The 72,089-nt window shown below is 38.0% G+C and overlaps 1 protein-coding gene and 1 long non-coding RNA gene across 3 annotated transcripts in view; one reads left to right on the top strand and one right to left on the bottom strand.

Annotated features, from left to right (window-relative positions):
* Positions 1–27,422: 27,422 nt before the first annotated feature.
* Positions 27,423–48,585, bottom strand: LOC118984704 (uncharacterized). Its single transcript, XR_005065972.1, has 3 exons — positions 48,570–48,585; positions 41,137–41,142; positions 27,423–27,501 (listed from the first exon to the last, which is right to left on the bottom strand). It is a non-coding gene; the product is annotated as an uncharacterized LOC118984704 (long non-coding RNA).
* A 22,767-nt stretch (positions 48,586–71,352) lies between these two features.
* Positions 71,353–72,089, top strand: part of CHORDC1 (cysteine and histidine rich domain containing 1) — a 24,972-nt gene continuing 24,235 nt past the window's right edge. The window contains exon 1 of one of the 2 annotated variants that reach the window (XM_037042800.1): positions 71,353–71,563. In XM_037042800.1, the coding sequence (XP_036898695.1) occupies positions 71,500–71,563 (64 nt within the window). In that variant the 5' untranslated portion in view covers positions 71,353–71,499. The remainder of the gene's footprint in view (positions 71,564–72,089) is intronic. The other variant, XM_037042801.1, reaches the window with a different exon arrangement.

Raw genomic sequence — 72,089 nt, forward strand, 5'->3', positions numbered from 1 at the left:
GAGCCCTGGTTGCTATTGGCAGGCCAATGGAAGGGATCTACCTATATCACTCAACTTCTAGGACAGGCTTTGAGCACTGACCACCAACCTCTGCCCTCCATGGAAGATCAGTTGTGCAGGGGCAGGATGGTAATGCTCTCACATGGTGTCTGGCTGTCCACTGGGTAAGCAGGCTCTGGAGTTTCCCAGTGGTCCAGGCCAAGGTTAGCCCCAACCTGTGTTTTTCCCAGGGTCACCCTGTCTGAACTATAAAGTAATCTGAGATGGCTCGTACTTGTCCCAGGCTTTGAGATACCCAGGCAAAGCCAAGCTATAAATCTAGAATGGCTGGTGCTAGTCCCAGCCCTGGAACCACTTAGTAAGAGGTATGGGCATTGGGGACTCACCTAGACTGGCTGTTGCTTGCTTGAGGATTTAGAAAGTTGTGAAGCAAGAGCCAAGACCAGCCATGATATGAAAAGCAGTTTGGGTGGGCCCGTAAGTTGAATGGGACAGAGCTTCAAGGGATCACCAGGACAGGGCAAACAGTGTTAGGCTGATAGAGTCTCAGATACAGCATCAGCCTGTGAGCTCTGTGGCTCTGTGCATACAATGTTCAGAAAAGGGACAATGGCTTCTGCCCATCTTTCTATCCGGGAGAGACCTGTCCCCCCAGCTCTCACCTTGATGCCAGACATTTCAAAGGCTCCCTCTATGCCACTAGTGCCTTTCAAGCTGCTACCCTGGTGCTAGAGCTCAGAGCAAGTGAATGTGAATAAGTCCATGTGTGGGTCTTTAACAGTAACTGACTGGGCCTTTGGCAGTTTCTTCCACTGACTCGATTCCCTCTGGTTTTTGCAGCCAGACATTATAGGGATTTATCTTGCTGACACTGGAACACTGCACTGGGACCCTAGTGTGGGGCTTGGACTCCTCACTCCCAGGATATCCCTGCTGAATTTTTATCTACAACATGTGGATGTGGGGCCAACCCAATCCACGTCTCCACCTCTCCTACCAGTTTGGATGGATGTGGTTTCTCTAATGCCGTGGATATCAGGCTTTCATTCAACTCAATTTCTGATGCCTCTGAGTGATGATTGTTCTATATTTTTGTTGTGATTTTTATTTGGTTTTGTGTGGAGGCAAGTGTTTATCTATACTGCTGTATAGATGAAAAGTTTCCGTATTTAGAGTTTTAGACATTTGTGTTCAAAACAGATTCATTGTCTTATTAGGTTCAAAAACAATGCTATTAGAAATGTAATTTGTAAGATTGATTTATACTAATTAAATTCCATTTTAAGTGTATTTTATTGATATTATAGTTGTCCCATTTATTGTCTTCATTTTATCCTCCTACATCCAGTACCCCCATTTCTTCTAGCATTCCCCCCACTTAGTTCCTGTCCAGGGTTCATACATATAAGTTTTTTGGCTTCTCCATTCCTATACTTTTCTTAACCTCCCCCTTTCTATCTTTTATCTCTCGATTATACTTCTTATTCCCTGTACTTTTCTCCCATTCTCCCCTCTATTCTTCCCTGCTGATAACTTTCCATGTGATCTTCTGTAATTCTGTTCTTGTTCTAGTTGTTTGCTTAGTTTGTTTAAATGTTTGTTCTTTGGTTCAATTGTTCATGGTTGTGAGTTTGTTGTCATTTACTGTTTGTAGTTTTGATCTTCTTTTTCTTAGGTAAGTCCCTTTAACATTTCACCTAATAAGGGCTTGGTGATGATCAACTCTTAACTTTACCTTATCTGGGAAGCACTTTATCTACCCTTCCAGCCTAAATTATAGCATTGCTGGATAGAGTAATCTTGGATTAAGTTAGTGTCTTTTGTGACTTTGAATACTTCTTTTCAACCCCTTCTTGCCTGCAAGGTTTCTTTTGATAAATTGGCTCATAGTCTTACAGGAATTCCTTTGTAGGCAACTCTCTCCTTTACTCTTGCTGCTTTATGATTTTCTCCTTGTCTTTAATCTTTGACAATTTAATTATAATGTGTCTTTTGTGCTCCTTTTTCTGTCCAACTTGTTTGGAATTCTCTGTGCTTCCTGGACTTGTATGTCTATTTCCTTCTCCAGATTGGGGAAGTTTTCTTTCATTATTTTTCCACATAAGTTTTCAATTTCTTGCTCTTCTTTTTCTCCTTCTGGAACCCTTAGCATTTGGATGTTGGAACATTTAAAGTTGTCCCAGAAGTTCCTAAAGCTTCTCTTAACTTTTTCAAATTCTTGTTTCTTCATCATATTCTGATTGAATATTTCTTTCTTTCTTTTGTTCCAAATTATTGATTTGAGTCCCAGTGGATTGAGCGTGGGCCTGTGAAGCAGATGATCACAGTTCGATTCCCAGTCAGGGCACATGCCTGGGTTGCAGGCCAGTTCCCAGCAGGAGATGCACAAGAGGTAACCATACATTGATATTTCTCTCCCTCTCTCCTTTCCTTCCCCTCTAAAGATAAATAAATAAAAATTTTTAAAAAATACTTTGTAAAAAATATGCACAGTACTTATTTTTAGAAGAATGCAAACTATGTGAGAAGATACTTCTTTTCAAGGAAAATGTATTTTTACCATGACCTATATTCTCTAGTTAATAATGGTTGTAAATTAGAACATTTAAAGTTGTTGTGCTTTTAACTATTGACAAATTATAGAATAGATTAAATTAAAAGTTAGTCTATTTAGACTAAATAGACTAACTAACTTTAATTTAAATAGACTAAATTAAAGTTAGTCTATTTTTTTCCAAAAAATCAACTGGAAACCAGACCCAGGATTTGAAATTCCAAATTGTTCCTCATATTCTGGTCTTGTTTTCCCCATTGGAGTAGGGTCAGTATGAGAAGGCTGAAGTGTATGGGGAAATGATGAATGTAACGAGGGCAAGAGTGTGAGGAAATTATGGTAGAACCCATGATTTAGGTTTCAAATAAAGATACATTCTAAAGGAAATGAAACTGGTGATCTCAGTTTGCTCCTTAGGAACTACTATAACAGAGATGCGATTTGAATGCATCAATGTGTTTCACATATTGGGAATCTCTGTGGAAATGTATAATGAGCTCCTGTTCAGGCGTTTTCTGTATAATGCTTCAGTGCTAGGACACACATCTGTCCAAAGTCTGCAGTGCCCTGAGCCACTCAACAAATTTTAAACGTTTTAGGCATAAAATATTTTGAGGCTTTCTTTAAGCACTCCCCAAGGTACTAGGCTGATAACAAAGTGGAGTCTAAAAATCTTAAAAACGGAAGCCTGCCCACCTGAGCACTCAGCATGGCAAGAACTGTATGACAATTATGAGGAAAACCGCATATTACATGCACAGGGCTATTGACGAGCTTATTTTCAGAAAGAAGTACACAGTGTCATTTAATCAAAATGTAGCACATTGGTATAAAATTCAATGAGCTAACACGAAGTAATTGTTGCCTTATTTCCAATTAACTTGAGACATTTTAATTTTTCTTGCTTCTTAAGAGTTCATTTTGTTTCTTTTTATTGAATTTATTGGGGTGACGATGGTTAACACAATTATAGAGGTTTCTGGTGCACAATCCTACGACACATCATCTGTGCACTGTACTGTGTGTTCACCACCCCAAGTCAAGTCTCCTTCTGTCACCATTTATCCCCCCTTTATCCTCCTCCCTCCCTCTACCCACCCCTGGCAATCTGTCGTACTTTTTAAAAATTCCATTCATAAAAATTAAGCACAGTGTGCTGAATTTTAAAATCTATTTTTATTTATCTTAATTTCCATCCATTTCTTTTTCAATCCTTAGCTTTTTTTCTGATGAGAAATGAAGAGGGACTGCCATCTACTGGAATATAGGAAACATTCCTGAACTAGAACAGCATCTGCAAAGGACATTCCGGAGACAAAAGGAAAGGTTGTAATGTTTTAAACTCTTTAAATGAAACCCTGGTTGCTATAGCCACTCATTAATTAATTTTGAAAAAAATGAATTTATAACATTTAATATTGTCAATTACTGAACTGAATCCATAGAACACAGAGATTACTAAATTATGGTACTTGGCTAAAAAAATGTTTTTTCCTTCTCTGTTCATGCACTGTCGATAGCATACGAATTTGTTTTTGTAGCATGCACTTGAGTTGATAGATTGTGCCTCTGAGCACAATTTCAGGAAAATATTAAATATTTACAGGCTGTGCTGCCAGCAAAAAAATCCCAGGAGGACTCCATATGCATACAAATCTTATAAATACCTTTCTTCACTGTTTCAAAATTCAGTCTACTTATTTTAATACATTTAATAATCTCTTTAAATACTATCATTCAAAAGGGGGGGATATAGAAAAGTAGTTCTATTGAGTTTATTCCTTAATAGGAGACACAAAATAGGAATTTTGGAAGTGTATAGAATACAAAATGATATCGATTTCACAACACTAACACTGATTAATTTATCAACAATATTCAGCGTGGATGGAACTGGAGACCATTATGCTAAGTGAAATAAGCCAGTCATCAGGGAAAGACAAATACCATATGATCTCACCTCTAAGAGGAATCTAGTGAACCAAATTAACTAATGAGCAAAACAGAACCAGAGACATGAAAACAGGGAACAGACTGACAGCTTCCAGAGGAAAGGGTGGAAAGAGAGTGGTGGAGAGAAGGGGGAGGGGTTAGTCAAAGAACACATCTGAGTGGCCCAGGGACAGGAACACTGGTGTCCCCCAGGGATGGGCTTTGAGAGTCGGGGGTGCTGGATGGAGGAGAGCAAAGGGGGGAAAAGTGGGATAACTGTAACAGAATAAACAAGAATAAAAAATAAAATTTTAATCTCAAAAAAACCAAAAACCCTATCACCTCTTATACCAAAAACTTTTAGTAATAGAATAAAATCAAAGTATTTTCTTTGATTTTTCTGGAGGGTGAGAAGATATTCAGCCCTCACCTGGGGAACCTTAGCAAACCTGACATAATACCTATTCTACTGACTCCGATCGAGTTGGAAAGAGGCAATGAGAAAGCCTACAACACGCGTGATCATCAAATACCAGGAAAAGAGATTCTTGGAGATTGAAACATTGGAGATTGAAAGTATTTTAATTATACAGTTTTGTTATTTTTCTAGGAAATCTTGGTTTTTCCAAATACATACCAACCTTGAAAATAATTTGAAGATGACTTAAAGGCACTTAGAGCTGAGCCTCCAATCCAATTTCATCATTACAAGTTCAAACTTTCCAGTCTCTCTGCCCATGGATAGAACACTCGTAATCCCTTTTTGATGACTAAAAGAATATGTGTCTTTTATTTGCTTCTATACCCCTAGTCGTAACATAGTTCTCAGCCCATTATATATGCCCAATGCATTTATATTAAAGGGCTGAACGAATACCACTGTATCTTGTGTATATGTGGTTGATTAGAGAGGATTTCACCAATGATATGTGAAATCTGCTCTGCTTTATTGTTTCCAAAGTCCTAATATAGCCTTTAAGAAAATTATGGTGGTACCTGGCTGATGTGGCTCAGTGGATTGAGTGCCAGCCTGCAAACTGAAAGGTCCCCGGTTAGATTCCCAGTCAGGACACAAGACTGAGCTATGGACCAGGTCCCCAGTTGGGGGTGTGAGAGTGACAGCCGATCAATGTATCTCTTGCACATCGATATTTCTTTCTTTCAATATTTCTTTCTCCCTTTCTTTTCCCCCACCTTCCCCTTTCTCTAAAAATAAATAAATGAAATATTTTTAAAATTATGGTGGAATAACTTTTGACTTCAAAAAGATTGCAGAGATAGAGTTCTCTTATACCCTTCATTCAGCTCCTCCTTAACATTAATAGCTCACATAACCAAAGTATAATCTTTAGATAATTTAGCATCGCTACAGTATTATTAACTAAACCACAAACTTATTTTGTATTCCCCCAGCTTTTCCGGTAATGTCCATTTTGTTTGTTTGTCTTAGGAAAGCACATTGGATTTAGTTATGTCTTTAGTCCCCTCAATCTGTGACCTTTTCTCAACCCTTCCTTGTCTTTCACGCCTTCAACACTTCTGAAGAATACTGGTTGTGAACTTTGTACAGTTTCCTTCCCTTCAGGTTTGCCTGATGTCTTCTTATGATTACACTGGCATTATAGATTTTTGGAAATAATGCCACAAAGGAGAAGGGTCTTGTGACTGACGATGTTAACTTCAGTCACCTGGTGAAGATTGTATCTGCCAGGTTCCTGCACCATAACTCTCCCTTCTGGAAAGGAGTGCCAAAGAACGCATGCCTCTTTCCGCAGTCTCACACCGTGTTCTCACCTCAAGGCTGGTCAGCACTTAGCTGAGACTTGAGGGGAGTCCTTTTGCAACTTCTAAAGCTCTGTCTTTCTAACCACATCTCTCCTATGTGCTGCCATATAATTTTTCTCTGCATTCTCAAGTTTGTTTCTTTAACTCAGGGAAACTGTGTTTGGGTTTCCCCTCCTTAACTACATCCTATAAATTCTCTTAAGGCATAAGTTGTATCAATAATAGAATTCACCTCATTTGTTATTTTTCTTTCTGATGCTGGTTGTTCAATTCCTGAAAATTATTGTTTCTTAGATTTTGTCCCGTTTTTATTTTTTAAGGTATATGGGTAAACCCATGTGGAATAAAGGCCTTTATTCCATTTTGGTCAAAAGTAGGTGCCTGGCCCAAAGATTTAAACAGCATCTAAATGCTAATATCACTGAAAATTAAAATTATATTCCAGAACTCTACCTTATACTAAAAACAAATTGAATTTTCTACTTTATATTTTTTCTTTAATTCTCCTTGACATTCTAAACCAGACTTCTTTAAAGTGAGCTCGTGATTTCCTCCACTTCCCCACCATCCATTGCTCTCCTGCACCTCCTAATCTCAGTATTTGCCCCCACCAGCCCCTTAGATGTTCAATTCAAAACCCTAGGAGGGTTCAAATTGAGGAGGATTCAAAATCCTCTCTTCCTCTAACTGCTGTATTTAATACATTAGCAATTCCTACTGTTATATTTCAAAATGATTCACAGTCCAACCTCTTTTTTCTACTCCATAATCCCTCCCAGAATCTCTCATCTGAGCCATTGCAAAAAATTCTACTAATCTTACTTTCATTCTTGCTTCTTTCCTTCCATCGAGCAGCTAGAATATTTTTAAACATACATAGTATCCTATTACCTCTCTGATAAAACATTTTTAGGAGTACCCCCTTGTAGTTGGAAGACATTCCACACACATTGCCATGACCTGCATGGCCTATTTGATCTGGATACCATCTTCATTTCTATTCTCCTTTACACCTATTTCCCCTGTATCCTAGGCACATGCTTTTCCATCCTGTTCTCAGAACACATCAAGAATCTTTTCACCTCAGACTCACAGCCTTTATACTTTTTTTTTCCTGTAATGATCTTTCTCCTGGCTCAGGATATGGCCAGTTTTTTCTATCATTCAGGTTTCAACTTAAATGTCACTTTCTACTGAAAGCACTTCTTGACCTTTCTATTTTATTTGAGCTTCTCCCTCCAATTACCCTTTTTTATATTTTAGTAATTATTTCTTTTATAATACTTAAAATGAGTTTCTAATATCTTAATTACTTTCTTATTTGTTTTTATATCTGTCTCTTAAACAAAAACTGCTAGAGGAAAAAAATCGTCTATCTTTTTCACTACTGTGTCTGCCATGTACAATACGGTGTCTGGTATTTATTACATGTTCTGTAAAATTTCTTGAATAAATGAATAAGAATACAAAGACTCTTCCAGAGATAGGAAGGAGACTAATGCCTTGGTCCAGGCAAAATCTACCTTAGTAAATAAGAATATAGACAAAGAGCAAACAACAATCTGTGGGCCAAATTCAACTGTTCACCCAATTTTGTAAATAAAGATATGTAGAAATATAACCATACCAATTTTTATGTACTGCCTATGCCTACATTGGCAGAACTGAGTAATTGTAACAGACACTATATGGCCAGGAAAGCCTAAAATACTTAGTAACTGTCCCTTCATAGAAAATGTTTGCCAACTCCTAATCTAGACATTGGCACAAACAATGGAGAGGTAGCAGGAGAAATAGAGCATTTAAAGCATCACTCACAGACCACACATCTGTGTTCCATAAGATACATGCAGTTCCTCTCCTTTCCACTACATTGATCCCTGAATTGTTTGCTACCACTTCCTCCTCAGAGCTAGGATAACATTCTTTAATAGTGGATATCCCATATCTTTGAGACCCTGGCTATAGATCCTGAAACCTCCTTCTTTATTCCCACAGAGGTAACACCAGGATCCCAGTAATGCATTCTGTTGGTTGTCATAATATTTCAGAACTTTCAGGCTAATATATGCTGATTCAAGCACCATCACTCTTGCTTTTTTTTGCATTTGGAAACTGTTGCCACTTCATGAAACTTATTAAAATGCATATTGTTTTGTTGGAATTCTATTAAAATGTAATTTCAACTAGAAATAGCAATCCATCTTTCTAGGATCATTAGGTCCTTTTAAATGGGCATTCAATGCATTCAATTCTTCAGACAATAGCAGTATCAGCTAGGCCACTACAAATGCATTGTATGTTTTCAATGCTACCCAAAGTTCTTAAAATCAATCCAAAGTAACAAGATTTTAATCACCTAGCAATGTGTTTTTGTGGCAAAAAGTTAAATTATATAATTTGTCTGCCTTCCAGCACCATTGTACTTGGAGGCAAGAGGCCATGGAAGGCATACTTTCTCTACCAAGGAAGGTTCAGACTTTTCCAAGGTGTCCTCACTTAGTCACTATCCCAGCTTTAGGAAGTGATGATTTGTCAACTTCATACGATAACATATAAAATACACAATGATATGACTATGTGAACACAATGATGTTATGGCACCATTACCTGCTCCAAGATGAAAACTGATTGAAAGGTTGACAGGTCATTAAAAAAAGAGAGAGAGAGGGAGCTGAATTAAAAAAGAGAGAGAGGGAGGAGGGTAACTATCACTGGCCCATGTACCTTACTTCCCCATGTTGCCCTATGTGACTAAATCCTTGAACATAACCATAGTATAAAAAACTAGGCTACTGATATGAATTGTAAATTTGTCACCACAGGTAACATTGGTCACTACCAATAAAAATGGAGACATCAAGACAATGTGAATACTTCTTTTACAATTTTTTAATTTTAATTATTTGTTCAAGTAGTTTTCTGACAATATGGATACTTTTATGGCTGTCTGTTTTAGATACTTTATGTTTGTGAAAAAGCAACCAACATAATAATTTTAGTCTCTCAGAATTCCCCAAGCTCATGCTTTCAATAAAACTAAACCAAAATGAAAATAACTTACTAGGCCATTTTTCATAACCCACTTTTCTATTACTGTATGTCCTATAGCAAAGGTCTAGGAGGGCTCTCAAGGAAGTGGAACCAAACGCAAAATGGATTAAAACAACACTTAAATAAAAGGACCTTGAGAAAGCAATCTTAAAATATGATCAAGTTTTTCACAGAGTGCATAGAATAATGTTCAAGCCAACCATATGTGTCAGACCAACATCGTATTATATGAAATACATGTAAAGCCCTGACTGGTGTGGTTCAGTTGATTGGGCATCATCCAACAAAGCAGAAGGTTACTGGTTTGATTCCCTGTCAGAGCACATGCCTGGGTTGCCAGTTTGTTGCCCAGTTGGAGTGCATATGAGAGGCAACTGGTTGTTTCCTTCACATAGCAATGTTTCTCTCATTTTTTTCTCACTCCCTTCCACTCTCTCTAAAAATAGATAAATAAAATCTATAAATAAACAAACAAACAAACAAAATGCACGTAAACATGTATTGGGTGTTCTGGTCAAGATGGCAGCATGGGTGAACCACGGTACCTGGAACCTCCCATGACCACGTCAAAATTACAACTAAATTACAGAATGACCATCATTCAAAACACCTGAAATCTAGCTGAACAGAAGTCCTGAAACTGATGATATAAAGAAGAAGCTACGTGGAGACTGGTAGAAAGGCAGAGATGCAGATGGGCTGGTCCCACACCCACATGTGGAGTACTTTGTATGCCAGATAAAAATCTGGAAGGCTATCTTGGCTGCACAGGTCCCCCCTAGAAAGTGCTGGGTCCCAGCCTCATATTAGAACCCCAGCACCAGGGTCCAGTGCCAGAAAGATAAGTCCCCACAACTTTTTGCTGCAAATACCAACAAGGATTGAGGCTGAGGGAGACAGAAGACTTCTGGAACACCAAGCAGTTCCTCTTTAAGGACCTATGCATAGACTTATTTTGATTCACTCACTCTGAGCTCCAGCACTGGTGTAGGTACTCAAAACACATAACAGACATATGAGGAGAAAGTGAATTGCCTGGCTTTTGGATGGGGGCTAAAGAGACAGCTTTCTCCCAGACAGAAGAGCTGGCGGAAGCCATTGTTCCTTTGCCAAGACCTCCCCAGCATAGAGCCAGCAGACAGGTGCCATGTCTAACTCTTTATCAGCCCAGCTCACACTGTTCTCCTCAACCTGGTGATTCCCAGAGACTCTGCGTCACCCAACTTTCAGCACTCAAGTCATTTCCAGTGGCTTTTCCATATAAACAGCCTCTTGTGGCTCATGTTTTGGACTCCACTAAATCCTCTTACACATATTTGGTCTGTGTGTACCCCATATTTTTGCTAAGTGGGCCCATCCTAGCACTAGTGGCAGCCAGGCTCAGTTTGTAGCTTGGCCTCTCCTGGGCATCTCCAAACCCAGCACAACTAAAGAAGCAGCCACCTGCAGATTGCTCTGTAGCATATCCTGGGTGACCCAGGCAGGGCACAGGCAATGTGGACAGCTCCTTGTACCTCCTGGGAGGCCCCAAAGCAAGTGGACAGACAGCTTCAGATCACATGGGATTATAATCCACCAACCTCCACAAGTGACACACTCAAGGGGTAAACTTGGCAGGCACCAAAGCCCAAATTAGGTGAGTCCTGCTCTGTGGGGTCAGCCCCTACATAGCATTTAAAATTCTTCTGATACAGTTGCAGGCGGTCCTCACAGCTGATCAGCCTAGGGGTAAGTCCCTTCCAGTGGCATACCAATGGCAATCAAGGTTCATCTACAACAGGATAATGCACACAGGGCACGTGGGCACACTTGGAGTGCCCAGTTCAGGTGACCAAGGAGGCTGCAGCATTGGACAACTACTACATAAGGCCACTCTACCAAGCCTGGAAGACATAACAGCTTTACCTCACACATAAAAACACAGGAAAGCAACCAAAATAAAGAGACAGTATCGATTCAAGTACTTTGAAAATTTAGCCCAAAACACCAATTCAAAAGAACTTATGCACCCCCTATGTTTATAGCAGTGCCATTTACAATAGCCAAAAGTTGGAAACAGCCTAGGTGCCAACCAGTAGATGAATGGATTAAACACTGTGGTACATTTACACAATGGAATACTATGCAGTGGGGGAAAAGGAATTTCTATCTTTTGCAACAGCATGGATAGAATGGGAAAATATTATGGCAAGAGAAATAAGCCAGTTGGTGAAAGACAAATACCGTATGATCTCACCTAAAAGAGGAATCTAATAAACAAAATAAACTAATGAGCAAAATAGAACCAGAAGCATAGAATCATGGAATAGATAGACAATTGTAAGAAGGCTGAGAAGAGATGGGGACTGATTGAAAGAAGGTGAAGGTATTAGTCAGAGAACATATATGAAGGACCCATGAACTTGGACAACAGTGTGGGGAATGACTATGGAAGTTGGAGAGTGAGCTAAGTGGAGGGGACAAGGGGGAGAAAAAATAGGACAACTGTAATAGCATAAACAATAAAGTGTTTTTTAAAAGAAAAAAGAATTGTTTTTGTATTTCAAGCAGAAAAATTGAGCTTGAAATGAGCACACTCGGCTTTGGGAAACTTATTTAACCTAAGTTGTCTTATTTCCAGATTTCAGGAGTTTTCAAATAGTTTGCCTTAAAAGTGGATAATAAGCAATATTTTGTATAATTTGTATTCCTCAAAATGTGCTGTTCATTTTGCCAACCTCCCCCTTTTTAATACACATTGTTATTAACACTAATTATTAATGCCTTGGCTGGTGTGGCTCAATGGATTGAGTGCCAGCCTTTGAACCAAGAGGTCACTGGTTTGATTCCTGGTCAGGGCACATGCCTAGTTTGTAGGCCAGGTCCCTAGTCGGGGAGTGTGTGAGAGGCAACTGAATGATGTATCTCTGGCACATTGATATTTCTCTCCCTCTCCTTCTCCCTCCTTTCCCCTCTTTCTAAAAATAAATAAATAAATAAATAATAGATATTCATTAAGCTGTATGATGTACTAAATAGTATTCTAAATGCTGGTACCACAGTGAGTTATAAAAAACAGTTATGTCACTAGATATTATACTAGATGTTGAGATTATAACAAAATTCTCAAATGATTTAGTTGGGGGTTCAGCTCCCACACAAAAAATAAAAATTACTGATAAAAATATTATTTAGTATCGTGACTATCCTAGAGTATAGATGAGTACAAATTTCAGAAAAATGAGAAACTGTTGTCAACAAGATTGGCCAGAAATACATAGTGAAATTAAAAAAAAAAAACAAGTCTGAACTAAAGAAATTCTAAGAAATAAAAAAAGAAGAAACAAAACTGAGAATATAAGGACTGGAATAAGTAAATACAGAGAATTCATATAAGACACAGAAGAGAAAAATTGGGACTAAGGCTATGAATGCCAAAGTACAGTGTTTAGATTTATTTTATAAAATGTCAAGAGCAAATAAAAACTTTTGAACTGTGGGTGACATGAACAGAGATTTGTTTTACAAAGATTAATTTGGCATCAAAGGGCTATATAAATTGGGTGTAGTGTTACCAGACTACAGAGATCCATTTTCTTGCACACAGCAAAGCCAAACGAGACACAAACAGGAGCTTACAGCAAAGAAAGGGTTTACTATTTGAGGAAGTGGCTTCTACTTGGCATCACAGGGGAGCTACTAACAAAGGCCTGGCTTCCCGATGACTCTTAGATGATGGGTTATATAGGGGAAATCATTAAACATGGTGACTAAGTGACATAAGGTCATGGGCCAGGCTGTGCTCTCTACTGACTGATGCACACTTAGGGTGGGAGATGGTTCATCAGTGCATCTACTCCTGACCTTTGCCATTGCATCGCTTCCTCGGGTTTTGCCACTTTTTCTGGATCTGGAGCTAAAACACAACTGAGGCCTTTAGTTGATTGAAACTGTCTCTGTGGTCAAGAGATCTGAGGGTTTTTTCCCCCAAATATTATTTGATACTGACCAGAACCTCATTGTCCTGAGGGCTTAATGATTAAGAGAGTGGATGTGCAAGGGAGAGGGAGGCAGGTGAGTCAGCGTGCTAGATGGGCCAGTGTGAATAAAATAGAAAGCAGAAGAAAAGATCATCTTAAAGTTTCTGTGCAGTTATAATAGAAAGATGCTTTAGGAGCCTTCTGCAGACTAAAAGTAAGATACTATGCTCTGCAATATGTTCGTGTGAATGGAATTTAAAAAACATAAAATAATATTACAAATAAAAAAAATATAAATTTGTGAGTGACATCACATGGAGAGTAATTAAAAAAAAGAGGTTAATACAAGGAAAAAACACTAGTTTATGAAACCTACACAAAGTAAAGTCAACATCAGAGCCTGGAAGTTAGAAAGTAGAGGAAATAAAGCTGTTATTTATGGCCACATTTTTAAAAAATCAAAGGAACACAGTTTTGGCTGTGGCTGGATGTCCTGCACTTTCCCTTCCTAATAGGTCACAGGTTGTCTTTCTCTGTTATAACTACCTTTAACAAATGAAATCATTCAGTAAATCTTTTTTCCTCAGTAATGCTTTTATTGTTTTGTATTTATTTAATATCTATTTATTGAATGCATACTAAATGTCACGCATTGCATGAAGTGGTGGGGACACAGTGACGAACAAAAGAAACCATGCCTACCCTCAAGGTGATTAGGGCATAATGGAGAAAATATGTATTTAACAAATAAGTACAGAAATAATTATTTCATATGATTGCTTTGTATGCTGTTAAGTAAAAGTACTGAGGGCTATGAGAGTTTAGAGCAGGAGGAATTACCTGAATGTGGTACAATGTTCTGAGAAAAATTCTTTGATGAATTAAAACAATAAAGCACATTAAAACACATTTTGCACATTTGGAAGGTAAAACTGGCAAGGTTCGATAATCAACTGGAGGTGACAGAGTGAGGTAGAAAGAATGTCAGGGATAGTTCCCAAGCTTCTGAAAAGAGCAACAAAAGGTATGAAGTCACTCACCGAGCTAACTTTAGAAGAAAAGCTGGTTTGATGCAGACATACCTGGGGTTCAGTTCTTGGCTGTGAGACACCAACATGGAGGATTCAAATAGGCCATTGTATATATGGGTCTTGAGATCAAGGGTATTTAATGTTTAATATTTGAATGAAGCATTTTGCTGGAAGGGGATTTCTGATCATTAAAATGTAAAAATAATTTTCATTAATTATAGTTTCTATATTAGGAGAACTGAAATCTTCATCTAATGTGAACCTGGAAGCTTAAAAACGGTGTACATTTTATTCATTGAATTCTAATTAGAAGAAATTACCCTTTTAAAAGAACATCAACTAATCGAATAAGTGTTAAGTGATTATTATTTATTTAAATGCAAATAAGAATGGTCCAAGGTCAAATTTCTTTTCATACAGAAAAGTGTGACATTGGACAGGCCAGCAGGCCATTCTTTGTCATCACTTTGCAGTTTCCTCTCTCCACCCCCAGCCCTACTCCAGGCAAGTAACGTTTTGCCCTGGACTACCTGTGGATTACAAAAGATATGTAATTAAGAAAAAGCCATCTAAAAAGGCATCTTCTGCCCTCAAAAAATCAAAAGATATAAATGAAATGTTGAAATACAAGCCATCTTAGAAGTAATTGCCTCTAACTTTTCTCCAATGAACAAGTCCATTCTGTACCTAATATGTCATGTTCCACTTTGCTAGAAATCTTCTCATGGAAGGAACCTATAGTGCAAGGAAATTATTTTACAATCATTCAGTTATTTATTTATTTATGCATACTATATGCTCTATGTATAGTATGTAATCTAATATAATATATATAAGGTAATCTAACAAAACACTATGCTAGATGCAGGACAGCAAGAAGTTGCTTGTAAACCCGGAGTCCTTCTTTCTGTCATTTTCCATTTGTGTTTGTATGATCACGTTTTCTGTCCCAATCACTTGGGAAAGAAGTGAGCTTTCTAACACTTTTATTTGTTAATTATATTAATTTGAGTAGTTCTCTGTTATTTATAATCAAATTGCTCTGACTGCTAAAATAGTCACAGAGGAATTAGCATCTGAGCTATAATTTGAAAAATGGTTAAGATTGGAGCCTAGAGGAAAAAAAGGGAAACATTTCAGGCAAAAGAAATAAACAATTTTATATTTATTAGCTTACAAAATGCATACTCTTCATTACTTTAATAATACAAAAGTATTTTAATAATGTTCTTCTCATAATCAACTTGCATTTTCACGGAAATATACTCACTTCTTGTTGAAATCTACTGTACGACAATAAAAACCCACTGCAAAGTTTTAAACAAGAGCAGAATAAGATAATAACTGTAGCTTAGTAAGATTTATCTGAGAGCAGCTTCTAAAGTGAATTTAAATAGACATGCTGGAAATAGAGCAATTTGTTAGGTTTGTTTGTTTGTTTATTTGTTTTGCAGTCAGCCAGTAATCCAAGTAGAATTAGAGTCATTATCTTTTTTCATTTTTCAATTACAATTCACATACAATATTGTATTAGATTCAGGTGTACAACACAGTGATTAAATATTCATATAACTTATGAAGTAATCACACTAGTAAGTCTAGTACCCATCTCACACCATATAAATTTATTATAATATGATTGCCTATGTTCCCTATGCTGTATTTTATTTCCCCATGACTATTTCTACAATTGGCAATTTTTATGTTTTAATTCATTCTACTTTGCATGCATATCCTCAAACCCCCTTCCATCTAACACCTATCAATTTTTTTCTGTATCTGTGAGTTTGTTTCTGTTTTGTTCATTCATTTATTTTGTTTTTTATATTCTACTTATGAGGGAAATCATATGGTATCTGTCTTTCTCAGTCTAACTTATTTCACTTAGCTATTTCAGGATGTCATAAATAGCAAGATTCCATTTTGTTTTTTTAATATATTTTATTGATCATGCTATTAAAGTTGCATCATTTTCCCCCTTTATTCCCCTCCACCCTGCACATCCCTTCCCACCCACATATTTTCCCTTTAGTTTACATCCATGGATTATACATATAAATTCTTTGGCTTCTACATTTCATATACTGTTCTTAGACTCCCTCTGTCTATTTTCTACTATTTATGCTATTTATTCTCTGAACCTTTTATTCCTTTCTCTTCCTCCAACTCCCCCACTGATAATCCTCCATGTGATCTCCATTTCTGAGATTCTGTTCCTGTTCTAGTTGTTTGCTTAGTTTGATTTTGTTTTTGTTTTTTAGGTTTGGTTTTTAATAGCTGTGAGTTTGTTGTCATTTTACTGTTCATAGTTTTTTTCTTATTTTTCTTAGATAAGTCCCTTTAACATTTCATATAGTAAGGGCTTGGTGATGATGAACTCCTTTAACTTGACCTTAATCTGGGAAGCACTTTATGTGCCCTTCTATTCTAAATGATAGCTTTGCTGGATAGAGTAATCTTAGATGTAGGTCTTTGCCTTTCATGACATTGAATACTTCTTTCCAGCCCCTTCTTGCCCGCAAGGTTACTTTTGAGAAATCAGCTGATAGTCTAATGAGAACTCTTTTGTAGGTAACTCTCTCTTTTTCTTTTGCTGCATTTAAGATTCTCTCCTTATCTTTAATCTTTGCTAATATAATTATGATGTGCCTTGGTGTGTGTTTCCTTGAGTCCAAATTCTTTAGGGCTCTCTGAGCTTCCTGGAGTTTTTGGAAGTCTATTTTCTTTGCCAGATTGGGGATGTTCTCCTTAATTATGCTTTCAAATAATTTTTCAATATCTTGCTCTTCCTCTTCTCCTTCTGGCACCCCTATGATTTGGATGTTGGAAAGTTTAAAGTTGTCCCAGAAGTTCCTAAGCTTCTCCTCATTTTTTTGAATTATTGTTTCTTCATTCTGTCCTTGATGAATATTTCTTTCTTCTTTCTGCTCCAAATTGTTGAACTGAGTCCCAGTTTCCTTCTCATCACTATTGGTTCCCTATGCACTTTCCTTTAATTCACTTTTCAGTCTTCACTCTTTTCTGTATTTTGTGACCATCCTCAACCAATTCTGTGAGTATCCTGATTATCAGTATTTTGAACTGTGCATCTGATAGGTTGGCTATCTCTTCTTCACTTAGTTGTATTTTTTTTTGGAACTTTGATCTTTCATTTGGGTTATTGTGAGGGCATGTCTTGGTACACCTGATACATAGTAAAGGGCAGACTTTTTTGTTCACCAGAGTTGGGCAACCCATATCACTGTGTTGTGGCACTGTATATGAAAGCGGGGTCCAAAAGGGAATGATGTTGCTTGCTCAACTCTCTGCTGGCTGTCAGTAATTTCCCCCACTACCCACAAGTAAATTGGGCCCTTCTGGGGCTGATTCCCAGGTGTGTGAATTTGTGTGTATTCTAGGACCTGTGGGTCTCTCCAACAAACTCTTCTTTGAAGCAAGGGATTTCTCCCACCACTGCAATTCCCATGTTTTTACCACCAGAGGTTTTGAGGCTTTGTTTTCCCATGCTGTAAACCTGGGTTGCATGGTCTGTCTTGCTCCCTAGTTGTTCCTCCTGGTTTATCTGAATAAAAATGTGGGACTACCCCCTTTTCCAGCTGCAGCCACACCCTTTCTTCAAGCTGCTGCCTTGCCCCCCATTTCTCCAGCCACCACCTTCCCTCGAGTCCTCTCCATTCCAATTGCCTGTCTCCACCCCTCCTACCAGTCTGGATGAATCTTTCTTCTTTAACTCCTTCATTGTTGGACTTCCAAACAGTTCAGTTTTCTGGTAGTTCTGATTGCTTTTTTTGTTTTTGTTTTTAAATTTAAATATTTTTCCTTCTTTTGATTGTGCAAGGAGGCACAGTATCTACCTATGTCTCCATCTTGGCCAGAAGTCTAATCTCTTTCTTCAGTGTTGTATAGTTTTCTGAGTACAAGTCTTTTATCTCCTTGGTTAGGCTTCTTTTCTCAATACTTAATTTTTCGTGTTGCTGTATCAAATAGGGTTTTTTCTGATTTCTCTTTCTGATATTTCATTGTTAGTGTACAAAAATGCCTTTGATTTCTGAGTGTTGACTTTGTGTCCACTGTTTTGCCAAATTCACTTATTAAGTTGAGTAATTTTTTGGTGGACTCTGTAGAATTTTTTATGTACACTACTGTGTCACCTGCAAACAATGATAGTTTTGCTGCTCCTCCTTTCCAATTTGGATGCCTTTTATTTCTTTTTCTTGTCTGATTACTGTGGCTAGGACTTCCAATATTCTTTTGAATAGGAGTGGTGAAAGCAGACATCCTTGTCTTGTTGCTGGTCTTAGTGGGAAAGCTTTTAGTTTTTGCTTCTTGAGTATGATGCTAGCTGGAGGTTTCTCATATGTGTCATTTATTATGTTGAGGAATGTTCCCTCTACTCCCACCATGCTGAGGGTTTTTATCATATGCGGGTGCTGTACCTTATCAAATGCTTTTTCCACATCTATTGATATGATCATGTGATTTCTAACACTTGCTCCTGTCCTCCTTCTGATATCTCTATTATATGGATATTATTACGTTTCATGTCATCTTGCCCCCCTCTCATGTTCCCTTAACCCCTCTTTGTTCTTTTTGAATTTTTTTCCTCTTCTTGCTCTTTCTGGAAGTTTTTTTTTTCTATCTCACTATCCAGCTTGATGAATCTATCTTCGGCTTCATCTAGCCTGCTCTTCATTCCTTTTACTGTTTTCTTCAATTCAGAAATTGTACTCTTCATTTCCTCTTGGCTCTTGTTCATATTTTCTATATCCTTTTTTCTGCTGACACAGTTTACTGTAAGTTCCTTGTAGTTTCCCTGTAGTTTTTGGTAATTTTCACTGAGTTCATTGAGCCTCCTTATAACTGTCGTTTTGAACTCAGTATCTGATAGTTGAATTGCCTCTATTTCCTTTATCAGTCTTTCTGAGGATTCCTCCTTTTCTTTAGATTGGGAGTTGTTTCTTTGTCTTCCCATTATTTGTGAGACTCTTTGTTTGCTACTGCTTCTTGAATTGGTCTATTTCAACTCCCTGACTTTGTGGTATGAACTTCTATGGCAGGAGGCCTGTGAGATTCAGTGGTGTAGTTTCCTTGATCACCTGAACTTCATGCTCTGGGGATATCCTTTATACCATTTATGTTGGCTCTCTGGATGTAATTGGGTTTGGATTACTGTTGGGTTTTTCTTTGGTAGGTCCTTCCCTCCAGCTGTTTGACTGAGGGTCATTCCACCCATCACGACTTATATGCTGTTGTGCAGGTGGTACCAAAACAAAACCACAGAGTATAGGAAACAAACCCACACCCACAAAAATAATTCCAACTCCCCCACAATCCCAATATTAACAGCAAATGAACCAGTATTAATAAAGGTGTAAAAAGATTAAGACTATTATATGAAAGGAGAGAAATAAACTATAGTATAAAATCTAGCGACTTAATATACAAATTTGCTGGACAAGAAATGAATCTTAAAAAGCTATTCAGGAAAGAAAATATCGCAAATCATGGAGAAGACCATAGTGGATTTCATCTCAGTAGCCTCTAGTATTTACCAATGTTTTTCCTTCCTGGATCTGCCTCTAAAGGTGTGAGATGTTGACCCCATCTGACCTTAGGCAGCCTGTTCTGGACTTGCAGGGATCTACTGTCTGTGACTGTCTCCTTCAGTTCTTAATCTAGTCACTCTGCACTCAGCAGTCAGGCTTAATCCCCATGGGTTGGGGCAGAATCCCTCCTGGTGTGGGGGCTATTGTTTTCCCCTCAGAGGTGAGTTGTCTGCCTGAGCAGGATGGCTGCTGCCATATGGGTGATGACTCAGCACAGGGATCCTGGCATCTACCCTCTCTGCTCTCTCCCTAAAGCTTCTGTCCCCAGTCTCTCCTCAGGTGTCTCTGGCCCACACTGCCCCCACCTTTGCCGGAGCCTAGGAAAAATGGCTGCAAATGAAAACTTGTGCACTGGCTCTTTAAATGGCTCTTCGCATCTCTGGCCATCTGTCTCTGGCAAAGAGCAACCCTGCCATTTTTTGCACTGGTTGTTATCTGTGTACTTTTTGGGCTCTGGTGCTCTAGGCTGGGGGTCCCAGCTTAGAGTTTAGACCCCACTCTTCCCAGGGGGATCCAACCAGCCACTTAATTATCCTTCCAACGCTGCTGCCTGTGGGCACCCTGCCAGCCTTTTCGACCCTGCACTGAACTTCTTACCACTCAGGTTGTGCTGAAGCTGATTCTTCTGTCTATCCATGGTTATAAGGCTTCTGTCTTGCTATTGATCAGTGGTTTGTTCTCCATGATTCTTCCACAACTTAGTTATAATTCCAGATTGGTCCTGGGATGATGTTTGTGTGGCTTCCATTCACTCCTACACCATGTTACACCTCTCACTGCCATTTTTGAGCACCTCTTCCATATTTATATTTTATTATTATCTTTGACTTCTTTTCTGTGTGTGTTTTTGTGCATCCCATAATTTATCTTTGTAATTCTACATGATATTTCTACTTTTGCATTTTATCCCTTGAACTAGACTTATACTTGTTTGATCTATTGCTTTGCTAAGAATTCGTCTTCGTCAGTGAAAATTTTTTCTTTCCTATATTTTCTTACTCATATTTTCTTACTCATATTTTTTATCTTTTCTACTGAAGGAAATCCCTTTAATATTTCTCATAATACTAATAGGTGAGAATGAATTCCTTTAGATTTTTCTTGTCTGGGAAACTTTATTTCTTGCATTGTAAAGAATAACCTTGATGAATACAGCAGTCTTGGTTGTAAGTTCTTACATGTGATCACTTTTAGTATTTTGTGCCAATCTCTTCTGGCCTGCAAAGTTTCTGTTGAGATATCCACTGACACTCTATGGGAGCTCCTTTGTAAGTAACTAACTGTTGTCTCACTACTCTTAAGATTCTCTCTTTGTCTTTAACCTTTGACATTTTAATTATAATATGTCTTATTGTGGACCCCCCTGGGTTCATCTTTTGAGGGGCTCTCCATACTTCCTGAACATTTATGTCTATACCTTCACCAGATTAGGAAATATTTTAGTCATTATTTCTTCAGAGAGGTTTTTAACACAGTGCTCTCTATCTTCTCCTTCTGGTATACTTATGATGTATCTAGGAAGAGATCTCTGGGACAGCATCAAGTGTTATCCCAGAGATCCCTTACACTATCCTCATATTTTTTTTCTCTTTTTGCAATTCTAATTGGGTGTTTTCCACTACCTAGTCTTCCATATCTCTGATTTGATTCTATTTCATCTAATCTAATGCTGATTTCTTCTAATGTAGTCTTCATTTTACTTTTGTCTAATATTTTATTTTTTCCTTTATTATATTTTTCATTATCATTTAGTCCCTTTATACCCCCTTTCCCCAGAAATCACCACACTGCTGTCCATGTCCATGAGTCCTTTTTCCCTTTTGCTCAATTGCTCCACACTCTCACTTCCCCCTCCAGTTAGCTGTCATCTTGCTTCTGACTGGCTTATTTCATTTAGCATAATATTCTCCAGGTCCATCCATAACATACTGTTATAAAGGGTAAATTTTTCTACTTTTTATGGCTGAGTAACATTGCATTGTGATAATGTCCCATAGTTGTTTTATCCACACATCTGCTGATAGACACTTTGGCTGCTTCCATATCTTGGAGATTGTAAACAATGCTGCAGTGAACATAGAAGTGCTTATGTTCTTCTGAATTAGTGTTTTGGTTTCCTCAGATATATTTCCAGAAGTGTAATCGCTAGGTCAAAAGGCAGATCCATTTTTAATTTTTGGAGGTATCTCCATACTGCTTTCCACAGTGGCTGTACCAGTCTGCATTCCTAGCAACAGTGCATAAGGGTTTCCCTCTCTCCACATCCTTGCCAGCATGTGTCGTTTGTTGATTTGTTGGTGATGGCCATTCTGACAGATGTGAGATGATATCTCTGTGGTTTTAATTTGCACTTCTCTGATGATTGGTGACATTGAATATCTTTTCACATGTGTGTTGCCCATCTGTAGGTCCTCTTTGGAGAAATATCTATTCAGGTTCTTTGCCTAGTTTTTAATTGGGTTGTTTGTTTTTTCAGTGTTGAGTTTTATAAGTTATTTTTAAAGTTTGTATATTAACCCCTTATCAGATGCATTGGCAAATAAGTTCTTTCATTCTGTGTAGTCTTCACTTTAGTTATTGTGTTCATCACTTCTTTTTTTGTATTCTTCATTTTTGACTGGTTCTATTTTATGGTTTCTATCTTTTTGTCAAGCTTCTCCCTGAGTTAATGTATTCTTTCTCTAAGTTCATTGAGCATCCTTACAACCAATCTTTTGAACTCTGTATCTGATATATTGCTTGCTTGTCTTCATTTTGTTTAGTTCTTTTTCTGGGGTTTTGTTTCATTCTTTCATTTGGGATATGTTTCTGTGTCTCTCATTTAGTCTGCCTTTCTGTCTTTATTTCCTTTTTTAGGTTGATCTACTATCTCACACTTTTGGCAGAGTGACCTTATACAATACTTGTCCTGTGAGGCCCAGTTCCACAGTCTCTGTCCACCTGAGCTGGGTGCACTGGGAGTGCCCCTTGTGTTGCCTGTGTGTGTCCTCCAATTGTAGCTGAGCCTTGATTTCTGTTGGCATGTCAGTGGGTGGGATTGGCCCTCATGTTGACTGGCTATGAAGGCTGGCCATGAATACAATGGAGAAGCTGTTGTGCAGGGACTGACCCACAGGGCAGGGGTCACTTTAGTGTAGCTCTGGTGCCAGCTGAATCTGCCCTTCCGGTGTGTCATTGTAGAGCCAGCTTGTTCTGTGGTTCTCCGTTGTTGTTTGAAGCTGGCCACCAGGTATGTTGGTTCTGCAGCCTCTCAGAAGTGGCTCCAGTGCAAACAAATGTCAGCTGCCATTAGCACCTGGCTTGGGGCTGCCTGGTGACAAATACAAAGTGATCTGTAATTGGTTGCTTTTTGTACTAGGCTTGAATGCACTTGGGAGAGGCTATCCTGCAAACCAAGGCCTGGTGCCACTAGTGCCAAACTTGAGACCTTTTAGTAAGTACCACAATGTGAGCTGAGGCCAACCACCACTTGTACCATTAGCAGTCACTTAGTTGAAGCTACATTCTCCTCCAACAGTGGCCACAGCTTATGCCAGGCTTGGGATCACCTAGTGGGAGTTAAAATGCATGTTGAGACTGGTTACTGCTTGCACTAGTCTTAGGGCTGCTTTGCAAGTAGTATATAGCACACTCTGAGGCCAGATACTACTAGTTTGGGGTTTGTGGACTTTTGAGAGATTTTAGAAACAACTGCAGCATGAGCTGAGTCATGACACCTCTATGGAAAAACCACTGAAAGTGTCTCAGGACTGATGCATAAATTGAATGGACATGGTCTTAGGAAGTCACCAGGGAAGGGCAAACAGTATTAGCTAGGTTAATGAAGAGCTCAGATTTGGCATTGGCCAGCATCTGCAAGCAATTTCATCCTTGGATAGAGCTGCCATGACCCCTGCCCCTTCCAGCACTCCACCTGAAACTAGTTAATTGAGCTTCTCCATGTATGTCCCTGGCACTGTTCAAGCTGCTGCCCCATACTGGATCCCAGAGCAAGTAATTTTTGTGACCAAGAGGAATGCCTGGGACTCCAGAAGTACACCATCTCATTCAGATACAATCACTGCTGGTTTTCACAGCCAAATGCTATGGGGACTCCTCTTCCTGGCACAGGTGCCCCAGACTGGGAAGTTCAGTGTGGGGCTGGAACCCCTCCATTTTCAGCATGGGACACTGCAGCCAACTTAATCACCACACCGTGAGTATGGGTCCTGCCCCGCCCCAGTTTCAATCCCTCCTACTGGTATTTTGTAGCTTCTTTGTATCATTAGTGATAAGTCTTCAGTTCAGCTAGTCTTCACATGGATCTCAATTTGTTCGATAATTTAGTTATAATTTTGATATGGTTATGGGAGCAGATGAGCACAGCATTTACTTACTCTGCCATCTTGACTGGAAGTCTAACTGGGGTTTTTCATTTGTGTAGAGGTAAGAGAAAAGAGAAAGAGGTGAATATCATAGCTATCATGCAGGTAGAATTGGTTGAAAATATGTGTTAAATATTAACCCAATGCCAGTCAAATAATAGGAACTCTATACATTATATAGTTCTCCTTTGATTTCTTTAGAATTTCCCATACTTGGTAAGAGAAGTAAAGCTGGACTCACATAGTCCAAAATAAAATAGAACTGGACTCAGGTCAATCTCATGACGTTGGACACCGGAAAATGTTTTTGAAAATTGGAAAACCAAGTATTCTTAAAAGAACTTAACTGAAAGTTGACCATGTAGTCAAGACTGAGTAGGAAGATTTTGGAGGATGTGATCTTTTGTGAATAAAAGATGCTGTCCCCAGCTAGAGACTTCAGTTACCTGGGCCACCTGAAAAATGCCATTCTCTGCAGTGTGAGCAGGAGCATTGGAGGGGTAATTCCACCTGACTCTGACAAAGTGACGGTTTGGTGATATGCAATGTTTCCCTGCCTCTGTCAACAATGGCTATATCCAGAATAATCAGATTAAGTACAAAAGTGAAAACAGCCTAAAAGTATGTTTTGAATACATTACTAAATGTGAAGTGAAATTCAAACACCATGTAAAGTACTGGAGGGAAAATAAACCAGCATAATAATAAGCCCAGTGACATACTGTAAAGCAGTTATTTTCCACTAAAAGATACTCTCTTAAACACTTAAAAAAAAATGCCAGTACTCTAGTCTCAGCAAATATTCTTGTATTCATCATTATAGATTATAAAAATGTTATTTACAGAGCATCCAGTACTTTGCTTCTATACACTGTTTCCTCTTATAGTTATATACAATATTATGCTTTAAGAGATAAAAAATCATATTCTGGGTAATGTGCACTGACATGAAACAATTATATTTCATGATTTGTCAGTGAGTTAATGGTTCACATCATTTTCTCATGCATTTATCTATTTCTACCCACTCAAACAAATGTTACATTTTTATAAAAATCTGCTGTCAATGTTTTAAATGTATAAATACCTTCAATTTTACATTTTTGTCAGATATTACAAAAATGTTCAATATTGAAAAAATTGTGTGGCTCACTAAATAGGTATATTTTTTAAAATACCATTAAACAAGTCAACTGATTAGCAAATAGAAAAACATTATCATATTTGAATTATTCAGAGCTATATCTTTCGATGTGTGATTTTCAGGCAGAAAAGGAGGAAAGCTTCTAGCTTGATGGAGAGACAGGAAGACAGCTTTATCCACGAAACTTGTTCATATAGAAATATTCCTATCATCTTCTTCCAGTCCTGCAAAGATGAATTTATCAGAAGGCAAATTATGAATGACCATTCTTCAAATGTCTCAGAATTCATAAAATGTTTCTTTTGAAAATGTAATGTTCATTTAAATTTTAGTGTTTATTGTTATATAGATACTATTTGGATCACCTTTCTCTACCCGTATTTCTGCACTTCATAACACAGATTCCCACCTACTATTCTTCAACACAGTGTCCTGAGAAGAGCAGTCTGCTGGGAAATCTGAGTTCCAGTCTAAGCTCCAACAGTAAGGGTTGTAACATTTGGGGCAGGATCTTAACTTACCCGAAAGTCCATGTGTCTTTATTTGCCTCAAAGTCTCTCAGACTTAGATCTTACACTCCTTCATAACTCAGTGCTATTTGTAAAACAAAACTAAAACCAACACATATTATCAAATATTAAAAATGTAAAATTACTTAGGATCTTTTGGGGGAAAAAACAAACAATTGCTTTGGTGATCATCAGCCAAAAATTTATTTCTCTCAAATATCAACCTCTGGGATATATGTCTCCCATTCCCCTAAGATTATGCAAAAAGACCCCAAGAAATTGAATGTGAAAGATTCCATTTTATGCACATTTTTATTGTGCCACTTTTATGCACATTCTTAACTCCTAGGTAAGTCTTCTGTTCACAAACTCTATACACTCTCAACACAAAGAAGGAGGGGGAACACGCAAGGTCGCTGGAAGAAGGGATAGAGCTTTGAGTCAGGGATGTGAGGGTTTTCTTTATTTGTTTGTTTGTTGTGGTAGATGCATATGGGTGGTGGGCAAAGAGGGAGGCAGGGAGGATGTTAGAAATCTCCTGATTTCTGAGCACACCAAATGTACTCAGAAATTGGGAAAAGAATTAGAAATAAAATTCCACCCAGGAAAGCTGAACTTCATCTTGCCCACTTAGTGCCTTCTCTACCCTCACTTGCAAATATTGGAGGTTTGCAGGCTAGAGGCAGATTAAGCAGCTGAACCTTTTGAGCAAGATTTAGAGAGGAAGCATTAGTGCTTAGAATTCTGAGGCATAGCATAATTCAGTGTGCCTGGGAGCTCAGCTCACTCAGGGCTGTGGCATCTGTTTGCCTCAAGCTCCTAGAGAAGCAACTTCTTCACTTTTAGAAGCAGGCAGGGCAAAGTCCAGGACTGTGGTGTTGAAGACATCTGACCCTGAAGAATCCTAGCACTACTGATTTCGGCCCCATGTTTCATCCAGAGTCCCAAGGGAGCATTAGGTCCTAGATCTCACCAAAATGGCTAATAAAGAGTTGCTGGCTATGAAACTCCTTTCAACTTTTGATTCACCTCTTCTAACCAGCACTCAAGGATCAAAACAGTCATATGACAAGGAGTCCACTTCTTTCTCCAGAAACAAGTGAGTGGATGGGGCAACTTAATTTTCTCCTCCCCAGAGACAAATGGGGGCTCCTAATGGTTTCTCTTTGCTTCCCTATAACTCCAAGTTTAATGCAATAGCAGTCAGAGAGCACAAGTGACCCAGCTGGGAGAGATACGCAGCTACCAGTCATGAGGAAAACACAAGTGTGATCAAAAATTTCTTACAGAAATTTTTTGAACATAAGAATTTTTTGAACATAAACTGTAAGAAAATTTTTGAACATACACTATTTACAGCACTACTTTTGAGCAGAAACAGTGGAGTTACATGTCATCCCTTCATAGTTCTAAACCAGAAATAGGAACATAAAACCACAGAAGTCTGTGATCACCCATTGCTGTTGTTAGGTGTCGGTTCTGTTCAAATATCTGCTCTCCTGGAGACCAGGTAGGAATTTAGGATAATCTCTTATCAGTCTAATACTGCAATAGAATTTTTATCTCCTGGTTTTTAAAAGAAAAGAAAAAAAAACAGCTTAACCCCTCTCTAAAGAGCAAGCAGGAATGTGGCAAGGAGTATCACCTTGACTCCAGGGTTTGTCATCAGTGTTCATACCCTCTTCCCTCATGACACCTATGGCCATTCTGCCCAGATGAGAAGATTATTCACTGTTTAAAAGCATCTACCATAAGTATATAGAGCATTTGGGGCCCTGGGAACAGGGAGAGGGAACCTCAGACTATAAGGACAAAGCAGAGCCCTGGAGAGTTTGCATTTAATTTGGGGAGAGAAAGGCTCTCAGGGAGATGAAGTTCCTCAGGCATGTTGGGGTGGGACTAGAGGCACCACCCATAGAAAGGGTGTTTCATGATTGCTTAGAGGTTTGTCAAAACAAAAACAAATTTAAAAAAATAGATAGGGAGAACAGGTTGCAAAAGAGTTCAGATCTTTTTCATTTGGGTAGACCTAGTTTAAATTAGAAGCAGAATTGAAGAGTTCTATTTTCATTGGCTTCCTCACCCCAGAATATGTGCTGATCCTTCTCCATCATCCTGTTGTCTGCTACCTAAGATTTGGGTGTGGTGTCACCAGCCTGTCAAGTGATCAGGCTTTGGGCCCAGGCTGAGCAAACCCAGTGAAGCTTACTGAGCCAAGTCCAGATCCTCAAAGCACCTCAAACATGTGGCCTTCCCTCCTTAGCCTAGACCAGTGTGGCCCCACATGACCAAAAGGAGACACATTTGTTTAAAAAGGCTCAGAATGTTGCAGTGGTAACATGAATGATCTCAAATCCAATGACAGATCAGAAAACAGGCTTAGATGGGGCAAGTCAACTCCAGTCACAGATTACGGCAGAACCAACATTTGAACTCACTTTTGAAAAACCCTGACTCTGTGTTTGTCTTTGTTCCTTTCAGCTTCCCACCACTTTACCAGAGGCACTTTCTTTAAGTTCAGTATCAATATCTTTTTGTACTCACTGATTGTGTTACCACAACTCAACGCAGTAATGGTAAAGATAATTTTGACCAAAAAAATAAGAAAACCAGGAAAATAAAGCTTACATGACACAATAACTAGAAAATATATTAATTTAAGAATGGAAAAAAATAAATCTATGTCCTTGCGGGGAGAGCTTGTAATGTAATATTGCAGGGGGGGGGGAGATAAGAGTAATAAGAACTTTCAAGACATGTATTTTTTATAATGAATATATCAGGAATGTTATTAGCTCCTGGAGCCAGAATGATAGCAATAGGCTGTTCTCTGGGGCCAAAGAACAGGTTCTCTTTCCCCTCCAAGCTTCAGAGTTCCATTCTTGAAGAAAGTAGTATAATTTTTCTGCAGAAATAAATACCATATATCAGGAGATTTTGTAAAAGATTTTGAAATGGACAAAAGGAATGACTAAAGTGCCTTTTTAATGGAATGCTGGGTACTCTCTAACAGACCCTTCTGTGGTTATAAGTTTCTGTAGAGGAGCCTGTGCCATTCATTATTTTTGTGCTATTGTATAATTCTGTAATTTATTAAAAATGTATAGTAATGCAAAAAAGGTATATTTTAAAGGCAGGAAAAATAATTTTATTTAAGGAACAGACTAAAGAACCTTGTTAATGCTGATACAAAAGAAGCATAAAAGGCATTAATAGTAAAAGCAATTAGCTGTTACAGCAGCTGATGCAGTACTGCAGATATCCAGTGGTAAGTAAGAAAATACCGAGCATCCAGTCAAAGTGGCAGCATGCACATACATGGCTTGCCTCTTTGCACAACCACATTAAAATTACAATTAGGGACTTTCAGCCAAGATGGGGAGGCGTAGGTACACACACTGTGCCTCCTCAAACAACCAAAATGAAGGACAACAAAGATTTAGAAACAAAAAAACCAACCAGAACTGAAAGAAAATTTAACCGTATGGAAGTCCGACAAACGTTCAACCCAGACTGGTAAGAGGGGCAGAGTCAGCAGCCAGTGGAGAGGGGTTGCAGCAGGAAAAAGCGGTGGCTGGTGACCCGGGTACACAGGCGGCAGATAGCAGACCCTAGGCGTGGGGTGGCAACGGGCAGACCCAGTGAAGCATGCAAGGTGGATAGCTGACTGCAGTCACACTTTCGCATGCAGATAAACCAGGCAAAAACAGATAGCAAGACAGATTGTGCAACCCAGGGCTCCAGCACCAGGAAATAAAGCCTAAAAGCACCATTGAAAGCACACGTGGGGTTGAGGTGCCAGGAGGGACTACCAGCCTCACAGGAGAGTTTGTTGGAGAGATCCACAGGGTCCTAGATTGTACACGAGCCCACCCACCCAGGAACCAGCACCAGAAGGGCTCAACTTACTTGTGGAAAGTGGCAGAAAAGACTGAAACCCAAGAGAGAGAGCAAAGCAAGCGCCATTGTTTCCTCTCTGACCCCGTTCCCACATACAGCATCACAACCCAGTGACTGGGGTTACCCTGCCCTGGTGAACACCTAAGGCTCTGCCCCTCACTACATAACAGGCACAACCAGGTCTCTCCCCCAAAATGGCTCAAATGGAAGAACAGAGCAAAGCCCCAGAGCCAATACATCCAAGTGACCAGGAGATAGCCAACTTATCAGATGCACAGTTCAAAGCATTAGTAATCAGGATGCTCACAAAATTGATTGATTTTGGTCAAAAATTAGATGAAAAAATGAAGGCTACACTAAGTGAAGTGAAGGAAAATGCACAGGGAACCAACAGTGATGGGAAGAAAACTGGAACTCAAATCAATGGAGTGGACCAGAAGGAAGAAAGAAACATCCAATCAGAAAAGAATGAAGAAACAAGAATTTTAAAAAATGAGGAGAGGCTTGGGAACCTCCAGGACATCTTTAAACATTCCAACATCCCAATTATAGGGGTACCAGAAGGGGAAGAGGAAGAGCAACAAGTGGAAAACTTATTTGAAGGAATAATGAAGGAGAACTTCCCCAATCTGGCCAAGAAAATAGACTTCCAGGAAGCCTAGGAAGCTCAGAGAGTCCCAAAGAAGTTGGACCCAAGGAGGAACACACCAAGGCACATTGTAATTACATTAGCCAAGATTAAAATGAAGGACAGAATTCTAGAAGCAGCAAGAGATAAGGGGATAGTCACCTACAAAGGAGTTCCGATCAGACTGTCAGCGGATTTCTCAAAAGAGACCTTACAGGTGAGAAGGTGCTGGAAGGAAGTATTCCAAGTCATGAAATGCAAGGACCTACATCCAAGATTACTCTATCCAGCAAAGCTATCATTTAGAATGGAAGGGCAGATAAAGTGCTTCTCAGATAAGGGCAAGTTAAAGGAGTTCATTATTACCAAGCACTTATTATATGAAATGTTAAAGGGATTTACCTAAGAAAAAGAAAATAAAACTATGAACAGTAAAATGACAGCAAACTCACAATTATTAACAACCACATTTAAACAAACAAAAAAATAAGCAAACAACTAGAACAGGAACAGAACCACAGAAATGGAGATCACATGGAAGGTTAGCAACATGGAAGTGGGAGGAGGAGAAGGGGGAGAAGGTACAGAGAATAAGTAGCATAAATGGTAGGTAGAAAATAGACAGGGGGAGGGCAAGAATAGTATGGGAAATGTAGAAGCTAAAGAACTTATGACACATGGATATGAACTAAAGTGGGGGAATGTGGGTGGGGGGAGGTGTGCAGAGTGGAGGGGGATAAAGGGGGGAAATGGAACAACTGTAATAGCATAATCAATAAAATATATTTAAAAAATTACAGTTAGTATATAGAACAACTATTACTCAGAGCCATCATAAATGGAGTTGAATGGAAGTCTGAAAACTATGGAATTAAGAAACCACGCCCAGGCCTGACAGGTGTGTCTCAGTGGATTGAGCACTGTCCTGTAAACCAAAGGGTAGATGATTTGATTCCCAGTCAGGGAAAATGCCTGGGTTGTGGGCCAGGTCCCCAACTGGGGGGGGGGGGTGCACGAGAGGCAACCACATGTTGATGTTTTTTCTCTCTCTTTCTCCCTCCCTTCTCCTCTCTATAAAAATAAATAAATAAAATCTTTAAGGAAAAAAAAAAAAGAAACCACATCCATTATCCACCTACACTGTTCTACACTGTTGGAGGGGTGCAGATGCAATCCAGGCCTGTCCCACACACATGTGTGGTGGATAAAAATTCAGGAGGGATATCTCAGGAGAGAGGAGCCCCAGACCCACACCAGGACTCGCAGCCCAGGATTACAGTGCCAGGAAGATTAAGTCCTCACAACTTCTGGCTGCTATTCTGTTCCTGTTCTAGTTGTTTGCTTAGTTTGTTTTCGTTTTGTTTTTTTAGGTTTAGTTGTTGATAGTTATGAGTTTGTTGTCATTTTACTGTTTATAGTTTTGAACTTCTTCTTTTTCTTAAATAAGTCCCTTTAACATTTTGTCTAATAAGAGCTTGGTGATGATGAACTCCTTTAACTTGACCTTATCTGGGAAACACTTTACTTGCCCTTCCATTCTAAATGATAGCTTTGCTGGATAGAGTAATCTTACAAGTAAGTCCTTGCCTTTCATGACTTCAAATACTTCTTTCTAGACCCTTTTTGCCTGTAATGTTTCTTTTGAGAAATCAGCTGATAGTTTTATGGGAATTCCTTTGTAGGCAACTGTCTCCTTTTCTCTTGCTGCTTCTAAGATTCTTTCCTTACCTTTACAATTGAGTAGTGTAATTATGATGTGACTTGGTGTGTGTTTCCCTGGGTCCAACTTCTTAGAGACTTTTTGAGCTACCTGGATTTTCTGGAAGTCTATTTTCTTTTCCAGATTGGGTAAGTTCTCCTTAATTAATTGTTCAAATAAATATTCCATTGTTTCTCCTCCTCTCCTTCTGGTACCCCTATGACTCAGATGTTGGAAAGTTTAAAGTTGTCCCAGAGGTTCCTAAGCTGCCTCATTTTTTTTCTGAATTCTTGTTTCTTCATTCTGTTCTGGTTGAATATTTATTTTTTCCTTCTGCTCCAAATCATTGGTTTGAGTCCTTGTTCTCTTCCCTTCACTGTTGGTTCTTTGTATATTTTTCTTCATTTCACTTTTCATAGCCTTCACTTTTTCCCCTATTTTGTGACCATACTCAACCTTTTCTGTGAGCATCCTGATTACCAGTNCTCCTTAATTAATTGTTCAAATAAATATTCCATTGTTTCTCCTCCTCTCCTTCTGGCACCCCTATGACTCAGATGTTGGAAAGTTTAAACTTGTCCCAGAGGTTCCTAAGCTGCCTCATTTTTTTTTTGAATTCTTGTTTCTTCATTCTGTTCTGGTTGAATATTTATTTTTTCCTTCTGCTCCAAATTATTGCTTTGAGTCCTTGTTCTCTTCCCTTCACTGTTGGTTCTTTGTATATTTTTCTTCATTTCACTTTTCATAGCCTTCACTTTTTCCCCTATTTTGTGACCATACTCAACCTTTTCTGTGAGCATCCTGATTACCAGTGTTTTGAACTCTGCATCTGATAGGTTTGCTATGTCCTTGTCTCTTAGTTCTATTTCTGGAATTTTGATCTGTTGTTTCATTTGGGCCATATTTCTTTCCCTAGGTGTACCTGTTATATTGTAAGGTGCAGAGCCTCAGGTATTCACCAGGGCAGGGAAACCTACATCGCTGCATTGTGGTGCTATATGTCGGGGAGGGGTCTGAGAGAGAGCAATGCTGCTTGCTTGGCTCTCTGCTGGCTTTCAGTCACTTCCCCCACTTCCCACAAGCAAATTGAACTTTCTGGTGTTGATTCTGGGTTAAGTAGATTTGTGTATACTCTAGGACCCTGTGGGTCTGTCCAACACACTCACCTGTGAGTTGGAAGTTTCTCCCACCACCTCACCCTCACAAGTTTTTACAGCCAGATGTTTTGAGGCTTTCTATTCCTGTGCTAGAACCCTAGGTTTATTCCTGTCTCATTCCCCAGTTGTCCTTCTTGGTTTATCTTCACCATGCAAGTGTGGGACAGCAAGCTGCATCAGCCACCCAGTCCTTCAGCCACCACCTTGCCTTGTGTGCTCTCCACCACAGTTGTCCATCTCCACCCCTCCTACCAGTCTGGATGAGTGATTCTTCTTTAACTCCTTGGTTTTCAGACTTTCATATAGTTTGATTTTCAGGTAGTTCTGATTCTTTTTTTTGTTTGTTTTTCTTTTGGTTGTGTGAGAGGCAAAGTGTGTCTACCTGTGGCTCCATCTTGGCTGGAAGTCTCTGATTTCTAAAAAGAAGCTTTGCAGGCTAGCAGGAATTGGCAGGATATATTCAAAGTCATGAAAAGCAGGTACCTACATTCAAGATTACTCGACCCAGCAAAGCTATCATTTAGAATTGAAAGGCAGATAAAGAGTTTCCCAGACAAGAAAAAAATAAGGAGTTAATCTTCACCAAACCATTATTATATAAAATGTTAAAGGGACTTATTTTTTTAAAGATTAGAACTATGGAAACTAAAATTGCAAAAATACAAATGTATCAGAATTGAATCTAAAACATGAACTAAGCAAACAAGAGAAGAGAAAAGGTCATGCATACAGAGAGTGTTTTGATGGTTGCCAGATAGGAGAGTGGTGTGGGGGAATTGGAGAAGAGGTGAGGAGATTAAGAAGTACAAATAGGTAGTTACAGGATATACATGGAGATATAAAGATCAGTATAGGAATTGGAGCAGCCAAAGAACTTTTACGCATGATATATGAACATGAACAATGATGGGAGGACTACCTGAGGGATTAGGGTGTGCTGAGTTGAGGGGTCCAAAGGGGAAAAATCAGGACAACTCTAACAGCATAATCAATAAAATATAATTTGAAGAAATAAAATACCAAAAATGAACAGTGACAGAAATAGCTCATAAGGAATTGGTGACTCAAACTATACTGACCCCCCAAAATTGCCATAAATTCTGGGTTTGTAATGAAAAAAAGTAATGTAGCCCCTCTCCTCATAGATCTTATTGGGGAAGATAGCTTGTGAGAAGAATAAGCAAGAATGAAATAGACCCTACATCAGAAAATTAAGAATGTAGGTGTGAGTAGGCAGAGAAAGTCTCTCTGAGGAAGTGGCATTTTAACAGAGACATAAAGAATAGAAAGAAATAGGTTAACAAGAATAGGCCAAAAATATCTCCAGGCAGAGAGTACAGTGAGTGCAAATGCCCTAAAGTGGGAAAAGAATTTTGGTATAAAAAGAACTTTAAGTGTACAGAGGGTAAGGAAGCGAGTGGCATGAAATGAAACTTAATAGTGAGCTGGTTCCAGGTATTGCATGGCCTTGCAACCATTAAAAGGTGTTGGAAATGTATTCTAATTGCAGTAAGAACCATGAACAGAGTTTTAAGTGATATGATTTGCATTTTTTTAAATAAGCATACTCTCTGATGTGTGGAGAGTGTATTGTAGGGGAATCGTAGAAGTGGCAGCACCTATTGTCTTTGCCTTTTCAACATCCATTTCCCCTTCTCTTGGAAACATGGCCTTGATGTTGCTTTGGGAAATGATCTTTTTCTTTTTTCTGTCCTTGTACTTTGGGTGGGGATGACCCCAGAATTCCATATAACTATTCTTGACAAATAAGAGCAATGTTTCCATCTGGTCTGGTACTTGGTTCAGGATGTTCATATGACTTGGGCGAGGCTCATGGGCCCTACCTTAGACTTTTACTAGAGCAAATAATTGGGAAAGAGAAATGCTCTTTCTCTGGGAAGATGAGCTTGACTAAAACTGAAATCAATGCAATTAGGATACACTTGAAATAATCTATAAAGGGATGATAGTGACTTGATTTTGATAAGTGATAGAGTAGTGGGTATGTTGCAAACATATCTTTAAAATAGATTTGACTGGACTTCTTAATGGAATAGAGGGAAATAATAAAGAACAAATTCTTCAACTTCTTTTTTAAAATTAAAAAAAAACATTTTGTGTATTTATTTTTTAGAGAAAGAGGATGGGAGGGAGAAAAAGAGGGACAGAAACACTGAGGTGCGAGAGATACTTGATCAGTTGTCTCTTGCATGCCCTGAACTGGGGACCCCACCTGCACACCAGGCATGTGCCCCAACTGGGAGTTGAACCAGAAACTCTTTTGTTCACAGGCTGGCACTGAGCCATACTAGCCAGGGCTCAACTTCTGCTTTATAAGACAAAGTGAATGCATGGTGGTGCCAAACAGTGTAAGGAAAAGACAAATAAATGTGTTAGATTTCAGACAACTTTGGCCCTCCTGGGCATGTGAATCTGAATCTTAGAAGAGAGGTATGAAACAATGCATGCATGTGTATGTGTGTGCTTTTTGTTTATATAAACAGGCATGGAGTAAGTGCAGACAGAGAACAGGGCCCAAATCAAGTCTTAAGGAACTCCAACATAACAAAAAGGAGCAGAGTATAAGAAAAAAATTAGAATTGTCAATATTCATTATAGTTCTTTTACAAATTGTGGATCATAAAGAAGAATCTCATCAGATGCTTAATTAAAAAATGCTAAATATGACCTTTGCTTGTCAAAAAGCAGCTGCAATCCCTAGGTCTATCAAAGCAAATGTCTAGATGAAGGTGCAACTTTATTATTTTCAGAAAATTGTGTTATCTAAAATGTCTGTTCACTGTCACAGTGGAAAGGATTCCCTTGACAATTTGCTCCCAGAAAAAATAAATGCTATAGATTCTAAATTGTTCATGAAGCTACTGGATCTTTCCAGTTCTGAAACTAATTTCAATTCATTGTGGAGGTTATGAGAGAAAGTCAAGGGGGCTGTTACAGAGCAGAGGCCAATGTAGTGAGGTGAGCATCAGTAAGTTGTCATGCTTCTTCTGCCCCTTTTCAAGTGTAGCATTTTGGATGAACCAAGTGTTCTGTTTCACTGAAGACTTAATAAAAAAAGTGTGAAGTTTCACAGAAATAGTTCTAAGTTTAGACAAAACATAATTATTTTTACTATTGCATAACAAAGCCATTAGTTGGTGCTTAGTGACTCATCATGAATCACAACTCCATTTCTCATATCACAACAAAGACAAATTCAAAATGGTAAATCAATTCAAGGCACTTTACAGCAATATGGTATTTTTATAAGACATAGTAACTCTGCATATTAGACTGGGGTTTTTCATCGTGAAAATTATATGGGTCCCCTGGACTGAAAGCAATGAAGGATCTTCTCCATTTAACAAATAATGGTGACTGTCTAGACTCTAGAGTTGCTACGATAAACAAAAGAGAACAGAATCACTGCCCTCGTTAACCTCAAATTCAAGTAAACAAAAGTTAATTAAACAAGTATGTAGTTGTTTAAAATAATGACTACAACCTTGATGGGAACAGAGAAACAATACTGATGGTGAGGGCTGACTATACCAACTGGGTGTATACGGGAATTAGGTCCAATGTGCATGCTCTCTTACTTCCATGTGAGACAATGTGGCTTGTGTTTATCCACTCAGTTGCCAGTCACAGTTGTTCTCATTGTAGCTGTTGACACCAGCAGGAAAGAAAATATGTTACCCAACCCACACCTGCAGGACCTCCCTTCCAGATCACCTATGCATGAATTCTGTAAGTCCAAAATAGCCTTTGTTCCTCAAAAAACTATTGCAAGTAAGTTCACTGTATGCCTCACATCCTTTCTGTCTACCCCAGCGTCTGTATGGTCTTTGTGATCAGTGGGCCATGTGGCAGTGGCACTGTGAATACAGAAGCTTTTTAACTATCCCTAGGTCTCTTCTCATCTCTGCCAATCTCAGTATGTCTGTTCCCTGACCTGGCATCCTACTCACACTTCCTTTCCCTCCAAAAACAAATCTGGAACTCTCCCTCCAAAACCAGCAAATCCCTACAACCCTATCAGCTTATTCAAACATTTCTTTAACTTAATAATATAGATGATTACTAAGGAACATTCTATAGCTGTCTCAAGTAAAAGTTGTCTACTTAGCATGCTAGGAAGTAATAGCCAATCATAATAGTAAACATTTATCATACATTTTCTATATGTAATCACTATACCTATACTATACATGAATTCATTTTATTTAATTATCACAGCAATTCTACAAGGTCGATCCTTTTATCCATATTTTACAGATGTGCAACTGAGGCAGAGAGAGATTGAATAGCTTTCTGAAGGTCACAGAGGGGTGAAGCCAGCAATGGAATCCAGGAAGTCTGAATCCAGAGCTGGTGCTCTTAGGCAATATCTTCTTTGGTGGCTCATGGGTTAGAAGTAGGGCTTGAGTTCTCATTGTTCCTTTGCTCCACAAAAGCTTTACCAGCCACTTTTAAAAATTCCTATTTCTTGTTGTCATCTACCAATGTCCTGGCTAATTCATCTCATTCACTAAAGATTTTGATACCTATATCAAGGTATTCATTTCCTCCTTGATTCCTGCCATCATCTCAGAAAATTCGATGTCCACATAGACAATATATTCATTATCATACTTATGATTTCCTGACCTACTTGTCATCAGTGATATATTTTATCACCAAAAAATTTCAACTTTCAAATCACTACGTTTCACTCACAAAAATTCCCATTTGCCTGTTCAGGAAACCCAACTTTCACTGTTCTTCTATCTCTTTGAACCTCTCCACTCTTCCAAAATGTTAAATTTCTTATACTTTTGATGGATTCTAAAATCTTTTACTTCAGTTATTTTGATACAATATACTAACCTCCCTTGTCTATTTGTTCTTTCCAAGCCTTCAACTTAAAAACACTCCTGAATTCGACAATGCTCATTGCCTGCATCTACGTCTAGGCTGGCACAACAGAGCATTTGCAGATGGATTGGCATTCCTATAAACCACGTCAACAACCCACAACCTTAACACACATACTTCTCAAGTCATATTGATCTAGTTTCTGTAACAAATATTTCAGATTTCCCCTGTTCTTTACAAACCACGATATCTTCTCTATACTCTACTCTCAGCCAGTAATTGCATTGTTCTTCACTAAAATGATTACAGCCATCAAACAGGACTTTTTGTAACTTTCTGCTACCAAAGCAGTCAGGAATATACATCTGTACCAATTTTATCCTTCTGCATTACTGATTTTTAAAAAGAATATGTTTCTCCAACCTCTTTTTATAAGATTTCATTTATTTATTTTTAGAGAGAAAGAAAGGGAGAGAGAGGGACAGACACATCGATGTGCAAGAGAAACAGATCAGTTGCCTCTGGCAAGCCCCCAACAGGGGACCTGGCAGGCAACCCAAGCTTGGGCCCTGACTGGGGTCAAACCAGTACCCTTTCAGTTTGTGAGATGATGCCCAACCCATTGAGCCTTACTAGTCAGGGCTCTCCAACCTCTTGAAGGCTAATTCCTGTACATATGAGTCCCAGTCCCTTCCACGTGCTCCAGAATGTATGCTAATATGTAATCCTCTAGTTTTCAGAGTAATCTTTCTCTTATCACTATTCCCACAGCAAGAAATATATACTACATTGCAACCTGATATATACATATTATACATAGGTACTACATGTAAACATCACATATAATATACTAAAGTATCATGTGTAGATATACAAAACATATCACAGCACTGGTGGTATAGTGGTTAGCGTAGCTGCCTTCCAAAATTTATGTTACTATGAATTGCAGTGGACAATTTATACATACCTAAACAAAATTTCATAAGGTATTACCATATCATGCATGATGTGCTATTTTTTAAATCTTTTTTAAATGTTGCTCACCACTCATGAAATTAATGTTACTGTATTAAAAAAAAGTCATAACTTGTAGTTTGAACCACAGTGAACTACTCCCCTATCTTTAAGTTCTTTCATCTAGTTTTAAAAAAAAACACTTTCAGCCCCAAGTGTTTCTTCAGTTCATATCTTCCACACATTTACACTTATCAGAAAAGTTATTTAATTTTAGTCTCTACATTTTTCTGCCATTAACTTCCCAGAGCAATCTAACTGTCTTCTGCCTCACTACTCCATGAAAACCACTTTCCTTGAGTTTCAGTTAGCTCTTGGAACTAAATTCAATGAACACATTTCAGCTTACATCCTACTCAATATCTCAGCAGCATTTAATAGTTGATTTCCCCCTCCTTGAAACACTACTTTTGCTTCGCTTCCATGGCACGATATTCCATCAGTTTCCTCTCTTCTCTCTTCTACTTTCTTTCAGCCTCTTTTTTGCTGGCTCCTCTGTTAGGCTCTCAAGTATTAGAGGCAATCTATTCATTTTGCCTTCACTTTCATTATCTCCTTCTCACTGTTTAGCTCCTGTTCTCACTCTTACTTCCACTGGTGGAATTACCATCTGGATTTAGGAGACAAGTTAGACACCCTATTTATAGGCTAGAGGCCCCTGCACGTTAGCTATGTAATAAGACTTCCTTTCCCTGGAGAAAATACGAATGTCCTTAAAAATTTAGAATCCAGAGCTTCTCCTGAATCACTTCCAGGCATATGCAGTTACATAACAGATAAATACTGCTTTTTACATTCTATACTTTAGCACATTTAGTCTTGACTGTATAATTTCTGGCATATCAAAGAATATCAAGTTAAATTCCAGGTTTCCTTTTTTTCCCTGTAGGATTTATGTATCCCTGGAAGTTAACAGTTTCTTTTGGAATTCAGCTGCAAGACTTTGAAATTTATATGCTCAGTATCTGAGATATAGATTTCCATGATGTATGAATCATCATGCCAACATTACCTAGCTTTAAAAATTCTGTGATCTGTTCCAGGAGATTTGGAAATTTCTCCTGTCTTTAATTACATTGCCTAGAGTGTGACCAGAAATCCTTTTCAATTGTCTCAATGACAAAATGAAACTCATCTTTATCTTCTTGTGTATTTTCCCTTTAATTAGGTAAATCACTTAGTTGAGGCTTTAAAATTTGCAGATAATGGTCCAGCAACAAAGATATGCTCAATTTATAATAAATTTTCATCTTTCAGATATATGGGAAGCTCTTCTGCATCCAATACTTATCATTTCAATGTTGCATCCCAATATAATAATTTTATGAGTTTTGGGCTGTAATTACAGTTCCAAATTAAATTAAAATTTAATCTTCTGTTTGGTTACCAATTTATAAATACTCTAGATGAGTTGACAATTAGATAAATATGTATCACATATTTATGTGGTACCTTAATGCTTCACCAAAGTTTTGACACTGAGGCTGAAAATTTAACATGGGTTAATACCATTTACCTCAATCTAAAAATGTCACAATGTGGAGCCTATGCATCTCTGAATCAAATAAAAATAATGTCACTAAAATTTTCTAAATTGATTAAATTGATTAATAAAACTGCAGAGAATCAGTAAACATTTGAACAATTGCTGGCTTAAGCTATGTAAATGGAAATAATTTTATTCATATGCCTACTTATTATCTATATGTGTAATTAAAATTTTGATATATAGCTTAAGGTGGCAAGTATTTGTACATACATATATAATATATATGATATATATTATGTATACAAATCAGTTAATAAATGTTCACATTTTATTGTACTCATTCTATTTCTCCTCTAATTTCATGACTCTAATTATTCCTACTGACCCCAGGATGCCTTTATTTTACATTTTATTGTTTTTTTCATTGCAATACTTTATTGCAGGGGCCTGAAACCAGATCCTCAATATCTCCAAGAACCAGTAATCTTCTTCATGATGAATTCTAGTTTACACCACTATGTATGTTCATTGTCAAGATATATTTTTGGTTTAAAAATTACTAAAATAAGGCATTTTAAAAAAATATTTTGTTTATTTATTTTTTTAGAGAGAGGGGAAGGGAAGGAGAAAGAGTGGGAAAGAAACATCAATGTGTGGTTGCCTCTCATGTGTCCCCTACTGGGGTCCTGGCCTGCAACCCAGGCATGTGCCGTGACTGGGAATCGAACCAGTGACACTTTGCTTCACAGGCTCATGCTCAATCAGCCAGGACCCCAGCCAGGGGTCCATTACACCAGCCAGGGCAAATAAGGCATTTTTTAAAATAATAGAATCTATGCTATTTCCTTCCTGAGAATTACAACCAAGCTAATCAAACTTGTGTAATACCTTCATTGTTACATTAACTATTAAAAAGAGACCAAAGATAAGACTATAAAAATTTTACTAGATCAATTGAGATATTGTATTAACATTTGGTTTCTATGGTTTAGTTAAATAGGGGCTAGCAATTATAATATTACAGTGATTTGCTATTGTTCATTAAATGGCTGAGACTTAGAGGAAGAAAAAGTTCAAATTATTGAACCATGACTAAGGGGTTAGCTAAATTTTGTATTTGGAATTTTTACTCAATAGTAATAGTGCATTTATTGAAAAATGTTTATATTAAATTTAAGTTCATTTAATATTTTTATTGAAAATATTTAAAAAATAATACTCTAATCCCTGATCAAATTAACAATGTTAAAAGTGTCAATGATCAAAATTATCTTGAATCCAGAAACACCCTTTAAAATATATCAATATAAACCAAAAGATTTCCAACTATAGTAGGCTGATTTGATAACAATGCATTGTACTCCTGACTCTTCTTATATTTTGAAATATATTGCAAAATATAAAAACATGGCCAGATTCAGGATATAAAATCTCTGTATTAAATGCATTGTCACTGAGAATGAAAGTTAGTCTTTCAGTCAGGATGGCAACATAGGCAGACATGGGTTGCCTTTTCTCACAGCCACATCAAAATTGCAACTGAAATACAGAACAACTATCACTCAAGAAAGTCAGAAATTGAGTTGAATGGAAGTCTGACAACTATGGAATTAAAGAAACCACATCCATCCAGACTGGGTGAAGGACTAAGGACACAGAACGGGTTGGCCCCCCACACACGTAGATAAACATTTGGGAGGGATATCTCAGGAGAGGAAAGTCCCAGCCCCATACCAGGCCCCCCAGCCCAGAATTCCAGTGGTAGGAAGATATTTCTCTGTAACTTCTGGCTGCAAAAACCAGCAGGTATTGAGTTAGTGAAGGAGGCTACTAAAGCACTAAACAGTTCCTCTCAGGGAACCCACACATGGATTTGCCTGCTGAAATTCACTCCCTCTGAGCTCCAGGACCAGGGTGGTAGCTTGAAGGACACCAGTGGTATACAAAGAGAGACTGAAGTGTCTGGCATCAGGGCAAGCAGCAGCCATTGTCCGTTTACTGAACCCTTCCCCCACAGATCCAGTAGGGTGATGCCATATCTGAGACTCCATCAACCTGGCTAACACTGTGTGACTCACCTTAGAGATCCACAGATGCTCTACCTCACCCAACTTATGGGCCTGCCCAAGCTGCTTTTCCATAAGAATGTCGGGTCTTGGCTCCTAACTTCTATCAAATAAGCAATAGCTGGCCTCAGGGAGCTTTAGCAGCAGCCAGATTATAGTCACCAATTTGGCTTCACCTGAGAATCTCCAAGCCAAGAACAAGTAGCAGCCATCTCTGATTGCTTTCAGCTCAGGCAGGGTGCTCCCGGCAAAATACAGGTCAGGGATGACCTTGGCCTGCACCACCTGGGAAACCTCAGGTTCAGTGTATGCAGTGAATACCTACAGAGCATGTTGGAGCACCACTATACTGTTCTGTATAGCTGGTCCTCTACAGAGGGCAAAGGTTGGTGGTGAGTGGCCATAGCCTGTCTTTGCATCTGATTGGTCTGGGTAAATCCCTCCCATTGATCTACCAATAGCAACCAAGGCTCAACTAAAGGAGGAGGGTATACTCAGCCCACACAAAGGGTACACCTCAGATACCCAGCTTGAGTGATGGGGAGGCTGTGCCAGTGGACCCTACAGGATACCTACTACATTAATCCACATCACCAATACACAGAGTCAAAGAGCTCTACCTAATACATAGAAATAAACACAGGGAGGCTGCCAAAACAAGGAGACAAAGAAATATGGCCCAAATGCAAACACAGATTAAAACTTCAGAAAAAGAGCTAAACTAAATGGAGATAAGCAATCAGATGAAGAGTTCAAATCACTGTTCATAAGGATGCTCAAGGAACTTAGTGAGGACCTCAGCAACACAAAATAAACCCAGTCAGAAACAAAGGTATACTAATTGAAATAAAGAACAATTTACAGAGAAACAGCAGTAGAATGGATGAATCTAAGAATCAAATCAATGATTTGGAACATAAGCAAAAAACAACCAATCAAAGCAAAAAGAAGAAAAAAGAATCCAAAAAATTAGGATAGTATAAAATAATCTCTGGGACAAATTTAAGAAGTCTAACATTCACTTCATAGAGTTCTGGAAGGAGAGGAAAAAGAGCAAAAAATTAGAAATCTACCTGAACAAACAGTGAAAGAAAACTTCCCTAATTTCGTGAAGGAAATAGACATGCAAATCCAGGAAGCTCAGAGAGTCCCAGTTATGATGGATGCAGAGAGGCCCACTCCAAGACATACCATTATTAAAAGGCCAAAGGTTAAAGAGAAAGAGAGGCTCTTCAAGAGAAGTTAATTACCAGAAGGTTGACAGATAGGAGCAGGGACAGGGAGAATGGGTGAGGAGGTAAGAGAATTAAGAAGTACAAATAGGTAGTTACAGAATAGCCATAGGGACGTAAAATACAGTGTAGGAAATGGTGTAGCCAAAGAACCTATATGCATGACCCATAGACATGAACAATGGTGTAGGGACTGTTTGAGGGAGTAGGGGGTGCTGGGTGGAGGGGGGGGAAGGGGGGAAATCAGAACAACTGTAATACCACAATCAATAAAATATAAATAAATAAATAAATAAATAAATAAATGCAATCTCTTTACCATTCTAACTAAAGGGAAGTCAGAAACAGGGCAGTCATTCTGAAGGAGCCCCTCAAAATAAAGTTGAAGGTGTTTAGCTGGTAGAGGCTTTTCCTAAATATATTTTTAAAAATATGACCATTATAAATATCAAATAATTTCCCCCATTATACAACTTTTAAAAATAACTGTGTTACTCTATTGATTGGATTGCTATGGGGTACAGGATGGTCAAATACAACCTGTAGAGTCAGTCGATTCAAAGTTTGTCCATGATCAACCAACCTGAAGGGCATTACTTCCCTTCTGGAGAAAACAATATTGATCAAGGATTAAAGGCACTGGCTATTGAATCAGAGTGCCTAGTCTGAATTTCTATTCAAACTAGTTTTATTAGCTGTGGCATCTTGGCAAGTTACTTAATTCTGTCATTTAGTTAATTCTGTAGAAGAGTGAAAAAATAGTACCTACCTTCTAAGGTTATTTGTATGAAAGTGATTTAATACATGTGAAGATCCTACAAATATAGGACCTGGAAAATAGTAAGCTTTTTCTTTTTTAAAGACAGAGGGTGGGGAGGGAGGATGAGAAATATCTGTGTGAGAGAGAAACATCGATTGGATACCTCTCCTAAAAACCCCCACCAGGGGCTAAACCCACAGACCAGGAGTTGAACCAATGACATTTTGCTTTGTGGGATGACACACAACCAAGTGAGTCACACTGGTTAGGGCAATAGTAAGCCTTCAATAAATGTTAGCTACAGATACTATAATCTAGTGTTAATGGTTTATTTCTTAAACTGATTCAAAACTGCTCCAGGGCAGGGGCCAACATTAATTTTATTTTCACTTCCAAATAATGGCATGCAGTAGGTATTCAGGGAATACCTGTTAATAATAATAATACAAAAATGGCTTATGCTGCATCTTAGAAGAAAACTATAATACTAACTAGAATTCAGATCAATGATTGACAATGATTCCATATGAGTTCTTCAGAATAAATTAATTATGACAAAGCAAATACCTGTAAATTACATATTCTCGTTTTTTCAGGAATCTATAGATATTTTAGGCAAACATTCTTTTCACAAAAGACTGTGCTCCCAGCTTTTAAATAGAAAGATGCATGATCAACATTTCCTAAATGATGTTTTGTGTACATATGAACAGGGGTTATCATCTACAAGATTTTTTAAACTTTATGATTTAATATATATAATATTTAATATAAGTATATTCTGGCTCATCTGAAGATCATCTTAAACCTAAGAACTGCTTTCCAAATTCAGTACATAGTTTGGGTTTATGATAAGAATATAACAAGAAAGAGCTTTTAATTGTCAGAGTTTAAGAAAATAACCACTTATCTATAACTGATGAGTTTTGCCAGATGATGGCCAAATATCATAACAGTGTAGTAAATTAACAAGGCATTAAGACTCGTATAACAGGAAAAAATTATGGAGAATTGAGTCATCACATAGTTATTTCAAACTAAGTAGTCTTTGCTTTTGAAGAGCCAGTACCATTTTCAACCTGAGGAAAGTTATTTATATTGAATAAAAAATTTATTTATTACAAATTAACATTATATCAAATTATTTTGTTAATTTTATTTTCCTTGTTTCACAGTTTTGCTTATCTAAATACATAAGAGCTATAAACAAAATAAAATTATACTTCTACTTAATTAAACCATAGTAAAAGTTTACAAGTGCTTTCCTTTTAAAAATGGTTTTATACGTTAGTCAAGTGAGAAATATTAATTAAGATGAAAACAGGGACATTAGCATGTTAATCACTGTAGTGTAGGGAAGAATTTAGCACTATTTTACAAATATCCAATACTTTCTGGACAATTAGATTTTTACCTCAATCATTACTTCTGTAGAAGAGGAATTGGCAAACCATAGCCCATAGGCCAAATCAAACCTACTGTGTATTTTTATAAATAAAGTTTAATTAGAATACAGCCATACACGTTTATTTATTGTATGTGTTGTTTATGGCTGCTTTTTCCTGACAACAGAGCAGAATAGTTGCAACAAAACTACAAAGCCAAAAACATTTACTATTTGAACCTTTAAATAAAATATTTGCTGACCTCTGATGAAGGATTCTCTCTTTACTTTTCTTTGTATAAAATATATCTTAAAATAGTTTTACATGGATCAGTGGAACAAAATGAAGAATAAATACACCTATATGAGTTAGTCCAATAGATTATTATTAATATAAAAATGAAAAAACAATTCAATGAAAGAAAGATAGCCTTTCCATCAAAAACCTTAAGCTAGACCTCATATGTTATATAAAATTTAAAAATTAATTAAAAATGAATCATAAACTTCAATGTAAATTTTAAAGCTAAAAAAATTTTAGAAAAAAAATCTTCAGGATCTAAGACTAGAGGATGAATTCTTATACTTGAAGCCAAAGCACAATCCACAAAAGAATACTGGTAAATTAAACCTCATCAAATTAAAAACTTTTCTACAGAAGACTTTTTTAAAGGGATTTAAGAGACATCTGGAGAAAATATATGCAAACCACACAAAGAACTAGTATCTAGAATACATAAAGAACCAAAATAAGTAACTGGATTATATTAAAAAACACTCAAAATTCAACAGTAAAGAATAATACAATTAGAAAATAGGCAAAATAGGAATAGACATTTTATCAAAGGAGATGCATAAATGAAAAATTAATTTTGCCATCTACATACCACCAAAGAGGATAAACTGATAGCACATGAAAAGATGTTCAATATGATTTGCTGTTAGAAAAATTAAAATTACAATCACAATGAAATACTACTATACACATATCAGAAGGGCTAAAATTAAAAATAATTATGATACCTGTAACAGCATAATCAATAAAACACATTTTTAAATCAATAAGTAAATAAAAACAATTACAATACCAAATGCTGGCAAGTATGCAGAGAAACTGGATCAGTCATACATTTCTGGTGGAAATATAAAATAGTACAGCCACTGTGGAACATGTTGGAGGTTTTTCATAAAACTAAATGTGCAAGTACTATATGACTCAGCAGTTACACACATGAACATTTATCCCAGAGAAATGAATGCTTACGTTCATGCAAAAACACATAACAGATGCTTATGACAGCTTCGTTTGTAATGGCTAAACACTGGAAACAGCCCACGTGTCCTTCAGTGGTGAAAAGTTAAACAAACTGGAGCACGTACACCATGGAACACAACTCTGCAATAAAAAAGAATGAATTAATTATATATGAAATAACTTGGATAAGTCTCCAGAGAATTATGCTGAGTGAAAAGACAATTTCAAAAGGCTCTAGACTATAATATTCTACTCATATAACATTCTAGAAATGATAAAAGAATGGAGATTGAGAGTAGTCATTAGGGACTAAGGAAGGGGGCGGACCTGGACAGCTTGGTTTTAAAGGGTACAATAGGTAACTTTATAGTAGTGAAACTGTTTTGTGTCTTGACTGCGATGGTAGTTACATATAGCAGTGAGACATGTGACAAAATTGCATACAATTAAATACACACATATACACAAATGAGTGCCTATGAACTAGGGAAAACTGAGTAAGATACATAGATTGCAGCAATGTCAACTTCCTTATCATTGTATTTGTACTATAGCTTTACAAGATGTCACCATGGGGAGAAACTAGGTAAAGGCTACATGGGATTTCCCAGTATTATTTTTTAGGGCTACATGTGAATCTTCAATAATTCCCAAATGAAAATTTAATTACATTTTTAAAATCCTATTCATAGAATAAAAGTAGCTTTAAAATATTGTTCCCATTCCCTTTTATTGAGCAACTTTCTCTGTGAAATTTTAATGTATAATTTATTCAACAAATACACATTAAGTAACCACAGAAGTATATATGACTTTGTACTAGGCCCTTCAGAACAAAAGTAAGACTTGACTTTGGCTGCAATAGAACACTTACTGAGAAGATACTAATGGTCAATTTCTACCTGAAAGTGTCTTCAAATTAATTATACAAGTACTGCAAAATATATTACAGCTCTGTTGTATAAATCCTATAATTCACAAATACTATAGAATAAGCTTATTTTAAAATGCTTTGGACAGAGCTCCAAACATGAGCTCCAGATTCGGAATTTCTGGCTTTGAATTACATCTTTTCAACCTTCCAGCTGATAATTTAGGCAAGTTAATAAACCCTTCTGTGCCTTGTTTTCCTAATCTAAAAAAAATGGCATAGTAAAGCACCCATCCCAGTTTCTGTGAGGATTGCTTACTTATTTTTTTAAAGATTTTATTTATTTATTTTTAGATGAGGGGATGGGAGAGAGAAAGAGAAGCATAAATGTATGGTTGCCCCAGCTAAAGACCTAGCCTACAACCCAGGCATGACCCTGACTGGGAATCAAACTAGTGACCGTTTGGTTTGCAGGCTGGCAGTCAATCCACTGAGCCATATGAGCCAGAGCTCCGCGAGGATTATTTAATGCAAACAGCCTGGAACAGAGTAAGCACTGAATTGTTTTGTTATCATATGTAGTAGTGAATGTAAAAGAAGAGAATGATACCATGTTCTCTGCTATTACTAAAAATATTAAAAATTAAGAAATCAAAACTACATAGCACAACTGAGGCATAACCATGCACACATTTAGACATTATTTGGTTGGCTTTTGCTGTTTTCAAAGATTCCTAGACTTCCATTTTTTAAATAAGTATACAATAGTATAAGTATTACGTATCTGGAGTTGTAGTTCACATTCTATTTCAATATATTCACTTACTTCCAGTGATGAAAAATGAACAGAAAAATCATGAAGATATTCAAAAGCTTAACCAATGAAATATTGTTTACATGAGATCTTAAAAATGATATTACTAGCCCTGGCTGGTGTAGCTCAGTGAATTGAGTGCAGGCCTGAGAACCACACAATTGTGGTTCGATTCCCAGTCGGGGCACATGCCTGGATTGCAGGACAGTTCTCAGCAGGGGACTCAGGAGAGGCAACCATACATTGATATTTCTCTCCTTCTCTCCTTTCCTTCTCCTCTAAAGATAAATAAATAAAATCTTTACAAAAAATGATATTACTAACAGTAATAGATGTGTATTCATAAGAGAGAGAGAGAGAAACTATGTACATCTTTAACACATTCAAAACAGAAACATGTGGGTCTCTTTTTGTTTTAGTATGAATAAATACTCCTCAAATCAGTCCCATTAAAGCCTGATGCCCCTTGAGTGCTTAGCATATGTTTTCTGTTTTCCCTCCAATTTATTTTTCCTTTTTATTACATTAGCCCCCTTTCTTTTCCTCTTTTCTGCTCCTAGAATTATTTGCCCAGAGAAGTAATATGTGTGAATAAAAATATGCAATGGATCCTGACAACACTTCATAACCTTCTTTATTTTCAAACTCTTTGAAAATCATTGCTCCTGTGATTTTATAGGTTAGTAAAATGTGACTATATTTTATAAAAGAATCATGTTACCTGCACTGGTCACGTCATTTTTTAATTTGTATTTTCCAATGGCAAGTACTATGTGAAAGTTGCTATTTTGCTTGTCATAACAAGTAGATATGGGAAAGGCCTATTAGGCTCTTAATCGACTCAACCACTGTATAAAATTACTCCCAGGGGTATATTTTTAATGCTATTTCCAGGCTGGTTTTGAACAACTGAAGTGCTCACACTTCCCATGGGAGGATATTTCACAGCATTATTTTAGTATGAGAACATTTTCCCTGAAACTATATTTCTTTACATTTCTGATATTATATTATAATACTATCTTATTTCTCACTAGTCCTCTTAACACATTCTGCTTTGATTATTATAGAATCCTCTTTAAATTATCTCATGACCAACTAATAAGTACAGGATCTGGCACAAATAACACCACTTTTTTATTACAATATATTTTGTTACAAAATCATATGCATGTAAATCTGTAATGTAATAATATCACACTCAAGCACACCATATGATGTTTTAGGTGAAATTTTCAAATTAAAAATATAAATTATTCCACCCATATTATTACCTTACGAACCACACTCAAGCAGGCATTACTTATGCCAGACCTTGTATTTTATTATAATATTTCTCATAAAATAATTTTATTAACTTAGCTACTCAAAGAAATAGAGAGAATCCTTATTCAGAACCACAAAATATTAGTCAAATATGTGTTTTATTGTCTACTTAAATGGTATCTACTAAGCTTACTCCTTTTGCAGACTTACAAAAAAAGGTACATTATAAATATATTAAAATGAATTAGAAATAATACCAAGATACAGATTGATTGACAAAATAAGGAAAAATTGGCTTATCCATACAAGAAATCAGCCCTGGAAATTAGCTTAATCTGAAACTATCTGAAGACAATCACTCAATAAATAGATTTTTAGAATCATCAACAAATAAATATAAGCTTCCAGTCTTTAAAACTTTAATAAACATGACTGGTAAATTTGCACATAGATAAAATTTCTATGATAACACTGACATATAATTTTGATGCAAGCACATTGGATCTGGTAGAAATAATGGTCACCAGAGAAATTCCCAATACCTTGTTAAAATCATAACGTTTTATTTAGACAAGAAAACAATGGATCAAATCTTGTTTAAACCTTTATTTATTTTTTAAAAATATTTATTTATTTGTCTTTAGAGGGGAAGGGAAGGAAAAAGGAAGAGAAACATCAATGTATGGTTGCTTCTCGTGCATTCCCTGCTGGGAACTGGCCCCTGCCAGAAACTGGCCTGCAACCCGGGCATGTGCCCTGACTGGGAATTGAACCTCGATTGTCTGGTTCACAGGCCCGTGCTCAATCCACTGAGCCACACCAGCCAGGGCTAAACCTTTATAATAAAAAATTATATGAATAATAATAATTTCAGTAAATTTAACATTAAAGTGGCAAAATTGGATTGTGGGAAGATGGCGGCAGAGTAGGACAAAGGATTTTGCTTCCCTCCATGCGCCAGAAAAAAACTGCGCTGATCTGTGGAGGAGCGCAGTGGATAGCCAACAGGGACCCAGCATATAGGAAGGCAGGACTCCAGAGTGTAGCGGACACTGGATGACCAGAGGTTGAGTAGAAGAGACCACCGCAGATCAACAAGGTACAAGGTACGAGGAAACAGCACAGAGACAGCAGCAGGCCCTCCTCTGGGCCATGCCAGGGCCCTGGCCAGACCGCATTGGTCTCTGAGAGCCGAGGGCGGGCAACAACAACCCTGGGAGAGAACTAGTCACCATCACCCTCCCTATCCAGCAGGGCTTAGATTGGAAAACACCAGGAGAGATCAGTTTGCCTGTAGTGGCAGAGAGAGGAGTGGGCATTGGGGAACAAACCAGAGATCTGATAACGCATGGAGTCAGGCTGCGGTTGCTGGCTTGGGGAATTGAGAGTTGCCCCTGCGTTCCCTGTAGTGCGGGGTCAGAGCCAGGTCTGCCACAGTCTCTGGGAGCCTCGGGCTACTAGCAAGGCCCCTGGAAGAGAGCCAGCCATCAGCTCCCTCCCTACCCAGCCAGGCACAGACTGAAAAACCGGGGGAGTCAGGCTATGTTTGGAAAAGTCAAAGGATTGAAACAAATTTTCCAAGCAAATGGACAAGAAAAAAAAGCAGGGGTAGCAATTCTCGTACCAGACAAAATAGACTTCAAAAAAGGGCCATAAAGAGAGACCCAGAAGGACACTTCATAATACTCAAGGGAAGAATCCACCAAGAAGACATTAACATCATAAATATATATGCACGCAACATAGGAGCATCCAAATATATAAAGAAAATCCTAGAGGACCTCAAGAAAGATATAGACAGCAACACAATTATAGTAGGGGATTTTAACACCCCACTGTCAAAAATGGACAGATCTTCCAAGCAAAATATCAACAAAGATATTGGAGTATTAAACAACACCCTATATGAAATGGACCTAATTGATATATATAGAGCCCTCCATCCCAAAGAAGGTAAATACACATTCTTTTCAAATGCACATGGAACATTTTCAAAGATAGACCACATGATAGGACACAAAACGAGCCTCAACAAATTCAAGAAAATTGAAATCATACCAAGCATTTTCTCTGACCACAAGGGACTGAAATTAGAAACCAACCCCAAAGGAAAAAACCCAAAACACCCAAAATCATGGAGACTGAATGGTATGCTATTAAACAACGAATGGGTCAAGATTGAAATTAGGGAAGAAATCAAAAAGTTTCTGGAAACAAATGAAAATGAACTCACAACAACCCAAAACTTATGGGACACGGCCAAGGCAGTCCTGAGAGGGAAGTTCATAGCAATACAGGCTTACCTAAAGAAAATAGAAACATTTCAAACAAACAACCTAACCCGACGCCTGCAAGAACTCGAAGAACAACAACAAAGACAGCCCAGAGCAAGTACAAGGAAGGAAATAACCAAGATCAGAGCAGAATTAAATGACATAGAGACCAAAAGCACAATTATAAGGATCAATGAATCCAAGAGTTGGTTTTTTGAAAAGATAAACAAAATAGACAAGCCTTTAAGTAGGCTCATTAAGAAAAGAAGAGAGAGGACACAAATAAACACAATCAGAAATGAAAGAGGAGAGATTACAACTGATACCACAGAAATAGAAGGGATTGTAAGGAATTACTATGAAGAACTGTATGCCAAGAAATTTGAAAACCTAGGTGAAATGGACAAATTTCTAGAAAAATATAATCTTCCAAAACTCAATGAAGAAGAAGTAGAAAGCCTGAACAGACCAATAACAGCAAATGAAATTGAAGCAGTAATCAAAAAACTCCCATCACACAAAAGCCCCGGACCAGATGGTTTCACAGGAGAATTCTACAAAGCGTTTAAGGAAGAGCTAACCCCTATTCTTCACAGACTATTCCAAAAAATCCAAAATGATGGGAAACTCCCAAACTCTTTTTATGAAGCGAGCATCATCCTAATTCCAAAACCAGATAGAGACACAACAAAGAAAGAAAACTTCAGGCCAATATCACTGATGAACATAGATGCTAAAATCCTCAACAAAATATTGGCAAATCGCATCCAACAATACATCAAAAAGATCATACACCATGACCAAGTGGGATTCATCCCAGGGATGCAAGGATGGTTCAATATCCGCAAATCAGTAAATGTAATACACCACATAAACAAAAGCAAAGACAAAAACCACATGGTCATATCAATAGATGCGGAAAAAGCTTTTGATAAGGTACAACACCCATTTATGATAAAGGTACTCAGCAAAGTGGGAATAGAGGGAGCATTCCTCAATATAATAAAGGCCATATATGAAAGACCTACAGCCAACATCATACTCAATGGGCAAAAACTAAAAGCTTTTCCACTAAGATCAGGAACAAGACAAGGTTGTCCACTTTCACCACTTCTATTCAATATAGTATTGGAAGTTCTAGCCACAGCAATCAGACAAGAAAAGGAAATAAAAGGCATCCAAATCGGAAAGGAGGAAACAAAACTGTCATTGTTTGCAGATGACATGATAGTGTACATGGAAAATCCTATAGCCTCTACCAAAAAACTGCTCGAACTAATAAATGAATTTGGCAAAACAGCGGGATACAAAGTCAATATCCAGAAATCAAAGGCATTTTTGTATACCAACAATGAAACAGCAGAAGCAGAAATCAAGAAAAAAATCCCATTTGATATAGCAAAAACAAAAATAAAATATCTGGGAATAAACCTAACCAAGGAGGTAAAAGACCTGTATGCAGAAAACTACACAACACTGAATACAGAAATCAAGGAAGACACAAACAAATGGAAACATATACCGTGTTCATGGATTGGAAGAATTAACATAATCAAAATGTCCATACTACCCAGAGCAATTTACAGATTCAATGCAATACCTATTAAAGTACCAATGGCATATTTCACAGACATAGAACAAACACTTCAAAAATTTATATGAAACCATAAAAGACCCCTAATAGCAGCTGCAACTTTGAGAAAGAAGAACAGAGTAGGAGGGATCACAATACCTGATATCAAACTGTATTACAAGGCCACTGTAATCAAAACAGCCTGGTACTGGCATAAAAACAAGCACATAGACCAATGGAATCGAACAGAGAGCCCAGAAATAAACCAAAATCTCTACAGTCAATTAATATTCGACAAAAGGGGCAATAACATAAAATGGAGTAAAGATAGCCTTTTCAACAAATGGTGTTGGGAGAGCTACATGGACAGCTACATGCAAAAAAATGAAACTCGAGCACCAACTTACACTATACACCAAAATTAATTCAAGATGGATAAAAGACTTCAATATAAGCCATGAAACCATTAAAGCCCTAGAGGAGAACATTGGCAGGAAAATCTCAGATATTCCACGCAGCAATATTTTTACTGATATGTTCCCTAGAGTAAGGGACATAACGGAAAGAATAAACAAGTGGGATCTCATCAAAATTGAAAGCTTCTGCATGGCTAAGGAAAGTAGTATCATGATAAAAAGAGAAGCAACAGCTTGGGAAAACATACTTTCCAATGATACCTCAGGCAAAGGTTTAATGTCCAAAATATACAAAGAACTCACTTGAGTCCACTCAAAGAAGACAAGCAACCCAATTAAAAAATGGGCAAAGGACTTGAACAGACACTTCTCCAAGGAGGACATACAGAGGATCCTGAGACATATGAAAAGATGCTCGATATTGCTAGCTATCAGAGAGATCAAGTTAAAACCACAATGAGATACCACTTTACACCAGTCAGAATGGCTGTCATAAACAAAGAAACAAACAACAAGTGCTGGAGAGGTTGTGGGGAAAAGGGGACCCTAGTTCACTGTTGGTGGGAGTGTAGACTGGTACAACCACCATGGAAAACAGTATGGAATTTTCTAAGAAAACTAAAAATGAACGTGCCTTTTGACCCAGCAATTACACTATTAGGAGTATATCCTAAGAAGCCTGAAGCACCAATCCAAAAGAACCTATGAACCCTGATGTTCATAGCAGCACAATTTATGATAGCTAAGAGTTGGAAGCAACCTAGATGTCCATCGGTAAATGACTGGATCAAAAAGCTATGGTACATTTACACAATGGAATTCTATGCTGCAGAAAGGAAGAAGGAGCTTCTACCCTTTGCAACATCATGGATGGAACTAGAAAGCATTATGCCAAGTGAAATAAGCCAGGCGGTGAAAGACAAGTACCATATGATCTCACCGTTAACAGGAATCTAAGCAAGGAAACAAACAAGCAAGCAAAATATCACCAATGGCACTCAAATATGGAACAGGCTGACAGGGTCCAGAGGGGAGAGGCGAGAGGATCATAGGGGAAAAGGGGATGGGCTCACATGAACAAGTATAAAGGACACATGAACAATAACTGAAAGATGGGGGGCGGAATTGGGAGGGAGGTGGGGAGCAGTGGGGGGTGCAGGGCTGGGAATATAAGAAAGAAAACTGTACTTGAACAAGAACTAAATAAAAAAATAAAAATAAATAAAAAAACAAAAACAAAAACAAAGTCTTTAAATTATACTTATACTGAATATATATTCACTTTTATGTATATTTCATGATACAATTAAATATAGGTATGTTGGAAAAAAATAAATAAAGTAAAATGGCAAAATTGTGAATGGTTAACAGTGTAGAGAAAATTGATCAACAGATTAAACTGATGTAATCACAGCTATTCATCCAAATATATTCACACAAAAATTATCATTTTATAGTAATTCTGATGAAAATATTTTATATGCATGAGCAAAAGACAAAATGATCTTAGAATCAAAATCTAAAGTTAACTGCCTATTAGCTATAAAATGAACAAAATATTCTACATGTATATATTTAAAGCATAATAAAAACCTCTGGTCCTTAAAAGCAAAATTAGTTATTTTGATAACATTGAAGATACAGCCAGTTGTTCACTATTAATTTAATAGTCATTTGCTAAGGGACTTCAAATTGTCAAACTTTTGCTTAGTATTAAGAACCAAATTGCTGTACATATAAATACCTGTAAAATTTATAACTGTCAATCTGTAAAACTTATAATTGTGTAATGTAATTGTAGTAAAGTTTTTAAATAAAAACCATGACACACTTTTACATGAACGGTCCCAAAACAACTTTACTAACACTTCTGCAAGTCTTTGATTTACAACACATTTTTACAGAAACTTTCTCAATTGATGCTTCTAACAACCTACTTTAAGGTTGGAAAACATGTGACGTGCCCAAGATTATACCTTGTCAGGTCTACTTAATCCAAATCCTGTTTTTTTTTCATTACATGTTTTTGATTATTATGTTAATATACAACTTGTTTTATTCTTCTTCTTAGTTTTATTCCTCTTATATATTGATAAAAAGTCACATGTTATATAAATAATTTAACAGAATTTTAGAATTGCCTGTGGGAAACTTAGCAGAAACAAAAAAATTAAACATTTTTTACTGACAAATTAAACCTAATACACATTTTACCTTTAATGTAAGATTAAAATTTGTTCTTTCAAAAGCAGTGCAATGAATCACATTTTTAAAGAACTTAATATATTTTCTAAAACCACTTTTTTGGGGTGGTTAAAACAAACAAATCTTTCTACTATCCCTAAGATTCTCTGATGTTGTCAGACGACAAAAGGACTGGAAGGTTCCCCTTTAAACCACCATCACACTTAACACTCATCCTATTTCCCTCTAGCGTTCTAACTGGTTTTATGCTGGAGATAACATTCCCTAGGTAACCTATAGATTATAGTTAATGAAAAGTGCACTTGAACTAGATTATGTGGTGAGAAGGGCTCCAGGTAGGAGGTGTAATTTGTTCTGGACCTTGACGAATGTATAAGCTTTAAACAAGAAGAGATTGGAGAAAAGAGAATTCAGTGAACAAAGAATAATGGAATCATGGTAAATACTGGAGCAAGAAGAAGTAGTTCAATTTGTACAATATAAGCCACATGAAGTGAATTAACAAAGGGCTGACACCATCTTGTGAAGACCTTGAATACGAACTCTCTGCGGCTATATCTGAACACACTTCACTATACTTATGCTCATTTCCACGTGATTTCCTTTAAACTGAGGAGAAGGGAAAACAAAAACCAAAAAACATTTTCTCCATGCAAAAACAAAGTGCTTCACCTAGTTTTTTACCAGGCCTGACCATTTCTAGTATCTTATTCTATTGTTTATTCTTTTCTAACATTTTATTTTATTTTTTAATATATTTTATTGATTATGCTATTTTAGATCTCTTTGTCTACCAGGCATTTTTCCCTCACAAATTATATTCATGCTGTAATCTTCTCTACTTTAAATCAATCAATCAATAAAAACTGTTCCTCTATTCAGACTTTCCCTGGAGCTACCATCCTGTCTTTTTCTTTTTTCTTTTTTACCTAGTGCACGTGTGTATGTATAAACACAAGATAACTGAAAGAGGGGCATCAAAACTGTCCTTAAGTTTTACTCCTTTACATGCTTTATAAGTCTATGATCCGGTAAAATGATTTTAAGACCCACAAATGGATCACCACCCACTTTGGTAAAGATTGCGTTAGATGACTCTTGTTTGATAAACATAAGATCAAATCTCTTTCAAAATACCCAAACAAAAAGTATTTATTATCTGTGTGCCCAGTAATTCAGGAGGGAGTCTTCCCTTTCTCACCAGAGCAGCCCAACCAGAAGGGTTTCCAGGGCTCTGGACTGTAGCTGCTTGGCAAAATTTGGACCACAGGACCAGAAAGCAAATGAAGCCATATGTCAGTTCCTAGCACAGAGTCTGATACATTATTAAACCCTCACCTTTCCTGTGCCTGAGAACCTCTACCAGAGCCTGGTGTTCCTGAGCATAAAACTATCCCAGCTGCATTCGGCAGGCAAGAGTATATACACTTTACTCATTCTGCCTACCTCTGAGAGAATGAGAAATTTTAAAGCAAACATTGGGTGTCAAGCTTCTGCCCTGTGCTAAAGTTTATGATACAGGGTCCATTTTACAATCTGTACTCTCTGTGAAGGCACTCAGGTTCCCCTCCTGCACCTAAACACTCGTCAAGTTTCCTACTCTCCTTTTCATGTACGCACAGATTTTACACAGGGGAGAGGCCATGGCAGTGGGGTGGGTGGTCACTAACACAATTCAAAACTGTTTATTGCCTAGAACAATGGCTGGTTACAGACCGCAAAGATTCAGGAAGGACCAGTGCCTGGACCCAACAAGAGACACTCTCCCCCTCTCAATTCAGAGTCCTTTGGGCTATGAATCAGCAAGCTTTTCCTTATATGGCTCTAGTAGGAGGTCCATAGCTCTAGTACTCAGTACAAGGAGAGTCATACCTGAGCCTAGCTGAGGGTGGATGGATGAGTTGTTCCTGATGTGGGTCAGGGGCTCTTGTGTGCCAGTCTCTGGTTGCAGCTTATCAACAAGCTTCACTGTGGAGGTATGGGCAGCTACCCGCAAGGACCCAAAACTGCCTGCCCGAAGCTGTGGGGCAATGTAGACTCCCCGGCTAATGGCCAGGCCCAAGCCATGAATGTAGATCTCAATGCATGCATTCTGACCCCATGACCCCCTGTCCAGCAGCTTCTGGCTGTGGGCCAGTTGGCCCTTAAATTCAATCTTCATGTTAACATAAATGTCATTGAGCCTCTGGGCCAGGCGGTGGGGCAACCACTTCTGCAGGGTATACTCCACCAGATCCAGCTCAGTCTTGATGGTCCTGCAGTGCTCTCAGTTTCCTGCCATGCTGTGTGCCCTCCACATTGTTTGTGGTCGCTTTCAATACAAAAGGACTTCCTAGAGGAAGCTGGTTGATCAGAAGCCAGCGATGCCACTACAGCAGCCTCCATCCAGGTGGCCGAGCATTGTGTCCAGGGAGTACCCCAGGGGCACCTGCTCTAAACCCCTGACTGCAGCCTACCCTGTGCCTTAAACCGAGTCAGGCATCCAGGTCACGTGCCAGGGGTGGGAGCATTAGGGACAGCAGGCATCCAGGCCGCTCCAGTGCGGCATGAGGGGAGCAGGAGTGGTTGTGTGGGTCGGGCCAGCAGGAGTTGGCAGGAGCAGCCAATCCTGTCTTTTCAAAGGAATCCTCTCGCAGGGAAAGTTGCTGCCACTGCTCCTGAGCTTCTTATCCCTCTTTGTCCCTTGAGCAGATGAAGTGACCACCCAGGATGCTAATTGCCAAATCCAGTTGATTGTTCTTCTCATTTAATCACTCTGCGGAATTTAACACCAAATTATTGTTTCATTCCTAAAAGTCATTCAATTCTTGCCATAAGTGGCTATCCTCCTGATTCTCATACAGCTTCCTGACTTTTCTTTTTTAGTCTCATTCACTGACCTCTCCACCTCCCTCTTCTTATCAAGTGAATTGCATTTACAAAAACAGGATGCATATGAGGACCTCATTTATGTTCTATTACTACATACAGATAGATAATAGAGCATAAACATGTAAGTTGTCCTTATGTGTGAGATAAGTCTGAAAATATATATACCAAAATGTTAGCAGGCAATGAAGATATTCTGAATGAATTTTGCATTAATCATTTCTATAGTTTTTAAATATTTTTTCAAATATATGTAAAAAGTAAAGTCAATAACAAATTCACAAATTATATTTATATGCTCTTCCATTGTACTTTCATGTTGATAATTCTCAAACTTCTCTCTCAAGTCCAGCTATTTTTCCTGAATTCCAGACCTAGAAGCCCATAGTCAAACTCACTTCTCATCCTGCCTTCTTTTGCTCAACAGTTCTCAAATCAGACTTTTTCTAGGTATTTGTTGCAGCTTTATCTTTACATGTTTGTAATTCCCAAAATGCAAAGTTGCATGTATTTATGTTTCCATCCTTAGTGACTATCACAGTGTCTTGTAAATAGAATATAGTTACTGAATTGGTTGAGTGAATATTTTTTAAATTATGTATGGGTTAGGGAATTGTTGAAGTTTTTAAGCAGATTTATAATGTATGATTAATCCGAAATGTACAAAATGCAATGGAAATGGAGAGTTTGAAAGAGGAGGCAAGTATAAACAGCCATAGAAATTCTAGGCACCAATGATAGAATCTTTCTGACAAAATGATACCTCTAAGGAATTTTGTATGTATATAAATATTTCCTACATTCCTATACATTATGGCTTTTAAAGGTGTACTACATCATTTGTTATAATTAACTGAGGGTGTCCAGTGATTCTAAAATAAATCTTTGCTACCACCTTGTGGCTAAAAAACATCTACATTATATAGCAATGTTTAAGCTTTGCAAGACTGAGTATATAGTTATCCGTAGTTAAATTCTTTGCTTTTTAAAAAGAAATAAATTTCAACTTAATCCTTAATCATTTAAAAGTATTATTCTGCTGCTTTCATGCAAACTTCCTTTTAAATTTACATGGACTACTCTTTCTGGAGTTTAATATTGTTTTGTTTGTTGTAATATAAATATCTCTAAATTAACTTTTATACTTAACTTTTGGTTCAATTTTGCTCCAAATTACACAAAGAAAACTTCAGTGATAATTTAATTGTAAATTTTTCATCCTTTAGCTATTTTCCTATTGAGTACATATAAACTCATTCATTTATTGCATTCAACAAATATTTCTTGAATGTCTACCTAATGTCAGTCATTGTTCTAAAACTTCAGGCTAAATAGTGAATAAAAAAAAACTACCTGCTTTCAGGATCTCATATTTTAATTGGACATATAAAGTAAATTTCTATGGCTTGGATAGTCTTTAAAAATATTCTTTGTTATCCACAATTCAAAAACTGTGCAAGTTTCTTGTTTGGAAGGAAGGATGACAAAAATGGGATTTCTTTTTAGAAAAAAATGTACTCTGGAGTTCCGGCTAGTGTGGCTCAGGTAGGTTGGAGTGTTAGCCTGTAAACTGAAGAGTCACGAGTTTGACTCCTGGTCAGGACACATGCCTGGGTCACAGGTTCAGTCCCAGTTGGGGCACGTGTGAGACAAGCGACAGATCTTTCTCTCTCTCTTCAATGTTTCTCTCCCTCTCTTTCCCCCTCCCTCTCTTCCCCTGTCTCTAAAATCAATAAGCATGTCTTCAGGTTAGGATAAAAAAAGAAAAAAGAGAAAAATGTAGTCTAGAATAATCCAAAATCAGGATATGCATATAAAATGTTATAGAAACTGGAATTCTTAGTGATTGTTCCTGTGTTTATAAGATTTTTAAAGTGGGCTACAAATAAATGAGCAACACATTTTAAAATTTTAGTTAATTTCTTCAAATCTACAAAACATTTCATTTAGCCTTGTATGTACAATATAAAGAGGCTAACTAAGCTCTCTACTTCTCCCACTTTCAGGTTTAGTAAGCATCTAAATGGCTGACTGGACTCTCAGTCATTTTACACAATGGCACCAGAGAAGCCCAGGGGTAGAGAGCAGAAGGTATGTGTTACAGATGAAATGAGATGTTCTTGGTTCATCCACAATGACTGGAATAAAATGGTGGCCCAGGGGAATATGAGGCAGGAAACAAAATGTGTATGATTCTTACCTCCTGTTTTGTGATGCTGTCAAAACTAACGAGGACACCACGTTAGAGTGAAAAAAATTTAGAGTAAAAATAAATAGAAATTTATTGTAAGAAAATGTACTTTATAATTTTGATGTGAGGCTTTAATAAATTACTTTCATTAAGACTGCTGCCTATACTGGAAATTCAAATATGAGTAACATTACCAAAGCCGAACACTTCAAATAACAGTGTGTGTGTGCTAAAGAGTGTAAACATAAATGTACAGTGGAGGGTTTTTTTTTGTTTTTTTTTAAGTATCTTTTCTTTTTTTAAAGATTTATTTATTTATTTATCTTTAGAGGGGAAGGGAAGGAGAGAGGGAGAGAAATATCAATGTATGGTTGCCTCTCATGGGTCCCCTGCTGGGAACCGGCTCACAACCCAGGCATGTGCCCTGACTGGGAATCGAAGCAGTGACACTTTGCTTCACAGGCCTGTGCTCAATCCACTGAGATACACCAGCTAGGGGAAAAATGTATGTTTTTAATATATAAAATTATTATCTCTAATCCTTCTTCTCTATTTATGATTTATTTTCTGCCTGGATTAGTAGGGATAAGTTCTAATGTATTCTTGTTTGTAATCTGTCTTTTAAAATTCCAATTCACTAAGGACTTTAAAAGCTGGAGAGTTTTAAGCAATCTAAATTTACTAACTATTTTGGTTAAAGATGTTCTGCTTGTTTTGAAAAAGTAACCAAATTTGGGGAGAATCTATCACAATATATGCAGTAGCATTTGTAGGACATTTATACTGATTAACAGAGTAATAAAATAAGTTCAAGACATTTCGAAAAGTGTGATTAATGCAGGAAACTTAAAAGAAAACATGTACTGCCATAATAAGGTTTTACTTTTTTTTCATAATTTTATTTTTCATTCAACATAGGTTCCCCTTTACCAAATTCATTTTAGTTATTTTTAAGTATTTTCTACTTGTATATTTTTATAAAGAGGGGAAAAGAGGGAGAAAGAAAGGGAGAGAAACATCAATATGCAAGAGATACATCAATTGGTTGCTTCTCATCTATTGGTTACCTCACTCATGCCCCAAACCAGGGACCTGGCCTGCAACCCACACATGTGCCCTGACTGAGAATTGAACCCACAACCTTTTAGTTTGCAGGCTGGCACTCTGTCCACTGGACCACACCATCCAGGATGGTTTATCGTCTAAAAAAATGTTTTCAAATTCTCACAGACTTCTATTTTAATTAGTACACCATCACAGCTTAAGTAAATACAATTATACATATACTACCACTAACCCCAAGTACATCTTTGCTTCCTAAATTCCTTAATTTGGTAAGAAAAATATAGCATGGCATTATGCTCCAAGAAAACTGATGTTCACATTGTTACAATAAAAATAAATAATTTTAATTTTAACGTAGAGCTTTTTATTTGAATTTACAGTAGCATTTAATAAAACATCAGATGTCTAATCTTTATAAAAACAACACAGAAATACGTATAATGAAATAGTATTTTTAAAAAGGTTTAGAAAGCAAGTATCAACAAGAATTTTATATCCACTCAAGCCCTCCTTCAAGTTTCAGGTTAATGGGAAAAGCTATATTAAACACATAAAAACTCAGAGAATATTGTTTTCATAATATTGTTTTCAAAAACTCAGAGAAAATTGAAGTCCTGGAAATTCTACTAGAAGACAAACTTCAGCTGTAAGACTGTAAGAATGAGGAAACTTCAGCCATTAGACTAGTGGTAAGCAATCAATATATATATTTTTTATTTTTAAAAGATTTTATTTATTTATCTTTAGAGGGGAAGGGAAGGAGAGAGGGAGAGAAATATCAGTGTATGGTTGCCTCTCATGAATCCCGTGTTGGGGACTGGCCTGCAACCCAGTCATGTACCCTGACTGGGAATCAAACTGTGATCGTGTGGTTCGCAGGCCCGCGCTCAATCCACTGAGCTACACCAGCCAGGGCTCAATATATTTTTAATATATTTTGTAATATATCTGATGAATATTCATTTGTATATCAACATATAATGTATACAATAAATTTATTTAATAAATAATAAAGTTAGTCATCAAGGTAGAAGACTAGTATGTAAATGCTACATTCTCTGACAAAGAAAAATAAAGTGAGAGAAAGAAGAAAGGGAGAAAAGAATAATAATTTATTCTTAGAATAATAATAGAAAGATAAAAGAATAAATAAAAGAATAATAATAATAATAATTTCATGAATTGCTTATAGCAGTGATTTGATTTTATTTTTTAAATTATATATTTACTTCTGGAGAGAATGGAAGGGAGGGAGAGAAACATCAATGTGTGGTTGCCTCTTGCACACCCCTGGGAGGGACCTGGCCCACAACCCAGGCCTGTGCCCTCATGGAGAGTGCAACCGGTAACCTTTTGGTCCATGGGCTGGTGCCCAACCCCCTGAGCCACACCAGACCAAGCATTACAGCAGTGATTTCCAACCAGTATACTGTAAGAGGCACACTGGTATGCTGCAAAAATCTGTAAAACGTGCAGTACCTGACCATTTATTCAGGGACACTGACATTTTCTCTTAGATTGTCAAGTAAAAACAATGACAATGGCCAACACAAAAATAGTTGTCCAATGAGAACAAATCAAGCATATACTTATTTTTTGTCAGATTGGAAAAAAAATATATGTTTATTGGTATGCCACAGAATTTTAGTAACTAGTATATGTGTGCCATGAGATGAAAAATGATGGTTTATAGAAAAGTCAAAGTCAGTTAAATATGATAAACTGAGTAGAAAATCCTAAGTAAGAAAAAGAAAGAGGCCATTATTTAAAGTTTTTACTACTATACAGGGAACCACTTGAACAAAACCACAAACATCCCTAAATGCCAAAAGGAAGAAAAAATTAAACAAAACAAAACTTCCTGGTATAATTTGTCTATTTCAGCACCCGATTCAAATTTATTTGTCCTTATAGAGAATATATATATATATTTCTTTCACCACAATTTTAATGGGATCTGAGGGGAAAATGGAAGTAAATGTATATGGTCAATGTGGCATGACTAATTATAATAAATAAGATTACTTTTTAAGCCCTGGGATTGGACTTCTAGCTATAGAGAAGTGGACAGGTCAGGTGTATAGCTAATCCTCCATGGAACTCAAGACCCGTCACAGGTGATCAGGGAGAAGGGTGAAAGTTGACTGCTTATGACTTGGCTATGCCATGCCTCTGGCTTGGGACAACAGGTAGATGATGATACGTTTACTGGTCATTTACCTGTTTCTACCCAGCTTCCAGAGTTTTTTTTTGTAGTCAATGAATGACTCAGACACTGGCCTGCAGTGTCCTTGGCGTTATGGATGAGATATGAGACAAATTCACACAGACTACTGAGTCCTGTGGAGGAAAGGGATGGCATGGCCACACTCTCAAGAGGAGAGAGCACTGACCCTTGCCTTGACAAGCTTTTATTGGATTTCAATATGCACAAGAATACAGGTAAAGTTCATTAATTATTGTTAGGCACTAAGGATCAAACAATAGATAACATAGGGCTTATTCTGAGTCAAGGTATGTTAGCTAAAGAGCCATAAAACTTTGAGAAACAAATTCACTTCTTGCTTGGACCCTTATCATTTAATTGAGAGCATTCTAAACAAAGCAGGTTTCACAGGATTTTCTGCTTTCTTTCTTAGGCCTGATTTTTCCCCAGGAAACCTGTCCTTTCCAGCACAAGGCTGCACCCACCTCCAGCATTGTTTCATGCTCAGGTTGAGCAGGGAGTAAGGTAGCCAAGAAACTAGGAGACTTCTCAGACAGAAAAAGGACTCAGGTTATGTCAAAGCTGAGGGGCAAGGGTCCATCACCCTCTTTTTCTATAGCCCCCCAGGTCCTTCCCTGAGGGACTCCACCTGATCATGCCTGTCTTAGGTTGATCCTGCCTTGAGGAATCTTACCCATCATTGGCTAACCGACCAAGCACTGGGGCCAGGCAGGGTGAATTAAAAGGAGCAGAAGCAGCGCCCCTGCCAGAGAGATAAGCTTTGTCTCCTCAGTGGCTTATGGTCCCAAGGTCTCTCACTCAGCCTTAGCCATGGCCAGAGGGTTACAGCTATTTTTTTTTAATATTTTCTTTCTTTATTTATTTTAGAGAGAGGGGACAGGAAGGAGGAAGAGTGGGAGAGAAACATCAATGTGTGGTTGCCTCTCATGGGTCCCCCACTGGGGACCTGGCCTGCAACCCAGGCATGTGTCCTGACTTGGAATTGAACCAGCGACCTTTTGCTTCACAGGCCCGCGCTCAATCCACTGAGCTACACCAGCCAGGGCACAGCTAATTTTTATATGAAAAAAATATGCTATAATATTTAAAAGTGTGTTACCACTGAAAATTTTAAATACTTAAGTAGACCCCAGATTCCTCTGATATGGGAAAAATAAGATAGGAAAGTACATAAAATATATGCATTGCTTTATGAAACATTATAAAGTGAACATTGACCACTAAAGAAATGAGATATGTCCATAGTTCAAAAATATTTGCCTTTCCTCCAACCTTCTGAAAAGTAACCATTATCTTGTCATTTATGACAATAACTTCTTAATACTTCTTTGTGGCTTTATCGTATGAGTATGCATTCTTAAACATAATAGTTTATTTATGCCTGCTTCTATTTATGTAAATGGATGATGACACAGCATACATCTTTTCCCTTTGGCTTTTCCCACTTGACATTATGTTTGTGAAATTCATCCATTTTGTTGTAGTTCTAGTTCATTCATTACCATTTTTGTATAGTATCACATTGAATAGATACACCACAATTTGTGCATATCTTTTCATCATTCATTTATATTTGGTTTACTTCCAGTTTTTATCTTTTTATTAAATAATGCTACTCTGTGAACACTCTTGTACATAGTTCTTGATGTCTTTGTAATATTATTTGTAAAAGAAAATATTAGAAATTGAGAAAAACCATTACTTAGAGCCACTAGAAATTAAGCTGAATGGAAGTCCTACAACGATGAAATGAAAGAAGAAACTAGTAAGACTGGTAAGTCTCAAGACTGGTAAGAGGGATGGAGACACAGAATAAGGTGGTCACCCACCCACATGTAGCAGATAAACATCAGGAGGGACATCTCATAAGTGAGAAGTCCCAGCCCCACAACAGGCCCCTCAGCCCAGGGTTCCAGTGCCAAAGATAAGTCCCCATAATTTCTGGCTGTAAAAACCAATGGGGAATGAGGCTGTGGAAGACAAACTTCTGAATTTCCAGGCAGTTCCTCTTAAAGGGCCCACACATGGTCTTGCTCGGTTTACTACCTCTGAGCTCCAGCACAGGGGCAGCAGCGTAAAATCAGCAGAGGCAAATGGGGAGAAGCTGAAGTATATGGCAACAGGGTGAGAGCTGAGGGGACAGCTTTCTCCTGAACAAGTGCTGGCAGAGGCCATTGTCTCTTTTCTGAGCCCTCTAGCACCATGTATGAGACTCCATCAACATGGCTCATTCTGTTTGCCATACCCTGGTGATTTCCTGAGGCTCCACCTCCTCCGACTTTAAGGTCACCCAAGCTGTTTCCAGGGGCTTTCCACATAAATGGCTTATCTTCGCTCATGCTTCAGATTTTCCTAAAGTCTCTCTGACAACCAGCATTTGTCCCTTGTGTACCCAGTACCTTTTGATAGGTGGTCCCATACCTACTATGGGTCAGTAGTAGGCTCAGTTCACAGCTTGGCCTATCCTGGGCACCTCCAAACGTAGCATGTGTAGCATCTATCTGCAGGGTTCATTGTAGCTTATACTAGGCAGCTCTAGACAAAACACAAGCAGTGGCTGATCTTGGACTGTACCCCTGGGGAGCCCCAGAGCCAGCACATCCAGTGGACAGCCAGAGATCACATCCTAGCACCACCACTCAACCATCTCCATTAGTGATTCACACAAAGGTGGACTCAGTGGGCACCAGAGCCTCACTAAAGTGAGTGAGTGGAGTTTGGCCCCCCAGAACCCCTGCACAGTTGAACCTCCTAGTGGTCGGTGGTTGGTGGCCAATGGTCACAGCCAGTTCTTACAGCTGATCAGACGGGGTAAATACCTCCCATTGCCATACAAAAAGCAATCAAGGCTCAACTACAAGAGGAGGGTGTACACAATACACACCCAGTACCCATCTTGGGTGATAGGGGAGGCTGTGCCACTGGGCTCTAAAGTATACCTACCATAATTAGAGCACTCAACCAATCCTGGGAGACATAGCAGCTCTACCTAATACATGAAAATGAACACAGGGCGGCTGCCAAAATGAGAAGACAAAAAAAAAATGGCCCAAATGAAAGAGAAGACAAACAAAAAGAAAAAGAACTAAACAAATTGGAGACAAACAAGCTACTAGATGCAGAGTTCAAAACAATGGTTATAAGGATGCTCAATGAGCTTAGGGGAAGAACAGAAAAACTCAGAGAAAACTTCAACACATAAAAAAGAACATGGAAAGCATAAAAAAAAACAGTCCAAAATAAAGGATACACTAACTGAAATGAAAAACAATTTACAAGGAATCAACAGTAGAGTGGATAAAGCCAAGAATCAAATCAGTGATTTGGAATATAAGGAGGAACAAAACACCCAACCAGAACAGGAAGAAAAAAGAATAAAAAAAATGGAAATAGTATAAGGAGCCTCTGGGAAAACTTCAAGCATACCAATATTTGCATCATGGGGGTGCCAGAAGGAGAAAAGAGAGAAGAATTTTAAAACAAATTTGAAAAAAATAATGACAGAAAACCTCCTAACTTGGTGCAGGAAAGAGACATACAATCCAGGAAACACAAAGAGTCCCAAAGAAGATGAACCAAAGAGACCCACTCCAAGACAGATCGTAATTAAAATGCCAAAGGTTAAAGACAAAGAGTCTCTTAAAAGCAGCAAGAGAAAAAGCAGTTAGTTTCCTACAAGGAACTTCCCATAAGATTGTCAGCTGATTTCTCAAAAGAAACTCTGCAGTCTTGAAGCTATTGGCAAGAAATATTCAAAGTTATGAAAAACCAGGACCTACAACCAAGAGTACTCCAGAGAACTCTAAATGCCAGAGAAGGTAGCATTTAGAAACGAAGGGCAGATAAAGAACTTTCCAGAAAGAAAAGGCTAAAGGAGTTCATTATCACCACACAATTATTTTATGAAATGTTAAAGGGACCTACTTAAGAAAAAGAATATCAAACTATGAACAATGAACAATGTTCATTGAAATGAACATTGGGATGAACAATGAATAATTAGATGGCAATAAACACATACGTATCAACAATTAAATTTGAAAAACAAACCAAGCAAACAAGAAAAGAGACAGAAGCATGGATAAGGAGAGCTTTTAGTAGTAGCCAGATGGGAGGGTGGTTTTGGGGAATGGGTGAAGAGGTAAAAGGATTAGAAGTACAAATTGGTAGTCACAGTTATCCACAGGGATATAAAGTACTATACAGGAAATGGACTAGCCTAAGAATGTATACTCGTGAGCCATGGACACAAATGATGGGGTGGTTATTGACTGAGGGAGTGGGGTTCTTAGAGGGGGGCAAAGAGAGAAAATTGTGACAACTGTAAGAACATAACCAATAAAATATACTTTAAAAAAGATAATATGTAACAGTATATACACTATGTGTGTGTTGGGTAGGGGGAGGGACCAAGAACTGGATTAAAGTTTATATAAATTAAGTATATTACCACCATAGTCCCTGTGTTCCCAGTAACTGGTAATCCAGTAAATGCCTGAAGGGGAAAAAGGAAGAAACAGAACAAAATAGAAAAAAAGGCCCACTGGAAATGAACTTATCACAGTTATTTCAGTGATTTAGTCATTATTGTTGGGTGGTAGAATCATTATGGGTTTTGTTCTTAATATATTCCTGCATTTTCAAGTTATCTACTATAAGCATAATTTTCTGATTTTAAAAGATAAGTTGACAAAAATGACAATAAATATTAAAACCATTTGATAATAATCCTTATAATGTTACAGTGATGTTAGGATACTCAGACAGTGAATTTGGTCACAATCAAAACTTTCTAAATTTCTGCATCTCTCCATTTCTAATTGTGTAAGACCAACTCCAGTGGTTTACTCCTCACATTCATGGCTGGTGAAATTGAAATTGGTATCATCTTTTAAAAATAAATGGCAATATGTATCTTTAAAATCTTTAAATTACTTTCAAAGGCTTATGCCCTTTATTCCAGCACTGTACTTCTCAATAATTATCCTGAGGGATAATCTAAAATTTTTTTTGGATAATCTAAAATTTAAAAAGTAAATACAAGTTGATTATTGAAACTTATCTACAATAAAGTTGTTGATTATTGAAACTTATCTACAATAAAGAATGGTTATATAGTTCAGTTATTCAATAGAATGCTACTTCATCATTCATAATGATTATGAAACAAAATTAGAAAAATACTCAGGTTAAATGAAGAAAAATACAACATTGTGTATGTCTATGTTGGAATGGCTACATAAAATTTAATCTAAATATAAAGAGAGGAGGGGAACATGGAAAAACGAAAAGCCTTTTTATTGGGGTGGGTGGTTTGTAAGCCAATCTGTCATTAACACACTTGCAATCACTACAACGTGGTACAGCTTTCCACTTCTACTGAAAAACTACAATTACTATTTTGAGATTGTTTAGTATACAAGTTATCTAAAAGCGTTTGCTTTTATTTTCAAATTCACCAAGTTTGGGAAATATATGAGTCGGAGCTAGTGTCGTTTGCGTGCACCTGTTAGTATACTACTGTACTTTTTACAATGTACTTGATGAAATCTCACTACAGGTTCTAGGTTTGAAGAATTCATACTGACAAACTAATTGAATGAAGACAACATGAAATAATATCAACAATCACTCTAGGGTCTTAGAGAAATAGCGACCATTTCCTGCACTGTATTTGATCCATACTTTTCCCTGATATTCTGATCTCTAAGTGCTTTGCATTTTCACAGTGATTTGACTCCAGACGCCCAGTTATTACAATCGCTCCAAATGCCGGCATTTCTTCAGTGCTTCAGAATCATGCCAATGGAGACTCACATGGAGTCATCCACCATTCCTCTCATCACTTACTAAGCAACCACGTTGAGCAAGAAGGTTCCAGAAAACCGCAGGAATCTGCAGATACGCTCAAGCATCTCGGGAATAAACAACAAAGTGGTGTAATAATTGTCTCAAAAGTAAGAGGGCAGTATCTGCGCGAGACACCCAGAGCCGATGAGCAGTGACGAACAACTAGGGAGAAAAGATGACTCTCCACTGGACTCCTCCGCTTTCTGCCTCCAAAGTTTCCCTAGTAACCCATGACCTCCACCTCCGACCCCTACGCCGGCAGCGGGTATCTGACCCTGGGCGGCCCCGCTGGTGGCTCCGCCTCCGGCCTCGTCCCCCCGCCTCTTCCCATCTTTTCTGCGCCTGCGTGACCGGATAATTCGCGAAGGTTCCTGAAGCAAAAGCAGCCGTTTCCGGAAGCCGGCTGCCGCCCCACCAGCAGAACGGTGGTCACGGGGAGAATCGTAAACGCACCTCCTTGCGGTCCCGGTGTTCGGGCCTGACTTGTATTGGTGCGGGGAAATGGCCCTACTGTGTTACAACCGGGGCTGCGGTCAGCGCTTCGATCCTGAGACCAATTCCGATGGTAAGAGAAACGCGCGGCCAGCCTGCCCTCTTCTCTCCACCGCATCCCGGGGGACGCCCGTGGGCCCGACGGTGGGCCAGGGTCCCCCCGCGAGCCTTCGGTGCGCCGCCCCCGCCAGGGCCCTTCCGGCCACCCTGGCAGCTGTCTCCCGTGTGCGCCGGGCCTCTGGCCGGGCGCCCCGGCAACCGCCTCTGACACCTCTCGCCGCCGCCGCCGCCGCAACCCGCTGACGGCTTCCCGGTGGCTGCACATGTTCCCCCAGCCGTCCGCTCTTTCTCATTCGCCCGGAATTTAGAACATCTCTCCCCCCAACTCGGTCTATTTGGGGACTCAAAAAGTCAACCAGGTGCGAGTGGTCTCGGTTGGGGAGTGATTTGCCGCGCGCGCACGCGCGCGTGTGTGTGTAAGACAGACAGACAGACGCAGACTGACGTACAGAGATGGCGAGGTTGGGCAGTATCTTATTCTAACATTTAGGGGCGGCCTCGTTGTTTTTGTATAGAAATTTATTTGTCTGATAGCCTGC

This window comes from Sturnira hondurensis, unplaced genomic scaffold (assembly GCF_014824575.4).
Source record: "Sturnira hondurensis isolate 20B ecotype Veracruz unplaced genomic scaffold, ASM1482457v3 Scaffold0003796, whole genome shotgun sequence".
In the NCBI taxonomy this organism is placed as follows: domain Eukaryota; kingdom Metazoa; phylum Chordata; class Mammalia; order Chiroptera; family Phyllostomidae; genus Sturnira; species Sturnira hondurensis.